Below are 72089 nucleotides of genomic sequence, written 5' to 3' on the forward strand. Positions count from 1 at the left end.
TATAAAAAGAGCTAAGCTCTAAGTAGTTAGAGACAATAGAGAGAATGGAAGATCATGTAATAGAGTGATAGCTCTGAAGAAGAAGTCTAAGTCTTGGGTCGTAGCATAGGTAGAGGCTCTGTAGCTGAGTGCATAGAGGCCTAGGGTAGAAGTCTATAGCGGAGTGCGTGGACCCTTGCAACTATGCGTGCAAGGTGGAAAAAAGTTGTAACACTTGGAAGATATTAATAAAAGGATATATTCTGCAATTTCTGTGTCTTTTTTCTGTTGATGTGTTTGGATATTTTATGTATGAATCTCCTTTCTTATGCTTATATGATGCACGAATAAATACAATTACATTGAATAATTGAACGCAATTATGAATATCTTCTTACGCGGTGTTAACTTTAAGTATTTCATGATATAAGTGAATCACTTAGACTAATTGGGGAATATACACAGCATGCTGCCATAGCAGCATGAAAGTACCTGAGCAGCTAGTTAGGGCTGCACGAAGGTTGATCGTACTCTTTTGCAGTGGTAAAATAGGATGGAATATAGGGCTAGTCTTACAAGCCCTAGAGCGAGGTGACCTGTGTGAAGGAAGGGATACAAGGAATCAAACAACATCACAACCATATAAGGGTGTGGAAACTTGGTTCCAACACCCCCCCATACTTCTTCAAGTGAGACTTCAGTCCACGCTCCATGGGCCAATGCCGAAAGGGCCAGTAGTGTAGGGATTTGTTTGGCTAATTAATGTTGAGCCTAGGTCAGGCCCTGTCAAGCCAACATGAGGATAGTAATGCTAGATAACTTGAGGTCCCTGTAAGATATCTTCTTATCTGTACTCCAGACATTTTTTGTCCTAAAATTTGAGATTTTGGATGATTCTTCTTAACATACCTAGATGGAGTCCTTTCCCTGTTTATTGTATCTTCTTCTGCTGCTTCATTGGTTTCTTCTTCTATATCATTTTGATTTGATGTGGGAAATAATTCCCCATATTCCTCATTGTCATATTCCTCTGTTGATTTCATTTGTTCCAGATTTTTGCATGCTTCAAAAATTACAACATCAATGCTTTCAAAAATTTTCTGAAGTCTTTTATTATAATATTTGTATCCTTTACTTCGAGATGAATAACCAAGAATAATTCCTTCGTCTACTCTGGGTTCAAACTTACCAAGTTTTTCATCAGTCCTTTTGATGAAATATTTTCTTCCAAAAACTCTAAAGTGTTTATAGTAGGAGGCTTACCATACCAAAGTTAATATGGAGTTTGATTGCTATTTACACGAACATTTGCTTTGTTAAGAATAGTCATGGTAGAAAATGTAGCTTCACCTAGAAGGTTGCAGGAGTTCCAGATTCATCAAACATAGCTCAAGCCATTTGTTGAATAGTTTTGTTCATTATTTCCACCACACCATTTTTCCGAGGAGTTCTTGTGATAGAGAATTGCCTTTTTATTCCATGTTTTTCACAAAAGTCAAAGAATTCATCTAATATGAATTCTCCCCCTCGATCATATTTGAGAGGTTTGATTTTTCGATATGATTCATTTTCAACTAAATCTTTGAAGGATTTAAACATTTCAAATGCTTCATCTTTATGCTTTAGCAGACCTATCCAACACATCCTAGAAAAATCATCAATAAATAAAATAAAGTATTCTTCTCCACAAGGCGACTTTTTCCTTATTGGACCACATAAATCAGTATGGATGAGTTCAAGAGGCTTACTTGTTGATCCTTCTTTTTCACTAAATTGAACTCTGGTTTGCTTACCGACTTGACATGGTTTGCATATAGTGTTTTCTGGGATGCTGATATCTTGAATATCACGAACTGCCTTGAGCCTGCATGCTTTTCTTATTTGACAAAAGCTTAGATGTCCTAATCTTTTGTGCGATAGCCAGTTTTTCTTAGATACCATTGTTGTTTTCCTCCTTTGAGTATTTATAAATTATTTGTTGTTATTGTACCTTTGATCACAGTCTTTCTTCTATCAAGCTCATGAACCACACATCTGTTTGATCGAAACAAAACTTCATTTCCTTGATCAAACATTTGACTGACACTCAACAGGTTATGCTTTAGGCCATCTACATACATGACATTTCTAGATTTAACATTTTCTTTCAAGAAAACAAAAAATTTACCTTTAATGACAGGTAGAGTGTCATTTCCAAATGAGACATTCCTTTCCTTTTCTAAAGCATTATATGAATGAAGTTTCTCTTTATCACATGTCATGTGTTTGGAGCATCCATTGTTGATGTACTACTGATTTTCTTCTCCTTCTACGTATAGAGCTATGCCACATCTTTCTAATTGAGATTCCTTGTTTCTCCATATCTTGGGATTCAATGATGTTTGCTCCTTTTGAAGTGTTGGTCGAAATTTTCTTAGATTCTTCATGACCAAAGTTGTTACAAATGAAACATTCTATTTCATTTTCAAGAGGAGAAAGGTTATTATAGGAAATTTTCTTGATTCCTATTACACTCCTTTGATTTCATGCTTCCATAGTCATGATGGTTTTGTAAGAAACACTTTAAGCAACCTCATGCCCAAATTTATGACATGAAAAACATTTCCCATTGAAGAAATTTCTATGATCATAGAATCTTTTGGCATTGTTTACTTGTTGGTTGAAGCTTCTACTGATATTCATCCTTGTAGTAAATTGAGAATGGTTTGCCTAATGGGTAATTTTAGGCCTTTACTGACGATTAACATATTGTTCATTGGTCTTTGCTACATCAAGATAGCTTCTGGTGGAGGTTGACGACTTTTTTGATTAAGATGATTCTTGAGTATATCCAAGACCTTTATTTATAAGAGGAGAATGCTGAACTTTGATGATTTCATTTAAAGTTTCAGATCCTTTAGCAAATCTAAGGTTAAGAGATTTTGTCTTCTCAAGTTCTTTTCTTAGACCCATGATTTGGCATTCTAGATTTTCATTATGTTTTTCTCTTTCAGTGAATTCGTGTGTCAATGTATCTATGATCATATTATTTTCTTCTAAGTGGATTTTGAGTTTTGTGATTTCTTCAAGAAAGTCTTCCTCTTCTAAGGAATCCAAAAAATCATCATTGCCATAAGCCATGAGTAGTCTATAGTCTTGTTCAGTCTCATCTTCATCACTATTAGATAAACCATCACTATCTTCATGCGTATAGTAACTCCTTTTATTGACAACCCGTTTTCTATTGCCTTTCTCATATTCCTTTCCCTTTTCATATTTATCTTTATGAGGACATTTGGCAGCATAATGGTTAACTCTACTGCAAGAAAATAATTTGAATGGTAACTTACCTCTGAATCTTCGGGAACCCCATTGAATCCTTTTTGACAAAATTTACCTCATATTCTTCTTCTGAAATGTATCCTGGTTCATTGTGCTCATCCTTTTATTTTCCCTTTGCTAAATATTTAAAGGCGGATTCTCTCATATCTGATGGACCTCCTTTCCTCATTTCAAAGGCAGTTAGGATTCCATGGAGTTGAGTCATAGTAATAGTTTTAAGATCCTAATTTTCTTCTATAGAAGACACTTTTTACTCAAATTTAGAAGACAAAGATCTCAAAATTTTCTCAACTAAAGTAGCTTCATTTATCTCTTCACCCATATTCTTCATACAATTAACAATCTCATTTATACGTAAAAAGTAACTAGAAAAACTCTCACCACTATGCATCTTAAGAGTTTCATACTGAATTCTGAGAGTTTGAATCTTAGCATGTTTTACTTGAGAGTCTCCTTCGCAGCTCTGAATGATTTTGTCCCATATCTCTTTGGCTGTCTTGAGCTGCATGAATTTGAAAAATTCTAATTCTGACAGACTTCCAAATAATGTATTTACAACTTTGGCATTGGTTTTATATAACTTCTTACCTGTAGATTCTGTAGGTATTGCTGCTGGAAATTGATATCCTCCTTCCACAATTTCCCAAACATTAGTTCGAAGCGATTAAATATAGGCTCTAGTTATTATTTTCTAATATACCAAGTTGCTTCCATTGAACATTGGTGGTTTGATAGATCCCATGCCTTCATGATTATTCATCTTGAAAGATCATTCAAGTGATCAAGCTTCTTCTGAAGGATCTTCTCTGATACAAATTGTTGGAAATAATATTGAGAGGGGAGGTGAATCAGTATTATCAGATCAATAATTTTTCATTTACCAAATAGATTTATATACACTACTTCTATGACCTGAACTAGCATGTACATGCTACTGTGATTAGTGAAACCAGTGTATACCCATAGAACTTGTGATTTAGATAATTTATCATGTGTTGATATATAACCAGTGGATCAGTAACTTATTAAACAGTGTAGTAAAAATATAATAAACCATCACACATAAGAAACACACGTGAACACCAAGATTTAAGGTGGAAACCCAATGTGGATGAAAACCACCTGTTGTTTTCGTCTTCGTCTTCTTTAATAATGAGAAGATATGTTTACAATCTTTTACTGATGCATACTCATACCAGTACACAGGCACCCACCTATGGGAGGCTACAACTTTCTCTCATTTTCCAGCTTCTACTGGAAGGGAGCTACAATCCCCTAGCTCTTGTACTAGACAATGTGTTTACCATTACGTAGGTGCCAGCCTACAGAAGGCTACAACCTTCTCTCTTCCTTCAGGGACCACATTTCATAAATTTTCAGACTGGATGCTCTTGGTACACAACAATGCACATGAAGGTCTAATTTCATCAAATTTTCATACTAGACCCATCAGAACTTTCAAACTTAATGAATAATCAGTTAATCTGAATAGTCAAATCATTGTCACCAAAACACTGTGTTGAACCTAGAAACCTGCATTATCATTCAGAACTAGCTGCAAACTCAAAAATCATGCATTAGAATGTATACGCTACTTTACTAAATTGAACCTGTGTGTATAGGCTACTTCCTTTAATGAAACCTGCGTGTACCTTCAAAACTATTGAAATATAAAACTTCTGAATCAAGTCTACACCAACCAACAATATACTGAACATCTAATGTCAATTTACAAATCTTTACACAAGCAGTAGTGGAGATTGCCCTTCTCACTTATACAATCAATCAATCATATATCAAACTCCTTATGCATTTAGTGTTACATTCAGATCTAAGAAGACTTCATTGATAGACAACAATAAAACAACATAATTGATCAGAGAGATCAGTCATATCTTGAAGAATTGGCTTTTCTTTTTTATATGCTATTTGGAAAAGTAGAACCTACGTGTACACGTGATTTTACCGAGACAAATGAGTGTATAGATATGCAAATATTAACTCATAACTTTGTTACTATTCAGGACTTCAGACAAACTTAGATCATGACATTCAAAGAATAAAACAGGTTAACACAATTAGATTTGGCCCAACCAATATCAAATGATTCCATGATAAGTCATTTCTGGTCTCATGATCCTGATCCAACATTGAATTCAAGGTGCATAAAATATTTCAGATCAAATCACAAACATAGCCCCTGCAACATAAAATATACTTCAGATAGAATTATTCCTTAGAAACACTTTTCACTTTCACACACTGGCCTTATAATCTTCTCCTCCTTATATAGCTTTAGGCGTTTCTCAATACCTCGAACCAAAACCACTTAGGACCCATGCTATTCTTTGATGGATCAAATAGTCATTACTCCACTCAATATTGTGGGTTAATACCATGGTATTGACCCCTGGTATTGCCTCCTCCTGAATTTTCTTGGTTTACCAACATATACACACTTTTCTTCTCATGAGAATGTGTGTATATGTATATGCTCTTTTTGTTCTGTGAATGAGCGTGTATATGATGATTTGAAAAAGAGGACCTACGTATACATATTAAACTACTTTTCACCATCATTTACCCTCAATTTATTCATTATGAATATTAGACTTTAGTTCCATCTTCCTATTCTTCTATACCAATGCCATGTTACATCTGAATGGACCTGTTACTCTATGGCTTGCCTTTCGTCAAAACTGAACTGACCTATGAGTGATTTTCCATCAAGGACAACACTTATATCATAATTCCAACACCAACAACTTCCTTAAATCTAGGGAGGCTTGGATCCCAATCTTAAGATTGACTAGTTGTTAACTATTACTGGCTTGGTTGCCAATGATCCTCATGACTCGGCTACCTGCAACTCCGAGCCGGTGTGATTTTCTTGAGGGATATTTGAGTGAGTGAGGATTTAATGAGGGACATCCATCTCCTATAATCTCTCCCTCTTGTCTCATTCGAGTTCTTGCACCTTAATTAGCCATAATTTTCTCCCAAAAACCTGCAATCAATGCACACTATACCACTAGACATAAGATCTTACTTTTATTCATCTCATTAGGAAAAATATAATTAAAACATGTAAATAATTATGAGAAGAGTTGATTTTAGTAAGCTTGGAGGTGTATTAATGTCCATATATTTTACCCAATGATGAGCCTCATCATAGGTGAGGAAAAAATGGTCGTGTAATCCCCCACAAACATATCCATCTCCTATTTTTGTGTGAAGGATCCTTGTTTGGAAGTCGTGGCCACAATATTCCTTTTTCCCTGAGAATGAATCACAAGGAAAACAAATTTCCTGGCCTATGAAATGATCTTATTGAACTTCTTTGCAGAGATTAAAGAGATGGTGGTAGGTGGGGTTACCTCTACTATCATGTACAAATTATTTCCCAAGTTAATAATCACAGAACGAGGTCTAGACTCGTATACAACATGCCAATTCCACACGTATGGTTTTCCTAATAATACATCACAAACTTCAAGAGGAGAAACATCACACAATGCCTCATCTATGAAGGGCTTGATGCTGTAAGGAAGAAGACACTACTGGCTGATGTGGAGATCTCGTACTAAGTGAAGCCAACTGATGTTGTATGGTTGTGGATGTGTTTTAGTTGGTATACCCATTCATTTCATGACCTCTACTAAAATGAGGTTCTTTTGACTCCTATTCTCAACAATGAACTACAGTGGAGAACCATTCACCCACATCTGTGAGTGGAAGAGGTGTCCCTCCTCCTCTCGATATTCAGTCTCATTCTTTTGGATCTTGGTTGTGGTCATGGTGGCACTGGGCTCTGTGTCAATGATCTGCTTCCATTTTTCATTCCCCTTATCGGGTTCTTACTTAAAGTAAGAACATGCATATGACTTGGAAGCCTTCAGCTCAGCCACTAGTGACTGCTTATACCGACACTCACTTGTGTTGTGAGTTGGGCTCTTATGGAACTCACACCATTTTCCCATGTCCTTCTCTATCTTTGGGGTGTTGTTCTTTTCATGTAGATTTGGTGGGTTACCCTTGGTCAGCCCGCCTTGGTTTTTTCATTTGCTCTGCGGTTTGGAGGCACCTTTCCCTTGATTTAGTTTCACAAATCCAATGTATCACTTCTTCTATTTAAACTTCTTCTCAATCTATAAAATGTACCAGTACACCATGTCGAGCGAGGAGATGTCTAGGAACTCCATCTTTTCCTTGATGTATGTGTGTAGAAGACCATGGTACTTGAGTAACAAATGTTGCTCAAAATCCTTGATACCCAACTTCGTGCGAAGCGTATAAAAAACATCAATAAAATTTTGTTGATCTAGAGATGATCTGAGGTTGTCATTGATGTCAATCCAAGTAGCCCCATGGGCTACCTTGATCTTGCAAGGGAATTTCGACTTGATAAATTACTCTATTTTGAGTCAAAGATCTTTTTTATAGATTCTACTTGTTGAGATGTTTCCGTTGGTATATGGAACGCCAAGTAATTCTTCATGGTTTGAGAGATATTCACGTTTGAAGTTAGTAACCCCAGATAGCGAGCTAAAACCCTATGGAGTTGTGGCACGGAACTCATAATTTGTTTTGTTCATTGAATATTCATTAATTAATAATTTTTTGTAAGCTCCTAAAATCCCTCCAACATTCTCTATAGAACACCCTCTCAACTCTATCAAAAGGAATCTAATATATCCTCGAAATGTAGTGATCGTGGCATTTTCGCTATAACTTCATTTTTGCGAAGTATTAGATTCTGAAATGAAAATCCATTTGATTTCAAATCTTGATGAACATCGTGACTAAATTTTAGAGCTTGGTTCATGATATTTTAGGAGATATGATCTGTGGAAGTTAGGGTTTTTGCAGGCTCCCAAATTTCATCTCAAAGAAGTGACCTTGGGAAAATCATCATCACTCTTTCTCTGAGAAGAGGATTTGAATTCTATAAAATGTGAAGGATAGTGCATGGACTGTAGTTTTTTATGTATCAATTTCAGAGTTGAAGGAGGAAACAGGGACACATGGCATGCCATACAAGTTCACTCTACTAAACTATTCCATAATTATGTCATTATGAGAGATTGGGCATAACTTTGCCTTGAAGAGTCCAAATCAGGCCAGACATGTGGCATTGGAAAGAAGACTCAAAGGGATACTAGAGGACTGAATATCACATATTGGGGATCTAAAATAATAGAGATACATTATTAAATATTGTGCTCTTAGAAGGTGACAAAGAATAGATAAAGTGTTGTTAAGGGGTGCAAAGGACTAGACTTTCTAAGGTAGTAGAGAGCAAGGCTCATAAAAATGATGCATTAAAGGTAAGCTACAGGTAAATATCTCCTGTATATGCATGTTCATTTCTTAATTGCATTAGGTTCTTTGTATTCTAATTTGTTTTGTTTTGTTTAGCACTAACATATGCTCTGCAGGATGAGGTAAGTTTTGTTACTATCATGTCATGGGTATTTCCTTGAAGAATTTTTGAACATATTATACATTCATCAATAGAAGAATCAATGCATAATATAATGTTCTAAAGTGTGAGAAAGGGTAGCATGACACGAGAAACAATGAAGGTGCAGAACAACAGCAAGAAGTTCACCATATGAAGTCTTCAAGTGGGATGCACTGCATACAATCATTGTAAAAGTATCATTGTACAAAGTCATTGTAAAAGCATATTTGTAAAAGTTGTACAAGTGTATATCTTCCAACAGTTGAAGAGGCAATTTTGGGAGGTCTAGGATCATAGTTGGGGTTATGGTCTAGTGTGTCATCTTCTTCTACATAATTCTATATCATTGTAAAGCAGACCATTTTCCCTGGTACAGGAATCCATTCTTCTTTTATTCTTCTATAGGGTGGTAGGCTAGTGCTAGGCTAGTGCATGAAGTCACCAATAGGTTCAAGCCTATGAAAACTTTAGGGTGGTAGGGTGATGCTAGGGTGGGTTGTAGCTCATTCGGTGTGGGGGAATTTGTTCAGTTGACTACTAAAGAATCTCAGGCATTGGAGCATCCATCCAGTGGGATCTGGAGAAGATTTTTTTCTAGAGTTATAAGAAGTTTTTACTTTCATTTCAGTTGGGGCTGAATATTAAAGAATTTATTAGAAAATAGTTTAGTGGTTTTGACCCAGAGGGGGTTTTCCACCTAAAATCTTTGTGCCTCCTGTGTTCTTTTATTTACTATTATTACTGCATAAACATTAATGATAATTGAAGATTAACTATTGCTCTGAAAATATTTAAAAGTGATAATTGATAGGGAATACTGATTCACCACCCCCCCCCCCTCAATATTTTCCAAGAACTTCGACATTTCTTGCTCAACCCTTCCTTGCCACAACATGGTAGTACTTATCCTCATAGCTCTCGACAGGGTAGTACTGCTCCTTGACGACATCCTAGAACGAATTCTAAGTGGGTGTAGTTCAAAATAGTGAGGGTATACTTTTGTCCTTCTTCTCAGAGTAGGTTTCCCACTAGTCCTTGATGCGGGGGTCAGCTTTGAGAAGTACAAAAATAATCTCTACTCGGATGGAAAAATCATGAACAAAAAATTATCCTTCTAGGAAATTTAACCATTTATCTATGACATCCACATCTCTCCAACCTTTAAATATGGGGATGTCGAATTTAACCTGTACTTGAAAGGGTGTGGCACTTCTAGAGTAGTTGATGGAAGAATATGTGTCACCTTTGGATAGGGGCTAAAGGATTTGGGAAAATTTATCCATCATCGTATTCCTCTATCACTTGAGGGCTTCTTCGAGCAAGATTTTGAAAGGATATTCTACCCCTTCGCCTTTATTCTCTTCTGCCTTGGGAGGCCATCGAGAATTGCGATGCTAGTCTTGCAAAGGTTTGAATAGTTCAAGCCCTAACTACTTATATCTCGACCTTGTTGGGGACATGCAAAGAAAAATAGAGAAAAGGAAAACGGCTCTGATACCACTGATCTGAACTTAAATAGGAATGCAAAAATGACAGATATAATCGTAAATATAGAGATGCAACAGAAATAACACTTCATTTCATTAATATCAAATACTTAGATATGCTTACAAATAGAATGGAAATAAAATAGCTTGGGCGACGATAGCTTACCTCTGAGAAGAGATGTAGTGGCTACATGCCTCTGAACTGTGTTACAATGAGGCTTGAAGGCCTATTTATTATTGAGAAACAATGGAAAACCATAAACATCCAAAAACCTAACCCTAGGAGATGAAGTGCCAAAACCACGGACCCCGTTTGGGTAAATTGGTACATGAACTTTCAAGGGTTGTAACTTTGGCATATGATGTTCATCTAATGCACATAATACCTCATTAGAAATATCTATCCAAGGAATACAACTTTTGAGTGGAAAACATGAGTCAAAGACTCATGTTTGCATCAATTTTCACAAAGAACATCGTTTAGGCCTCAAAACAGCTCTGGAAGTTCAAGACCTAAAAAACTATCAAAAATTGTAAATTGTGCTATAATTAAGGAAACTAAAGAACTAAAAGAGACAGTGGTGAGGGTCCAAGTGGTATAGGCAGGTGGCCACCAACGTCCACCTAGATCATCAAAATCCTTTATGTTATCTTTCTGTGATTTTGAAGATTGGAAAGACAAAAGTCACAAAAGATACATCAAACCACTTATGAGTCTAGGGCCTAGCCTTCCTGGAATCAGAGAGGGCTCTCTCTATGTAATTATGATTTAATTTTTTTTTAGTGCTATAATCCCTTAGGCTAGATATTAAGAATAAAAATATTGTTTTTCTGTTTGTTAATTTGGTTGGAGAAAGATCATTTTTTAATAGCTTCCATTGGGTTATGGAGTCACAGGCTGAGAGGTACCATCAATCTTACAGAGTTTTTGCAGGGAAAGCTAACTTTTCCTACTAGATATTTAAAGTAGAGTGATAAATGGAGTGACAAAAAAATGATATCAGTTAGGATTAAAAAGCATTCAAGTATTTTTTAATCACACTTCAGAAGAAAACATATAGATTGTAAACACAGATAGCAGTAAGGTGTTCCAATAACATATCTTAACTATAATTTCTGCTTCACAATAAGAATGAAAGATGCATGGATGGATAAATAGAAATACAATAAACATAGAAAGAAGAACATCACCAAGTCAAAACAATTATCCTCTAAATTGTCCTTTGTATTGATCGTCCAGCTCAAAATTACGATGCTTGAAATAGTAAAATCATTCCAATGACTAGTGTCCAACCCCTAATACTCCCAATGCATGGAGTATTTAAACAAAAAACTACAAAAAATTGCCTTGTACAGTTGGCAATCTATTATTTATTACAATGAAGGAAAAATTAACTAATGTAGCCAAGGAGTGGCCATGTTGAGAAAACTGGGACAGGTGTCCCTCTTTTCTGGGATGTTGTTGCCTAAAGTATTAATTTGACTGGAGTGGTTTTGTTGACGTGGCTAGTGCTGACTCATGCCTATATGGTCACTCTAGTCATCCTTGTCTCGTTCTTCCTGGTAGTCACATAAGTCACTCCACACTTCCCCCTCTGGGATCTTGATCTTGGTTAATCTTCGATAAACCTCATCAACATCAGTGTATTTGGAAAATGAAGGCTTGACAAAAAACACATGCTTCAGCTCATGTTCAATGTAAATTTAATTGTTGATTGCTTATAGTAAAGACTTTCTTGTTATGTTGCCTTTGATGTTGAATAGATTTGCAACATCTGTGGCTATGCCCTATAGTTTCTTGACATAGTCCCTTATGTCCATGATTTTTTCATTTATAACAAACAAAGAGGGAAGGCCTTTTTGATGTAGAGGCTGCAATTTGTTGAAAAACCTGTTGAATGTCAACTCTAGAACTTGGTATTTTTCTTGAAGCTGCACATTTAAACTTTTCTTTGTCAGCAAATTATTGACTTGTAGTATGGTCTTTGTCCTATATGCTACTCCCAATTCTTCTAGCTCATATCTGCTTCTTGCATTCAGAAACTTGATAATTCAGTTTGTTGTGGCTAGCATATCTCCCAACTCTATATTGCTGGCTGAAGTGGCTTCATTGGCTTTCTATACTAACTCTTTCTACTAAAAATTAATTTGGATGCTAGGAAAAATTTCATTCATACGATCTATTATTTTGTGCCAAATGATCTCCTTAACTCTCCCTAGAGTATTTCCATTGGAGGATTCTTTTTCTGACTTCTGAAGCTTCTCTATCAATACCTTTGCTCTCTGCATCTCTACCAAGTGATTTTTTTCAACTCTTTTAATCTGATCTTGTAGCACACCAACTTGGGATTCTAGCTGCTTGATTTCTTCATTCTACATATTCATTCCTTCATTAGATCTTGCCAACTGTTCTACACTATTTCCTACTCCTTTGGCTATACCTGTTGGAGTAGTTATGGGTAGGGTTGTTAGAGGAAGGGTTTCCACTATTGTGCTAACCATCTGCACTGCCTTTTCTTTCTCCCGCATCATATTTCCAGCTCTGCCTCCATTTGTTTGATTTGGATAGATCTCTCCACTATTAATTTCATCATGTTAGCCTTTATGCTTTCTGTTTCCTCTATTTCCTTGGTCAGTGGGTCATGTGTAGTAGGCAGCTTGAGTTGCTTCTTCAGAGATATAATGTCTAACTCTTTCTTCTTTATTACCTCTTCAACTGCTTTTGTATCTGAGGGATCATATCCCATTTTTAATACTAAGTCTTCCAAAGACTTAATCCTCATGTCCTTTGACAATGATGAAATTATCTTCATCTTCAATTGATATTGAGCGTTTTAGAGGGCCACCTATATTTTGAATAAATTCATGGAAGTGCTGGTTAAAGAAGATAAAATCATTTCCCCTGTTTTTTGGTGCATATCTAGCTTATCTATTTGATGGACATTCTTGACATCAAACTCAAAGGAAGTATGCGTGAAGTCTCCTGGAGTTTTCAACTCTGATGTTTGTGCCTCCAAAAATTACATATGCGTTTTTCCCTTCTCTGAGTCAAAGGTAGAGAGAAGTCTGAATTGTGCAGTTGCACTCTGCTTCCAAAACTGAGCATAGGTGCTCTTCTTTAGTATTTCATTTCTGATTTTGATTTATTTAAAGGTATAAAAGAATTTCTCTTCTTTCTCTTCAGTCATATTTGAATATGAGGGCACTTGAAGAGATTTTTTTTTTTTTTTTTTTCTGAAATTAGAGTAGAAGGAAATGATTGTCCTCTAGCTGGGGATGAGTTTGAAATATCAATTACGTTGATCACTATCTTTTGTGGTGATCCTTTATCTATGTCCATGTCTTTTCTAGCTTTCCTCCTATACTTCAACCTACATTTTTTCATGGAAATATCAGTTCCTGGTGACTGATCTTCTCTCGATCACTTCCCTGTTATTCCTTGCTCTTGTTCTTTCCCCTTTTCAGACCTTTCTTTAGTAATTTATTTCTCCTTTTTCCATGGAGTTTGTGAAATGGAAGAACAAATTACTTGCTCCTCGGCTTCCTATAATGTATCTGGCATCCAGTCTATTTGATTCATAAATTTCTTGATTTTGGGCCTTTGAGTGTGGATGTAGGCAATGGACTTGTTTTCCACCCTCTTCTTAGAAATAATGCCCCATGGTTCATACGACCATGTGAGGCTATGGGTAAAAATCATCTTCGTTAATCTTTTATCTACCTCCTCTCGTGTAGCTCTGCTATTGCAAATGAAGGGACCCATTTGGGACTTGATCTTGAAATGGGGTTTCTTCTTGGCTAATACAAAATGCATCTCATCTGCACTAATAATCTATCTAATGTACTCCAATGAAAAGATCCTCATGGGGAGGAACTTTGGTAGCTTATAGGGGGCTAACTCACATCCATACACTCTTATTTCAGTGTAGTTTAGGTACAAGTACTAATCACTAGTTCTGGCTTGATCAGACAGTCGCATAATTCTTTTTATATCTTCATTTATCCTTGGTTCTGTTGTCCCACTGAGGAGGCTCATTGCTGGGTGGACAAACATTTCCACATATGTCTTATTACTAATGTTGTCCAAAATATTACTGACTGAGGTTCACCTTCCTCATTCATTTTGGTTAATGAAAAATGGAACTCGTTTGCCTAATAATACAAAAACATGTAAACCAACACTGAGGAGTAATGAAAAACTTCATCTATGAAGAAATTGACTAGTTGTTCATGAATTGCATCTGCTAGAAATTGGTTGAAGTTGAAAATGATAGAAGGCTTGGATTCAGTTGAGAGGATAGATAGGAAAGCTATAATAGCTTCATCAATCCATTGGTTAGAATAATAGTCAAGTAAATAAGAAAGAACCGTGGCAATATGTCTGGTTCTATCAGGGAAAATAGAGGTGGAATAAGGAGGGATTTTGCTTGGCAGAGGTTTTTTCTTAGCCATGAAAAGTTATAATGTCTTAGCTCTCTTAGAGAAATCAAACTTTTGGTACATTTCAATTAGAACATCATGTGAAAAAGTAACAACTCCTTCAATAATCGGGGCTTGCATCATCTGCATGATGGATTAAGCATCAGTTGTGAATAAAATATGTCCCGCTGGTGCCATCACTACTCTTTGCTATGGATTGTAACATAAATGACACTTCCTGATCAATTCTGGGCAACTATGTGTTTTAGGGAAGATATAGAATGGCAAGTTAGTGTCCCAAATGCCTATGTCATCCATTTCCTCCATGAGGTTGTCCTCCCACGAGCAATATATATTAAAAGATCAAATTCTAAGAGGTTTTCATGGATCTCGTAATCCCTGTCGGCCAATGGTAAATGACCTAAATCCAGTGGTGGGTACACCATTGAGTTGAATACTTCTGGTTCTTTCTTCTTTGGTGACATTTTTATTTTCTCTGTAGCTTTCCCTTGGAAATTGTCCTATGCTAAATCTGTAACAAAAAGGGAAAAAGGAAGTGGGACTTCAGTGAGGGAGGAAGAATAGGGATTTAACCAGAAACGGGATTCAAGAGTTGGAAATGATGATTGCTGCAAGAAAATGAGTGATCCTGCATTGTATTACTATGCTTTGGCTTCACTGTGTAATCTTGGTAATGGCTGAATGGAGTGGAAAGACACCTCCAAGTGCACAGTAATAGTTAAAATTTGAAATTGGTGTATTGGTGGTTTTATGATTTGTAATCATGCCATTCGATTGGCCTAATTTGAAGTGGGTTTGTTGGCTAATAGCCCAACCCATTTATTTCCCAATGGCGGGAATGGAAGTGATTGCATTGTTGGGATAGCTTGGCGCAGTGAGGTCGCGGGTGTCCAATGGTCAAATGGGTGAGCAGTTTGTGGGATCGAATACATATTTTTGGGGGGCCTAGGGAGTGGTAGGTGGTATGAGAGGGGGGAGGTGTGAACTCAGAAGGGCGTGACACGTATGGGAGCAGAAACCACCAGCTTTAGATCCCCGCCTTGGGGATTAACTTTCGGAGGATGAGGGGGGGGGGGCAAAAGAGGACATGGGCCATTAGATCGGGTAGAGTGAGCATAGATGGATTGATAGATGGTGGGTGGATTAAAAATCATGCGATGGGCGAGTGTGTGGTTGGGTCGGGTGATAAATGAGGTGTATGTTTTAACCCTGTATAGAAATTACCTGCATACGAATTCTAAAACACAGAAAATAAACAATGCGAGAGCATAACACATAAAATACATATACACAGATATTTTTCCCTGGATCCCAAAACCAGGACTACCAGCTTGATTTTTCATTATGTTCCTTTCAATGTTATAAGACATATTTATACATGTCGAAGCATCCAATACCATGGACTGAAAACCATCACGTCTAAAACCATGGACCGAAAACCATTGTGTCAAAAACCATGTGAAAAATCATGCACAAAACCATAGGTAGGTCCGCCCAAACTAATATAGGGTCCAAAAAAAAAATTTCTCAGGGTGCTGCCCCAAACCTCTAGAGGGGGGCTACCAATCCACCTCAAACACCCATATGACCCCCCCGTTGCGCAATCAGCAGAATGAAGGGGGGGTTCCGCCCCCGCTATAATGCCCCGGTTCACTATGTGGGCTAGTCATAGAAGGACTAACACAACCCAACATTCTCCCACTTGCTGTTTTCTTTCCACAAGGTGCCACAAGAGAGCTTAGTCATTTATCCAACCCTACAACACCCACTATTTCTCTACACCAAGAGAACTTCTCAGAGCTCACAGATTTTGTCAATGCATCTGTAGTATTCTTCAAAGTGTCCACCTTTACCAACAACACTTTTTTGTCTTCTATCATATCCCTCACAAACTGAAACTGAACATCAGTGTGCTTTGTCTTTGAATGTTCAGTAAGGTTCTTTGCCAAGAAAATTGCACTTTGACTATCACAGTCTATCCATAAAGCTCCCTGTACTAGCCCCATACTTGAACACAATCTCTGCAACCAAATTGCTTCCTTTCTTGCATGAGTGGTTGCCATGTATTCTGCCTCTGTTGTTGGTAGTGCCACTACAGATTATTTCTTACTCATCCAACTGGCTGCACCTCCAAATAGGTTAAGCACATACCGACTTGTAGATCTTCTCTAATCCAGATCTCTAGCCCAGTCTACATCAACAAAGCCACAGATATCCAAAACTCTGTCCAATCCTGGTCTTCCTTGGTAGCACAAACCATAATCACTAGTGCCATGCAAATACCTGAAAACCCACTTCACTATTGTCTAATGCTCCTTCCCTAGTTTTGACATAAACATGCTCAATACTCACACTGCATGTCCAATGTCTAGTCTAGTACAGACCATCACATACATCAGGCTACCTACTGCACTTTCATATGGAACACGGGACATATCCTCTTCCACTTCTTGTGTTTTGGGACATTTTTTAGTAGATAACTTTACACCTATAGGAATAGGAAGCTTCACCAGTTTACTATCCAGCATATTAAACCTCTGCAATATTGTCTCGACATACTTCCTCTGGTTTAACCAGAGCTTCCTCTTTGCCCGATCTCTTTAAATTTCCATGCCCAAAATATAGTTTGCAGCACCAAGATCTTTCATGTCAAATTTGGAGGACAATTGGGTCTTCAAATCTTGGATAATTGCTTTGTCACTTCCAACCAACAACATATCATCCACATACAAGATCAGATAAATAACATGGTCACCAATTAATTTAAAATACACACAATGATCTTCTTTTCTTCTCGTGAAGCGAAGTCCCCGTATAAATGTATCAAATTTTTGATACCACATCCTTGGTAATTGTTTTAACCCATACATAGATCTCCTCTTCCAGATCCCCATGAAGAAAGGTTATCTTCACATCCATCTGTTCTACCTCAAAATGAAAAGCAGCAGCAACAGATAAAAGTAATCTAATAGAAGCTACCTTGGCAATAGGAGAAAAAATATCACCAAAATCAATTCCCGGCACTTGGGAATAACCTTTTGCTACCAACCGAGATTTGTATTTCTCCACCTTTCCTTCTGCATTTGTCTTCTTCTTGGACACCCATTTTCTGCCAATGGGTTTCCTTCCAGTCGGCAACTCCACCAAATCCCAAGCCTCACTTTTGTGCAAAGATGCCATCTCATTAACCGTGGCCTCTTTCCAAAGTTTTTCATCCTTTGAATCTACTGCTTCCTTCACATTTCTGGGATCGTCATCAGTAATAGATAAAGAAAAATTTGAATAGAAAGTAGATGGACTATAGCTTTCTGGATACCTTCTTTCTTAAACTGATCTTCTCACATGCAGAGTTTGTGGCTCTTCATATTCTGATTCGTCCTCTGTTGTAGAGTCTGATTCTTACTCCTTTGGCTCAAACTCTATCTTCTCAGGTTCCTTTGGTTGGACTTCATGTTTAATAGCATATTTCACCTGTCTGAACACCACATCTTAGTTTTACACAACCTTCCTTGTTACTGGGTTCCAAAGCTTATAACCCTTTAAACCATCCTTATACCCAATAAAGTTGCACTTTTTAGATTTACTATCCAACTTGGTTCATTTCTCCTTTGGAACATGTACATATGCATCACATCCAAATACCCTCAGATGTGAAAGAGAGGATTTCTTACCAGTACATACCTCTTGTGGAGTCTTATCCTCCAATGCCGATGAAGGTGATCTATTGACTAGGTAACATGTTGTCTCCATCACCTCTGCCCATAATTCCTATCCTAACCCAACACCACTGAGCATGCTTCTTGCCCTTTCCATCAACATCTTGTTCATTCTTTCTGCAACTCCATTTTGCTAAGGTGTATATGGATTAGTCTTCTACCGTGCTATACCACACTTCTTACAGAATTCTCCAAATTTCTTATTGCAAAACTCTTCACCATTATCTGTCCTCAGCACCTTTATCTTCTTCTCTGTCTGGTTTTCCACCAGAGCCTTAAATTCCTTAAACTTGTCAAAGACTTTAGATTTATTCTTAAAGAAATATATCCATGTACTTCTTGAGAAGTCATCTAAAATTATGCATAGTACACAGACTTACCCAGTGATGGAACCTTCACAAGTCCAAACACATCACTGTGCACAAGCTCTAATATCTATTCTGCCCTCTTACCACCAGAGGGGAAACTCACCCGATTCTGATTCCCATATACAAAATTTTCATAGAAATCAAAATCCAGAGAGATATTATTCATACCTTCTACCATGCCTTTACCATGAAGTATTCGAAGGCCCTTCTCTCCAATATGTCCAAGCCTTTGATGCCACAACATGGTCTTCTCTCCAAATACCACTAGCTTTTCTGCTCCACTATCAGGAACCACAGAACTGTTGCACCCATCAACAAGAGTGCTACCTTGTAGCTTGTAAAGAGTTGCAATCAGAACTCCCCACACCAATACCAGTGCTCCCTAAACCATCTTGAAGGTATCCTTCTTAAACACTTTTTTTTACACCTACATCATCCATCTTGCTTACAAAAATTAGATTTTTTGCTAGTGCAGCAACATGTAAAACACCCGGAAGTGTTCTAACCCTTCCACCTTACAATTTCAACTTTACCTTTCCATGACCAACGATCCTAGCCTTCCTATCATCCCCTAAGAAGACATCACCACCATTTTATTTCTCATACTCGCAAAACCACTCTCTATGGGGAGTGAAGTGAAAGGATGCACCTGAGTCAATCAACCATGCCTCACGATCTACATGAGTACTTGAAGAAGCCAAGTACAAATCCCCACCTTCATCTGAGGTGGTTTTTGCCTCTAGAGAAGGAGCATCATTAGATCCCTTTCCTTTTTCAGGAGCTTTAGATTTATACTCCCTTTTGTAGTTCCCTTCCTTTCCGCATTTCCATTGCACCACCTTTATAGACTTTCCTAGAGATTTAGATCTCCCTCTAGATTTAGATCTCCCACTCAATGAACTATTTTTGTTTATGTTCTGGGACTGTCCTTGTACAGACAAGGAATCACCATTTTGGCTCTCCATATTTTTCCATCTCATTTCCTTTGTCAACAAGGATGAGACTATTTCATCGAACTGCAAGGTAGTTTCATTGCTACCTATTGTAATAGCCAAACTATCCCACGAATTTGGTAGAGAACACAACAAACTAATGCACTTATCTTCATCTTAAATTTTGATATCAATAGATGAGAACTGACTTACTACAGTATTAAATGCATTCATATGCTCTGTCACCGAGTCTCCATCTTTCATCCTCAGGTTATACAACTTTTTCCGTAGGAACAATTTATTCACCAGAGACTTAGATTGGTACAATGTCCCTAACTTGTCTTGCAAAGCCTTCGCTCTAGCTTCCCTTGATACATTCAACAATACTGAATCTGAGACACACAATCATATTGTGCTCTTTGCCTTCTGATCCAACTTCTTCCATTCTTCATCAGACACTCCCGTTGGTTTAGTACTGGGATCTACCGCGACCCACTGATCTTTATCCACCAATAGATCCTACATCTTGAGTTTCCACAACTCAAAACTTTGACCATTAAATTTCTTTATCTTTTTCTTTCCACTTCTCAGCATCTTCTTTCACCACCAGAATCGATCCCGTAGATCTCCCACTGAATAGGTTCTACCACAGGAGCAAGCGAAACCCCTCAACAACAAAGGCGTCCCCTTGAAGCCAAAATAGCTCGGATACCAAATGTAGGTTTTAACCCCGTACAGAAATTACCTGCATACAAATCCTAAAACACAGAAAATAAACAATGTGAGAGAATAACATGTAAAACATAGATACACATAAATTTTCCCCTGGATCCCAAAACCAAGACTACCAGCTCGATTTTTCATTATGTTCCTTTCAATGTTACAATACATATTTATACATGCTAAAGCATCCAATACCATGGATAGAAAACCATCGTGTCCAAAACCATGGACCAAAAACCATCACATCCAAAACCATGTGCGCAAATCATGCACAAAACCATAGGTATGTTCACCCAACCTAATATAGGGTCCAAAAAGAAATTTCCCGAGGCATTGCCCTAAACCCCATAGAGGGGGCCTACCCACCTCCCTCAAACACCCTATGACCCCTTGCTATGCAATCGACACAATGAAGGGGGGCCTTCTCCCCCCTCTAACCCGATGGTTCATTACGTGGGCCAGTCATGGAAAGAATAACACAACCAAACATGAGGGACATACTATAGGTACAAGGGGGTAAATATTTAAAGTTTAGGGGAATAATGATACCAAAGTAACATAATGCCCCTTGTTTTTTTTTTCTCTCCAACCTTCGGAAAACATTAGCATATGTCATTTTATTCTCAGTCTACCTACCCTTGTTCTATAGCCTAACATTTCTTTTCTTTTCCATTTGCAAGGTGCACTTAGACTTGTAGACCCTTTCCTCTATTTTTTTTAATCTCTTTTTCTTTCAAAAATTAACCTACTCTATCAGTTATTTCTCCTCTTGGTCTAGATTAAATAGTTGAACCAATTTTATTTTCTACCTAGCTACTAATTTGCCAAGATTAAGCTATTTGGAAAATCATTACTTTCTAACCTATCAACATAAATTGAAATTTGTTCAATCATGCTTAGACTACATGATTTGAAAAAAAATTTGGGGTTTTTCTTTTCTTTCTCTTTCTATTCTTTTTTGTATACCCAATTTTCATTTCTTTTCTCTTATTTTCTTTCTTTCTTTTTGTTTTCAATGAAATCAATTGAAAATTGACATCTTATGAACAATTTTAAACCTACAAACTGTGAAATGTTTAATCACCTTGAAATTCTATAAATTATAGGACCCTTACAATGATTGTAGCTGGGGATGGAACTTCTCATCTTGAAGTGTCAAGAACACATGACCAGTAGCCTTGATTCCTTTAAATATGCTTTTTCTTCAATATGATCTCTTTTCTTTTTTCGATTTTTGTCTTTAGTCTATTTTTATTTTATTTTGTAAACTGTATTATTTACAATGGAGTGGGGAAATCTATTTTCTTATTAAAAATGATGTTTCAGCATCCTGCCATTGATAGGACCTTCTGATAATTCAGTTCCATCTAATTCTTTGAGAAAAAATGCATTATTCCCTTTGAACGTTGAAATGATATACATACCCTTCCAAAGATTCTTGAATTTGTCATGTTTTCATTTGCCTTCTATTCTTGAGTCCCACTTTAACACTTTGTCTCCTATTTTGAAATCATCAGCCTTGGTTCTTTTTTCAAAAAATTTCTTTATATTTTCTTGGAAAACTTGAGTTCTATTGTATACTTCTTCTCTAGATTGTGGTAATTGAATAGTCTGATATATCCTGCTTTGAATATCATTAGGCTCACTTTGTATTTCCTGGATGATCTTCATAACTTGTACTCCCATGGAAGAAGGAAATACTACATCTATACCATAAACCAACTGAAATGGGGACATGCTAGTTGATTTCTTTGTAGTCAATCTATCAACCCATAATGCATAGATCAATTTGTTGTGCCATGACTTCTTATTGTCCTCCAATATCTTCTTAATAATGTTTAGTGAACTTTTATTGGAATATTCAACCAAACCATTACCTTGAGGGTAATAAGTTGTTGAATGTCCCAAAGAGATATGATGTTTGTGACAAAATTCTACCATCTTTTTTGAATTGAAAGTTGCAGCATTATTAATGATTAGTTTCCTAGGACAACCAAATCTAGAATGGATATTGGTTTCAAGGAACTTTATTATGACAGAATTAGTAGCAACTCTTGAAGGAGTGGCTTCTATTCATTTGGTAAAGTAATCTGTGGCAGTTAGGATCCATTTATGCTGGGCAGAGGATGAAGGATGAATTTCTCCAATCAACAGAGATGGGTTTCAAAGGCAGAGGTAGTAATTTTCTCTTTCCTTCGAAGACTTAGAACTTGTTGCAAGCAATTACCATCTTATGGATGTCTGGGAATAATGTAGGCCAATAATAACCAGCTCTAAGGATTTTATTAGTAGCTATCTTCTAATAAATATGGCCTCCATAGTCACCTTCATGGAATTCCTGCATAACTTTGTCAGCATCATCCTTTAACAAACATCTGAGTAAAACACCTCCAACATCTTTCCAATACAATATACCATCAAAAATACAAAATTTGACAACTTTTAATTTGAGAAATCTAGCTTTGGTTTTGGATAATCTAGGAGGAGCATTTAAATTGAAAAGAACATATAAAAGGTCTTCATACTAGGGAGAATTCAAATATGCCTCATCTATTGGTTGAGTCACCAATTCGTCAAGATCATCCAAACAAAACACATGCTGATGTTTAAAGCATTGAAATTTGATTCAGCCATCATTTTGGCTAATCCATTTCCTTTGATCAACTTGGTGGGCTTGATTTTTATATCATATTCCAATATCACAGCTATCCATTTTCCTTTCTTCCCATCTGGTCCATTTTGAGTAAGAATATCTTTGACCACTACAATGGGCACATAAGCAATGATATGAGAATGTAAAACATAAACCCTAAAGTCTTTGATTTCTTTAACTAAAGAAAATGCTTGTTTTTTAATGATATTGTACTTCAAATAAGCATCTCTCAGAGCTTTCCTATATAATTCTATTGGATGTTCATGTCCATCATTGTTTTTCTGCAATAACCCAACAACAATAGTATGTTCAGATGCAAAATTAAATATTATGAAATCCTTAGTTAAAAATGGGTTGATTAAGACTGGAGCTTGTGTTAATGCATGCTTGACTAGGTCAAAGGATTGCTTGGCTTCCATATTCCATTTGATTTTTGTGTCCTTTTTGAGCATGTTTATTATATTCCTAAGTAATTCAGCCAGATTTGGTATGAATGTTCTTAAAAATTTGATTTTTCCAATAAAATATTGAAGTTCTTTCATGTTTCTTGGATGACTAGTTTTAAGGATGCCTTCAATCCTACTAGGGTCAATCCTGATTCCATATTTAGAGATCATATGGCATAAAAGCTTTCCTTCTTTAAGACCAAACAATGATTTCTTTGGATTGAGTGAAATACCAAACTTTTTGCACTTTTAAAATACTTTTATTAGATGTGCTAAGTGTTCTTCATCAATTTTTTAAAACGTTGTGATGTCATCGAGATAAATCATGATGAAATACGCAATCTCTTATGAAAAAGAAATGTCCATTGCTCTCTGAAAAGTAGCACCTACATTCATTAATCCAAAAAAAGACAAACATTAATGTTCTGCAACGGGTAGTGAAAGAAGTTTTATATTGATCATCAGGATATAGTAGAACTTGATTGTATCCTGAGAAACCAACAAACAAGCGAATCATACTAGAACCTACTACCCTTTGCAATATGTGATCCATTTTCGGTAAGGGAAAGTTGTCTTCAAGAGAGAGCTTGTTTAAATTTATAAACTCAATACATAGCCTTATTTCACCACTTTTCTTTATGGTAGACACAATGTTGGATACCCATTTAGAATATCTAATTGGGACTATGATCTTAGCTTCATACATATTTTTTATTTCTTTTCCTACTAGAGGCATTAGATCAAAGTTTATCCTACGTAATTTCTGTTTGAAGGGATTTTGATCTTCTTTGATTGGAATCTTGTGTTGTATAATGATGGTATCATAAGCTTTTAAATCTTCATAACTCCATGAAAATACATCTATGAATTCATTGAAAAGAGCTATATATTTTCTTTTAACCATGAGAGGTAGTGATTTTGATAGTTTTATGATTTTGGGGTTATGTTCACTACTTATGTTGCACTCCTCTATGTTTGTACCTGTTGGTTGCATTTTTGGTTTTCTAGCAATATAATTAAAACCAAATAGTTCCTCTAAAGGAGAGAGTCCTCTAGGTAGAACATTATATTTGAGCTGCAATACTTTGAATTCTTCTTTTTCTAGATCTTTATGTATTTCATTTTTTTGTATAGTTTTATTTATAAGAAATTTCTCCTCATAAACAACAGTTTGATTTGAATCAGTAGCAATTTGATCGAAATCACTATGTACAACAGTGTGACTGCATATTTCATTTTCCAAATCTATGATGTAGTCTTCAAATTCATCTTTTGATTGCAAAAATCTTTCAATCTGTTTGTCATTCCCAAAAACTTTCGAGTATGTCATGTTATCAAGCACTGCAAGAGGATGTTTTACTTCAACTGTGTATTGTTTCTTTGGATGAGGTAATTTTCAGGTGCTAGCTGAAAAAACCTAGTACATTGGCTAGAGCATTCTAGAGCTTAGGGATAACAGCAAGGTAATAATCTTCAAATGTTTTGAGGAAATCAATTACAACATTTCAATATTCTCTCAATCTAGAGTGTTTAGCCGAGTATTGTCCTCTAATTTTTCTAATGATAAGCTCAGAGTCTCCATGGACATAAATCCTTTTAGTGCCTATCTTTTTAAGCAACTTCAAGCCCGATAATAATGCCTTATATTATGCTATAGTGTTTGTACACAGACAATTTAGTTTATAAGAGTAACCTTGAGGCTAATTATTTGTTGGATTATATAATCAGATTCCATCCCCTGATCCTATTTTACCACATGAGCCATCAAAAATCATATTCCAAAGAGGTTTTGTTTCAGGTTTTTTATGCATAATAGGCCCTTGAGTATCATGTTTTTCATTAAATTCATTTTCTGCCTGTTTTACCTGCGTATCTATGTCTCTATCATTGTCATTATACAGAATAAAATAATCAAGATCAGTGTGAATTGAGTAGAGGGGAGAATTGTCTAGTCTTTCTTGACTACTCACCATGTACTTCAATAATGTTTCTCTATATAGTCTCCTTGATTGACCAAATACTGGTATTGTGGCATATTTCATATCCACTTGAAGTGTTCCCTGCAACTTAGCCCCCCAATACCTTGATAATTACATACCATACTTAGGAGGAATATATATTACTACAATATCCATCACTAAACTTTTGGCTGGTATCTGGGCTAGTGTGACACAAAGGTCCATAATTAGACCTAGACATCTAACCTTGTTGGAGTCAAAAGAATAGAGATATTTGTATGGCCTACTAACTTCCACTCCAATTTTTTCCATAATAGTCTTTGGGATAAGATTATGTGATGCACCTGAATCTAACATGGCATTATGAAGGATATTATCATGAATATTAAGACTGACATAAAATGGAGGAACACCCCCTTCTTGAGGCTTTCCATCCACTTCTGGTGCAAACAAGAGTTCAGGTTGGTAATCATTTCAATTCACTGAATTTGTGTTCTCTCCCACATTAAGTTCCTTTAGGACTTGAGACCTATAGATATTCTTTTTCACCAATTTAGTAAGGGGGGTAGAGATCTTGAGTTTACAATTTCATTCTCAATACTGAAGGGTGCTTGAATTTTTAGCAAGTTTGAGAAATCTATTTTGTCAAATATGGTCTTTGTTACAAGTTTAGCTTGTTTACTTGTAGTAGGTATTTCAGTTTGGACAGATTTTGTTGAGACATCAATTTTTTTCTTGATAATATTTTCTATATTTCTCTTTTTTTTGAGTTGTTGTCATTTCTCTTTGAGATTTCAACTATTTTCTTAGGATGAGATTTTGAAGTTTCCTTAGTAGAATTATTCAGATCTTTTCTGTTTGATTTATCATTGTTTTTCTTACTCCAGAGATTATGTTCTCTGTGGACTTCTAGTATAGCATTTTCAAAACTCTGTTTATAGTCATCAGATTCTTCAGATTCCAGTTCTATTTGAGTCAATAAAAACAATTTGTGCTCTTCTTGTGTAAGAAAAACAAAATCATCTTCGTTAGTTCCCATTACATTTATCTGATTCTGATCCACTTCTTTAACTACACTTGTATCACCAGCATAATTTTCTTGAAATGGTGGCCTAATTTGTTGATCTGGGCCTCTTTGATCTCTTTGTCTGATTTGTGGATTGTTTCTCCTAGGGTTTGGAGTTCAATTATGTTTGGTAGGTGTATTTTTCCTATGAACATTCCTATCATTTATATTGATTCTCTCCATCATCCTTTCCATATTCCTTACTAAGGAATCAATTTTGGCTTCTACAGTAGAAGTTGAAGCTTCTTCCTAAAAAGTCACTTGTCTTTTAGTTCTCATCCTAGCTCTTTTAGCTTGTAAATTGGCCTCTACACTCACAGTGTCTCTTTGCATTGCTTCTAATGTTGGAGAATTTATTTCCCTAAACTTGTTAATGGGAAAAGTGTCTACTCAGAACGCCCCTATCCCACTAAGGTGTGACAGTACCTTAGAAACAAACAGAGAAAACTACTTTCGTATTCTTCTTTATGAACTATAAAAAAAGAGGCATAGGATGAACCAACCTGTGTCTTGCGCTAGTCCTTTGATCCAATCTCTCTCCTCTTTGACAGCTTCCAGCTACCTGCTCCCTTACTTGCCCAGCTTCACCAAGTTCCTGCAAGATCACAGAAGAAGAAAACTACACAAAGACATGGATTTATATTCATAAATAGCTTAGGATCAGATTTAAGCTAAACATGCAAATATAACAAAACATCATTGATACACAAGCATGTAGGAGAAACTCAAATAGTTTTATTGATATAAAAAGAAGGTCCAGGAGGAGTTACAACCGATGATTCCTGATCCAGAATCAACCCCCCAGCAAAGGAATCCCCTCTTCACCTCCAACAAAGCATAAATCACCCAATACACTGATCTCTTTCTCAAAACCAACAACAATTCTCTGCAATGTACAAAATTCCAGCCTCTGGATCTCTGGGATGAGGGATCCATATATAGATGTATGCAAAGAGGATGAGTCAGCTTATGATTTGACTAGTGTCTTCTCTTTGTCAGTTCTTGCTTCCACTTGGAGACTGAGAGCCTCTTACTCATCCTTGGTCGAACTCAGTGAGGCAAGTGTCATTGGGGAAGATTCTGGAAGCTTCCATTGTCTGTCCACCTCGCGGAATGACACTGCCATTTGTCATTTCCCGCTCAGCGCACCCTGGTAGTGCATTTAGGTGTGTTGCAACACACCTAGCTAGTGTACTTGGGTGCTATGCAACGCAGCTAGCTAGTGGAGCAGTTGAAATGATCCTGATTTGACTGATTCTGAGAAGTTTCTGGTGGAGAACTTCTGGGAGAAGCTGTAATTGGTTGACCTTGTTCCTCTAGGGGTAAGAACAACACTTTTAGGGACTTAGGATCCCTTGGTTTATGGACATTTCATGCTTAGAGCTGTAAGGCACAAAAATGTCTATAACAGTTGCCCCCTAAAGTATGAGGCCGTTTATCGGGTGAAATTCTTTATTAGGAGGATCTGAAGTTCTTTCAATGCTGGGAGGAGACCTGTAATAAGATACAATACAATACATTATCTTCATACTGTTTTCATGATCTAGATGAGGCGGGCATTCCCATGCTCAGTTTTATAAATTCATTTTTATGTACACAGGACAGACAATCGTCTGATGGTAGACTGATGATTCTGATGAAGTCATCATCCTTTTGGTAGGATGATTATCTGTGCTGCAATGCTGTGCATGTCAATGTCTTTATTTTTCTTGAATATATATCGCAGCCCGGATGGATGAAACTAGATCCGGGGTCTTCAATCTCGTCCGATCTTCACTCGAAGTACAAGTCGATCCATGTGAAAAATGTTTTGAAGTCGAACATGGAAAGACATCGCTTGATTACCAGTTGATGATGTAAACTGTTAACAAGCGCGAGAGGAATCACCGATAATGATGATGAACCTCAAGGTATTGCAGTAAAATTCACGTGGTGTGAATAAAGGACTTGGCGTCGAACACCACGCAAAATCTTTTGGTCGAAGGTCATTGATGTATACCTGTCGCCGGAAGTGAGAAACTTGCCATTGAGGCATGCAAGCTTCAAAGTACTGAATGGGGTGTTCTTAGATAAACTTCTTGGATAATGAGCTGATGTTGACAAGAAGCGATCCGTCAAAGGAGGGCCTTGATGAATCCCACATCAATGACACGGAACGCAGCAAATGATTTTGATAGAGGTGAAAACGATCTGATGATATATGGTTCAAGATGGCGGTCATGAAAGAATGAAGTATAATGTATGGTAGTGGATGGGACACGGATGACTTCTTTGGATGACTTCTCTTGAACATGTCGGCGACACTTATGTGATGGATTGGTAGCATTTACCCCAAATGTGGATGGTATGGCGTGACCATGGCGATGTGACCGGTGAATGAAACAACCCAACCCGACTTAGGCACGGAGTGGAAGTGTCATGTTCAAGAGCGACTTGCTACCAATAAAGATTCTTTGAGTTTTTTCCCAATTTTTCCCCAGTCATTGCTGACCAGTACCTCTTTATTTTTTTCAAGCTTGAGGAGGATAACATATGCTTATTCTATAATTTTCCCTTCGGGCAAACCCATCGCTATGTTTTAACGAGCCTAGCGATAGTGAAACTCGCTCTCGTATAAAGACAAGTTTGTCGCTATTAATCTTTTTAACGAGTTTAACTACAAAGATAACTCGGTCCTTTTCATTTTTAGAGAGTCTGAAAAGGTACGTAAAGGTAACTCCGAAATTCCTTTTTCGTCATCTAATCCCTTAAGTCCGAAAAAGTATAAAACAATACAGAAGGGATGAATTTTCGATAGTTTTAACGAGCCGAACAAAACAAGCGCTCGATCTTTTTTTAGCAATAATCCCTCAGGTCCAAAAAGATTAAAATCTAGAGGAGGGATAGCACTTCCGGTCGCTTTAACGAGCTGGAAGGCCAAAACTCGGCAATATTTTCATATTTTACGAGTAAGTTGAAGAGAGCTTAAAGAAGACTCATCTTTTGAGGAACGAGTGATAAAATGGGTAGCAACTGACTCCAGGTAAGGGTTGGAATTTTCCAATCACGGCAGTGTCACAAGGATGGCTAGTGAAATCACTCTTCGCAACTGTTACTCAAAATGGGTAAACAATCAAATGGAGGTGAATGATCGGCCAATGGAAAAGTGGAGGTGACGGTGCAAACACGACCAAGGCTTCAATGGCTGAAATGCTTCATTCACGGTGGTTATTTACCGGGGAATAGTTCATTTTTTAACGAGCTTGAACTATGTGCTAAAACTGCTCGATTAATCCAGTCATATGATAAGAATGTCTTATATAAAACAACAACTTTTAGATTTTTGCCCCACATCCTTTCTTTATGCAAGTTAGGTGACGACTAATCCTACGAGTTTAAAGGGTTAGAGGTCCTAAAAATTTAAAAAATAAATAGTCGCCCCTCGCTTGCACTCCAAAAGGTTTGCATGCCCCCAGGTATAAAGTATGGTTTCAAGGTTACCCCTTCTTCAGTCCAATAAAACATTTGTTTTACCGGGAGAGGCCTACCTCTTACAGGTTACCCAAAGATTGCTCGATTTGCGATGCAAACAAAACACTTCTTCGGCGATGTCTACCGAGATAAACAAAGGCAAGTGACTATGTTCTGTCAGCTCACATAACTTTGACAAGAGAATCTTGTTCTAGAATAACCCCTCTTCCAATCACAGACGGGGTATAGACTAGTCATATTCTCCCACGGAAATCTACCCTATACCCGAAGTTTTCTTGCCGAAGCAGACCAGGACGCATGCCCCCTGGGTTTCAGTCATATCCCTCCGAATTACTCACACTCATCGGGAGGACGGACTGGGGATTGAGACATTTCTTGTGTGAAGAGACCATTTAGGGATGGTATATGACTATTTGTTATGCGTGATCCGGGAAATGAAAGCTGGTCCACGAGCTTGACCACTCTTCCTTCATGCGGAAAACACATTACTCTAAAGAGTGAGGAGACGATGGCTCCCATGCAATAAATATAGTCTCTTCCAAGGAGTAGGTTATAATCCAATGGTCCTTGAACTACCATTACATTCATTTGATCTGTCTTCCCTCTCAATGTTATGGGCACATTGGGAAGGATCCCTAAAGGTCGACTGGTTCCTTTATCAAAACCTTTCAGATTTCTCATCTCAGGCAACAATGATGGTGAACCAAGCGCTTTCCAAGCAGTAGAGGAAAGGATACTCACAGAAGCCCCCTCATCTATGATGGTACCAGCCATGACCATTCTATATATTTGAACGATAATTCGGAATGGTATGCTTGCTGGTAAATGGGGTCTGCCTAGTTGATTCCAGTCGAAGGAGACAACTAGGTTGCTTGGAGGTGGGACCGAGCAGATAGCTGGGTATGGCTCTGACGAACTTCCCTCCTGTGGTAAGGGAATGGGTAGATTGCCCCCATGTTCGTCGGAGTCTGTGTTGATGAAGAGAATTTGGACGGTGCCATCCTTGTTCTCTTCAGTGACTGTATCATCCGAAGATAAAACCTTTGAAGGCAAGACCGGGTCAACTGCCGCCTCGACCTTTTGACTTTCGTCTGGTATGGATTCAGATGGTTTATCTTCGATGATAGGCGCTTCAGCCGACCACTTGAGCGGGCCAGCTGGATTCTCAACTAGCGACGGACTCGGCAAGAGTTTTTTATATCCAAGAGGAAGTCGTAACGGTGAAACCGGACGATCGTCCAAAACTCTTTTCGCTTTGTCTAAGAAGGGACAACGGTGGACGACATGATTGCCTTCGCACAGTTTACAGGGAAATATAGCTTTCCGTCTTTGTCCTGGGGCTTCACTTTCGCTACTTGACAGTGAATTTCAACATGATCATCAGAGGTTGATGACACCGGATTGTGCAAACGAGGAGACCAGTCTCTTAGTATCCGAGGGATGCAAGGACAATCTCTGTGAAAGTGGTCTCTTTTGCAAATGACACATGGCGATTTAGGCCTGGTCGGTGCAGTGTGTGGATTTTCATTAGAAAACACTTGTTTTCCCCCATTCGCCTTTGGCTCCTTCTTCTTCTTCTCTTTCTTCTTCTTCTCCTTCTACTTGTTAGGAACTTGACTTTTGGCTTTGCCAGCCCCATCAAGCGAAGAGGAAGGAGGAGAGGAAGAATTAGATGGAAGTAGAAGGTTGGTGGGAAACTCTGGACTCGTCTAATTGCTGATTCGATTGTTCAGGAATAGTGGTGTTCTGAACGACATTGGTTGAGAAGAGCCATACTGGCAAGCCAATTGTTAGTCCTGGTAGCGACAATGTAGCCATATGGGGTGCACCAACATCTCCCCAAGAGGAGAAGGGACTAGGATTTCCACCAAGGGGAATTCCTTGGTTGGTAGACTCCATTTTCTCAACCTAAGATCAACGTAGGAAAAGGGTATGAATATTCCGTTTAAAATAAATTTTAAGATGCTTTGACACAACTTGTTTTTTCAGTTTTTAAGAGTCGAGAAAAAACAAAAGATGACTCTAGTCTCCTTCGATTTTTAATGAGCCTGAAGTGACAAGTGCTCAGATGGACCTTTTCCGTTAAGGAGTCTGAAAAGGAACGAAAGGGACTGCTCTGGAGATCTAGGTAGAGGGATTACCAAACCAATCGCAAAACTGCAGAATACTTTTTACGGTACGGCAGTCAATCTTCCCAAATGTTGTGTTCGGTGCATTGCGATCAGTAGGGCGGCCGACACGGCTTCCTATGGATAAAAGGTTTTAAGCCTATAGGGGTCTCCCAATATATACTCGACGGTACGTGGGAGCACAAGTCCGTACTGGCACTTATCGTCTCAAAGTAGAGGAATCACCCAACCATTAGTGAGGACAACAGTTACCAGGCTTTACGACGCCGGAATACGTCTCTAGCCTAGACCTCTAAATGTTGTGCATTAAGTTCCAAAGCGTTGTTAGATTCATTCAATTTAATTTAAGTTGATCTTTCTTAGAAGTTTGCCTTTTGGGATCACCACGAGATGTAGATGTAATTCCTAAAATGCAATCTAAAGATGATAAGAAAGCTTTTATCTCTTTTCAGCAATGAAAATCCTAGATACAAGGGGAAAAGAAAGACACAATCTTTTCTCAAAGAGCAAAGAGCACATTGTAGATGCACTTTTCCTAAATTAAGCCAAACAGACTATCAATATGCAAATGCACATATGCATGTATTTTTTTTCACTTTCTTAATATTGATGCCTAAAAAGAAAGTTGATGTACAAATCTGAATTTGCTTTCAAGTGACAAACACAAACAAGCTTCTTTTCGAAATCAAAAGGTAGAGAAGATTACGACACTTTATGATTTTGAAATAAACACTCGTTTCGACACTAGAAAGTGACAAATTCAAACCAAAGACAGAAGTAAAAGCATAATCAACTGTCAACAGCAAACAAACTTTCTCCTAAGATCAAAATCGACACTTGCGATAGATCTAAATCCGAGGACGACAGTATGACTATTCTACACTTTCAATGGAAAACTGTAAATGATGTAACAAACACACAAAGAACATCTACAGTCTTTTTGTACAAAGGAGGCGGAATTAAGGCAATGAAAAGGGGTTTCTAAACAGACACACACTGATCACAGGCTGCAAAAATCAGAGACAAAACGAAAAAAATGAAGCAAAGAACCTCAGCTGCACAGGGCTAGGCTGATCAGCGCACCTGTTACACAGAGAAACTGGATTGCAACGCAGGTAGCCCTCTCGGGAACTGTGTTGAAATGCAGAATCTCTTCACAGAGCCTGCGCTGGGGCAGAAACGAGAATTCCTTCCAGGTTCTGGGTCACGGTTTGCAGTTTAATCTATGGTTTTTGGCCGAGTAAAAGCAATCAGTAATGCACAATCAGAGGGTGGATTTAAAGGAGGTCTAAGAGCTATCACAAAGGGTAATCGGATCATTTGTGAATCAGCTGTTCAAATCATAAACAAATCCAGTGAATGGATTGAAGTACCAGGTGTCTACTTTGCATTTGATAATGGAAAATGCAGTTCGATTGCTACTTCTATGTTTATGAAACAAACAACAAGAGAAACACAAACAAACTAACTAGACACGTTCCCCAGTGGAGTCGCCATTTTGTTAATGGGAAAAGTGTCTACTCAGAACGCCCCTATCCCACTAAGGTGTGACAGTACCTTAGAAACAAACAGAGAAAACTACTTTCGTATTCTTCTTTATGAACTATAAACGAAGAGGCATAGGATGAACTAACCTATGTCTTGCGCTAGTCCTTTGATCCAATCTCTCTCCTCTTTGACAGCTTCCAGCTACCTGCTCCCTTACTTGCCCAGCTTCACCAAGTTCCTGCAAGATCATAGAAGAAGAAAACTACACAAAGACATGGATTTATATTCATAAATAGCTTAGGATCAGATTTAAGCTAAACATGCAAATATAACAAAACATCATTGATACACAAGCATGTAGGAGAAACTCAAATATTTTTATTGATATAAAAAGAAGGTCCAGGAGGAGTTACAACCGATGATTCCTGATCCAGCATCAACCCCCCAGCAAAGGAATCCCCTCTTCACCTCCAACAAAGCATAAATCACCCAATACACTGATCTCTATCTCAAAACCAACAGCAATTCTCTGCAATGTACAAAATTCCAGCCTCTGGATCTCTGGGATGAGGGATCCATATATAGATGTATGCAAAGAGGATGAGTCAACTTATGATTTGACTAGTGGCTTCTCTCTGTCAGTTCTTGCTTCCACTTGGAGACTGAGAGCCTCTTACTCATCCTTGGTCGAACTCAGTGAGGCAAGTGTCATTGGGGAAGATTCTGGAAGCTTCCATTGTCTGTCCACATTGCGGAATGACACTTCCATTTGTCATTTCCCACTCAGTGCACCCTGGTAGTGCATTTAGGTGCGTTGCAACGCACCTAGCTAGTGTACTTGGGTGCTATGCAATGCAGCTAGCTAGTGGAGCAGTTGAAATGATCCTGATTTGACTGATTCTGAGCAGTTTCTGGTGGAGAACTTCTGGGAGAAGCTGTAATTGGTTGACCTTGTTCCTCTTGGGGTAGGAACAACACTTTTAGGGACTTAGGATCCCTTGGTTTATGGACATTTCATGCTTAGAGCTGTAAGGCACAAAAATGTCTATAACAAAACTGGTATGACATATTTGCATCAAAACCATCTGGGAACTTTATAAAGGCTAAATCATGGGGTGGTTTGAGATTTACAGGTATTTCATTATAGATATTGTTGAATCTAGCATAATAATCATGTACACTTTCACCTTCCTCCATTTTAATATTTTCATATTCTGATAGAATTTGTAAAGGGTTCTTATCGACTTCTTGTCTATTGAGAAACATTTGGTGAAATGTAGGGAGATCAGTTATACTATTTGCAAGCAAATATTTGAACCACTTTTTGAATTATCCTCCTAAACTTTGAGAAAACATTCTGAGCTTAATACTTTCATCATCTACGCCTTGTAGGTCAAATAGTCAGTCATTTCATCCACATGTTGTTGGGTTGTTAAAGGATATGTCCCATCAAACAATACAATTTTGGATTGATTTTCTTGTGGCATATGGGCCAATGGTGTAGGTAGCACTAAAGGAGCATATCTGGCAACCATGATTGGTGGTATTGGTGGAGGACCACTTGAAGGAAGTTGAAAAATGGGTGAAGAAGGTTGAATAGTGGATGAAGCTAGATTGGTGCTAGGCAGGAATGAGAGTATGGGAATCTGAGCAACCTTATGTTGAAGGATGAAAGAAGGGGTGGGAATTATGGAGGTAGTCAGACTTAGTGACTGAATATATGCAGGTGGAGATGTTAAGGAGGAAGCTACCAAGTTTAAAGCACTTAATTCTACTGACTATTGAAGGTAAGAATCTGTTATCTCTCAGATTTTTTCCTTAAAGTTATCAAATAAGGAATACTCCGAGGTAACCACAAACCTAATATTTTAGATTTGGATTCTAGCTAACATAACTCCAGAGAGGGCTCTCTCTTTATAATTTAACTTTGTTTTGAATAATATTTCAGGCTAGTTCTTAGTGTTCATGATTGTTTTGTTTTGGTTGGATGGTGGAATTAAGAAAACAGATGGGTAGAGAAAATATTCAGGCCATTGGGCTATGGAGTCAATCAAGAAAGGCCTGACTGGATCTAGTCTATCACTAAGGTAAGAGTTCACAGGGTAGGCTAGCATAGCAAAAGCAAATCTGCAGGTTTAAATGGATTAAATTGTCCTAACCAGGACAAAGGGCAATGAAGAATCCTTAACTGGGATTAAGATGAAGAAAGGAAGGATGGTTAGTAGCAAAGGAAAATGAAAAACGCTTTACTATGGACCAAAGGGGGGGTAAACTACAGAAGTAAGGGAGAAATTTAGAATTCCTAGACGAAGGAAGTTTAGTAGAAAACATAAAGAAAGAAAATCGTTAAAACAGAGAACAATTAAGCTAATTCTGATGATATCATTCCTTGTTTTCTTTTAAGATTTCGCAAGAGACACATATGAATATTTATAACATGAAGAGAAAACAATATTTAAACATGGAGAGATAATACTTATTTGTTCCAACTGTGCACAAAAATCCAGTGAAATGTCCTTAGCTTTATTTCATTACCAGCAAAACCAGTCCAATCTTGAGTACAATAGCTCCTTAGCTCAAAAATAAGATCTCTACAGAAATGCATTTTAATCCACACTAATTACTTCAATTTGTGAAGTATTTATACAAAAATTGATACAAAATATATCATAACCATATGAGAATTATTCTAGGAAGAAAAAAATATCTTCAACACGAATATAGAGACAGATGGAGAACTGTCTTCTAGCTGTCCCTTTTATTGTGACTGTGCTGGCTGTTGTAACTTGGATTTGGCTCTTTTAGTTTGCTTTGTAGTTATGAGCTAGAATAAATTTTATCTTCTACCTACTGATACTCTTTACTTGTGCTGCCTTGATCCTGTCTTATCCGTTTTACCTGGCAGTTATGTTTTACCATAGATTTACTACAGTAACTTATAGTAAATCAGTCAAGTTTGTCCACCATTCACTATCACGTAATTTCATCCTTATCATTTTTCTGTAAATTTCATTGGCTTCTGTGTACTTGGAAAAATTTGGTTTGCTTGTGAAAAAGTGCTTGACTTCATCTTCTATGTAGAACAGATTCCCAAGGCCATCAAGAATCACCTTTCCAGTGGGCAAATATTTCACCCCTAAATTACTAGCTTGGCTTATAGCTAGTTTGTTTAACTTTTCAATGTAATCTTCCTCGGCCATCAGCTTGTCACTTATTACCATAGGAATAGGAAGTCCCTTTTCTCCTAAGATGCCATATTTTAGCATAAAGTTGTCAATATCTGTCTGGATGCTCTGACATCTTTTCTCCAGATTGAGCATTAGGTTTCTTTTGCTGAGAACCTTTCTGATCTCTATAATTGTTGCTATTCTGTCTTCTATCTCTAGTTCATCAAGATGATATCTATTTTTGCTATTCAAAAAGGTGATCAACTGATTGGCTTCTTCAGGTTTATTTCCCAATTCCTCCACTGTCTTGTGGATTGCTTTTGTAGCAATTTTGACTAATTTTGTTTGTTCAAAAATAATTTGAATAGAAGGCCAAACATCATTGATGGAATGAATGATGTTGGCCCAAATATTCTCTTTCATATCTCCTAATGGCTCTTGTAATATTAAGTCCTTTTCGAGGACTTTTATTCTCTCTACCATCCTTTGGTTTTTTTGAGCTTCTTCCTTCTGCTGTATTTGTGCATGTTTACAATTGGTTTCTAAACTTGTCACTTGTTCTTTGAGTTTCTTGAGCTCAGTGGCCTAGATACTCATCTCCTCCATGGCTTTGATCAACTCAGTAGTCTGTTCTTTTGGTGTCCCTGTGCTTGTCGATGTACTTGTGTCTGTTGAAGTACCTATAACTAGTAATGTTGTAGCTAGTGGAATTGTAGGTGCCAAGGCAATTGCCAACGTGGAGGGCACTGCTGTGGAAAATGTAGGTATTACAGTTTGGGGAGTGGTAATTGGCATGATATTTAGTGCAATTGGGTCATCCATCCTTGGTTCTTGTGGATTCAAGGATGGGGGCAAAGGGTTACAGTGAAATTGGGGAGAATTGGTCTATTGCAGAGTATTTTAGGATCACCGAGTAGCTTAATTTACTAAATTACTTAGTATTTAAAGCAATTTAGTTTAGTTTTGACAAGAAAACAGGGTTTTTCAGTTGAAATGGGGTAAATACCTAGTTTTGGCTGTTGAATAGAGTAATGGTGACTGTGCACTGTTTATAGGAAGCGCACGGGTCTGTGAGGTTGTCTGGATTTCAGCAGCTGTGGTAAGTTGATGGTTGGTGGAAAGTTGATATTTGAATGTACTTTGTGCTCTTCATGGAAGTCAGAATGTTCTTTTCACGATAAAAAACAAAAAAACTATAAGTTTTTTGGTTTTATGCATAAAGTCAATGATATTGACGAGTACATTGGGAAAAGAATAGTTGGTGCCAACGGGGGATGTGACATTTTGGTGTGTAGGGGAGGTGGTAAGCGGAATCCATCACACCACTTTTTGGGATAAGTGGTTTTTGGGGGAGGCCGCCTGATGCCATTCATCAGGTGCCACGTAGCAGCAGGGTGAACAGTGAAACCGCTCACATTAGGCAGGTAAAGGTCGGCTTTCGGAGGCCGCCTAATATGAGTGTCGACCGTTGGATCTAAAGGGGTCAGATCGCACGGTCATCAGGGTGATGATTTGATCAAAGAGTTAATGAAGGGGCCCGACGAGGTTTTAATAAGTAGAAGGATTAATTAATGGCAGATTAGGGATGGCTAATGACATCAGGGGTGATTTGATTTGCGGGGGAAAATTATTAATTAATCACCAGTTGATTAATTAATATCTTTACTCAGCGGGGATTCAAGGTTATTAATTAGTCACTAATTGACTTGATTAATACCTTTAAACTATTCACTTAATAAGGTTTATGTTTGAAACCTTGGGGGCAGGATATTTATCATATAGGATTTAATAAAATATATGGGGAAGGGTTTATTTTTTGGAGTTAATAAATATAATCAAAATTAAAGGTTAATATGAAATGAAAGTAGAAAAGTGGATTTTAAGCTAAGTATAATGTGTTTGAAATTTATTTATATATTCACATTTACACATTATAACGTAGGCTAAATGCATTTTGTGGGGTTTTTTTGCGAGAAAATGGGGTTTTGTGTAGGGTTAATTACTTTCCTTAGGCAAATGGTGATTTTTCTTTAGGAAAAGGGATTTTTTAGGTGAAATGAATGAATTATGGAGGGAGTGAATGTTGGTAAGGGGGTTCTGGTACTTAGACCCTATAAGTTATTGGGCCAAGGGTCCAGTCCCTCTGAGAGTCAGAGAAATCCTCTGAGCCCCTTTAACTTAAGGTTTTAGGTACTTTTGACATTGCTTATGGGAAATTAGTGAAATTAAAGGTGAAATGAATGGGAAATTAATAATTTGACTTTATGTAGCTGCTCAATTATCATCCATACTTTAGCGATTTGATGATGAAAGTTAATGATATGATTTTATCTAATCAATCATCACAATTCTGCAACCATGCAACTACTTACCCATCTAGTCATCCTACCATTTTTTCTACTCTTTATTAGGTGCACTTAAGATGGCAAACCCTTATCAAACTTTTTCTTTCTTTTTAAAAAAGTAATCTATCTAAGTCTAACCTTATTACATCCAAGGGCTTAGATTAAACTATTGAGATCCTTTTACTTCCTCTACCTATCTACTTATTTGCCAAGATTAAACAGCTTGGTCATATTTTATTCTCTATTTCTAAGCATGAAATTCAAAACATGGAATAACCAATATTAAATTGTTTGGTTACCATGAATTGTGGCATAAATAATAAGTTTCACACAATCATTATTATATAAAAAGTAAAATAGCAGTGGCATTTGGACTTGCACACTTTCATGGTATTTTTCTTTTTTCATTGCGGTTCATTTTCCATCTTTTTTGACATTTTTCATTCTTTTTGTCCTTTGATTTTTCTTTTAGGACATACCCTCTTTACATTTTTTTATTTTTTTGAATTTTTTGAACATGGAAAACATTTTCAGAAAGCAAAGGTGTGTACATAATACAGGCTTAATCTCAGCCATTCAAAAATAATGACTCCTATTGGTATAGGAACCTAACAGAATCATCAATTTTTGAGGTGAGATTTGTCATTAGATCTTGTAGTGTATCAAAATGTTGTAAGAGTTGAAGATTTGATTCAGTCTGTGAGGAATGTTCTCTTACTAGGCTCTTAGGGAAGATTGGTGGATCAAAGATTATATGTTATTTCCAATTCTCTGATTTAGTCCTGAATAAGCCTTGTTCAAAGTGTAAATAAAACTGGATATCTTCGAAGGTGATAAATTTTTTAGGGAGTGAGTTGGCTCTGTGAAGAAATCAACTGCTTTTCTGACTCTTAGTTCTAGGTGTTTTCCTTAGGATCTTTTTAGGATTATATACTATGGTAAGAGGGTTGGGATCTAGATGGGATCTAGTAGAGATTCTTTAGGATACAATGTTCATATCTAACACACAAAAAAATTGAATATTCAAAAACAAAAGGTAAACCAATCTTAGGAGTTATAATATCATACAAAGATAATTAACTGGGTACTCTGAATTCGAATGAAAGGATAATTTTTAAATGTATCCCCAGTATGGTCGCAACTACGTTATCATTTTGCGATTTTGAAGATTGGAAAGACAAAAGTCACAAAAGATACATCAAACCACTTATGATTCTAGGACCTAGACTTCCTGGACTTAGATAGGGCTCTCTCTGTGTAATTATTATTTAAATTTGTTTTTAGTGTTGTTAGATACCTATACCAATAGGTTTCATATTTCATGATTGGCAAGGGAAGGTCCAAATATGCTCTGCTTTGATCATGCAAAGATCACATATTTCCAAGGAAGTACAAGGTGTGTAAATAGACTAATGCATCCCAATTATGATGGATGGTCCAACAGCCTAATCTGGATCATGCCATGTTTTGAATTTCCAGTTGTAGATTAGAGAAAGAAGTCTGTCCAAACTGTTTAATCTTAGCAGACAAGTAGCTTAGGTAGAGAAAATAGGCTCCCAATAGCTTAATTTGGGACCTTGGAAGAAATAAGGGTAGAAATGGATACAAAAACAAAAGAAAAGCCAAAGAAAAGAAAAGGCAAGTAAGGGTCTGCAAGTCCAAGTGCACCCTCCAAGAAGAAATAAAAAATGCTAGGCAAGTAGCTGGGTAAGTAGTTGGGGTTGCAGAAAGGTTATCTTTACCATTGCAAATGTGTTAACTATGTTTACCAGAGCAAAGTCAATCAGTTGACAAGGTGTTCTTCTTCATCAAGTTGCAGCAGAAAGCATGACTAACTTCCCTTTTCCCCTCTTTCATGTCATTTACTAACATTCCCTCATCACTTGTGATTCATGAAAGAATTATGGTTTCATGGTGGTTCTTAATCTTTTTAGAAGCCACATTTCTTGTCTAAAACTCTTTTCATTTTGATCTACTCCCTAAACTAAGTAAGTTTCAAACAAACTTAGTGGTATTCCCCTCACTTACCCTCCTCATCCATATTAACCTCTAATTCTATTATGTAACTCCCCTATTTTCACCTTTCCCCTACTAATGATAACACCATGGTGTATAAACCCCAAATCTTATATAAATACCCACCCCCTTGGCATTATAGCCAATAAGTCCCATGTTAGGGATCAAATGACATCTGGTCATTTTGATAAGCCTGAGCCAAACCCTCTTTCCCCTTTTTTAAATCCATTTTCTCACTTTTGGCCCCCATTTACACATAAAACCTATAAAACCTTGTTTCTACCTTCTCCCGCTCAAAATTGCTAAAAATACATCAAAACCCACTTGTTCCCCCTTACCAAAAGTTCAAAGATCGGGCGCATAGTCACAAAAATTTCACGAAAACCCATAATTCCAATGATCTCCGCTCATGCACATATGCCGAAAATAATCATTAAATAATCCCCGCCCCCCCCACCATATCCGTTGACTATTTCGTTCTCCCGACAGCCGTCCGATTAAAAGATTGAAGATCCAACGACTCTATTCGCAGCGGAGTTGTTCCGACGTCCGCTGTTTACCCGCCTTATTCCCCGGTCACATCAGTTCCCTGATAGCCGCCCGATCAGACCCCCCAGATCTGACGACCATCGTTGCATCGGAGCGGATCTCCCATCCGAAAGTTATCTTCCGATGGCCGTATTTTGGGTACGTCATACGGTAGCCACGCGTCTCCACCACCGTTCATCGGAGGTACGCCTGACACATACCTCCCCCGTACCGTAAGCGGTGCGATATGAAACTGCTAACGGTTTCCGGTTTCCCTCATCCCACCTATATTACGTCAGCTCCCCGTCACCTCACATCATTGCCACCGATGCCGTCACGTCAACCTTTGCGCTCAACCATTGGCCGATCTGTCATGCCACTTCATCATCCCCCTGGACCAATCAGAGCCCGCCACCTGGCCTGATGACGTCATGCTGACGTCATCCGACCCTGACCCCACCTATGACGTCAGCAAAAAAGCGCGCCAGTATTACCAAAATTCCATATTTAGGCCAAAATTTCACGTTTTTTCTACTTTTGGTAAAAAGCTCTACTGTTATTTCTGCATGTGGCTCACGTCCAGACCAGCACCAGCTTGCTAAAGGGATTCCGAGACCACCAGAGCCTCCAGCACTCGCGTTTTTGCCATTCTTGCCGACGAATTCACCAGGTATTCTCGATAATTATCCCAGAAGTCTGTTTTATCCGTAATTCCAAGAGTAATCTGTGAACACACCTGAAAGCTCGGCTTTCACCATTAAAGTACACTGTAACCAGCACTTATACCCAGCCAGTGCATCCATTGCACTCCTATAAGGCCACATTGGACAAAGTGAACTGAAATTTGTAGATAGTTCGCGCAGTCGTGAACCAGCTACCTTCAGTAACCAAATTCACCACAGAAGACACTCTGCTCAGTCCTGCTACTGGTTTATTGGCTCAGAGCAGTATTTCAATTGCTGCAACCTTCCCATTCACTCTCTGTCCTCTACAATTCACATCTTTCATTGAAGAAAACCTAATTGTGTTGCTCTGCATAGCAACTCTACCCACAATCCTAGAAAAACCATGGACCCATCAGTCCCTCCTGTAGTACTAAATGTTCAGCCTCTGAATGCCCCTCAAAGGAACTTGAAATGGCAAGCCTTGGCAGATATGGATTACCAAATTACAGAAGAAATGATTATGGGCAGCAAATTCCACATTCATCTGTTAAATGAGTTGAAAACCAAGCATGAAAATGGGACAGATATATTGGGTATATGGGACTCTTTCCTCCCTATTTTCAAGCTCCCTCAGGTCAACCAGTTCCTTGAACTAATCCACTTGTGTGCTGAACATTATGATGCTTCTCAGAGGGCTGTTGTTGACCCATCTGGTTCAGTACTTTTCTATGTTACCCCTCAAGCTATCAGAGACATGCTTTGCTTCAACCCTCAGAAAAAGCTGGTCCCTTTGTCACTAGTGAACCTGATAAATCAAGGGGCCAAACTGACAGATGTTCAAATTATCAAACTCAATCAATTATACATTAACTCTGACATGGTGATGTACCCTCCAATTGGTCATGTATATCTCAATGGGCTGGGTAGAGACCTTGCAGACATGATTAGTCCCATCTTGGGATATAATTCAATTGAGCATATTGACATAACTGTGCTGGCAATGATGTTTATGTTTGCTCCTGGCAAGTCACCAATCTGCTATGACTATGCCACCTACATATCAGACAAGATTCATGAGCAATTGATGAATTTGGCGAGAGATAGAGTATTCAGATATACCTCCTACATCTATCATTTGATTTTGTACCATCAACATGACAGATTTCATTTTTCAATTAAAAGAATGGATGCCCAGGGCAATCCTAGATCAGTGGTCTATTGGTCCTCTGTCTTCCACTCTACACCTGATTCTCCATACACTTACTGTGAATTTCTTGATCAGTTCATCCATCCAGCTATGACAATGCTAATGAGCTCGCCTCCTCCAAGACTCACTGATGACATGCAGAGAATTCTTCAGCTGTCTAAATCTTACAACATTGGGGATTGGTACTTCTACCAACACCACACTGTCATCAGGATATATGGGTGTGATTTGCCTCCATTCAGATTACCTAAGTATGTGCCTATGAGGCTATTTGCCCTAGAGTATTTTAGGCAATTTGGCAGAGTTGATGTGCTTCACTTTTCAGGAAAAGGCAAAAAGGCACAGTTAAAAGTGAAAAGCCAACTTGGCCATCTCATCTATAATGAGAGGGAGCAAGGATGGAGGGAAGCAGATAGAATGCTTGAGTTCCTTGGCCTCCAAACAAGTTTCCCATGGACACCCTATGACCCTAATCATTTTATAACAATGAGGAGGCTCAAATATAAGTTGTCTGCCTATGATCATGATAGTATCCCTCACATTGAAAAATATGCTAATCAAGACAAATGGAGGAGAGGGACCCTAGAAGAGCCTGTATCACAAGAAGAGCTAAATCTGAGGGCAGTAAGGAATCTAAGGAAGATGGATGACCTTGAACTTTGTTCACAGGTGAGATCACTTCCAAGCACACAAATTGGAGCAGTTGCATCCTCCTCAACTGCCCAACAGCAAACTACAAAAGCTATTGAAAACATATCAGAAAAGGGAAAAGAGAAGGAAATGGAGATAGAGCCACAACAGCTAGATAAAGAACAGCGGCAAGCAGAGCAGCAACAGCATCAACAACAGCAGCAAAGGCAGCATGAAGAAGGGCATCAACAACAGCAGCAAAGGCAGCATGATCGTATCAAAATACAGATGTACAATCACCTGCTAAACATGGCTCCTACCAATCAACAAAGACTTATGTCTGCCTTTGATGTAGGTGAGGGCAAAATGATCATGAGTCATTTTATGCCCACAACACTGCATCCCCAATCTGCCTCAGATTACCTCAGGACCAACCTGGAAGTCATGGCCAAAGACATACACCCAATGGACAAAATTGAACTGCATAAACAGACTGGTGAGATGGTGAACAGCGTAGGGAGATTGTTCCCACATGACCAGTATGCTAAAAGGGTCAATACATTTGCCACTAGCCAGATCAGTGATAAGCCCAGCACCTCAGAGGAAACAGGGCCAGCCACAGGACAGTCCCTTTACGACAGAGTTGAGAATCTGTTTTTTATAATGAATGAGATCAATCACCTGTTTGGGGTGGCTCCCAATTTCTTCAAGTACACAGAGGCAGAGGAGACAATGGATGCTATTCTCAGGCATCAACTCCCTACGCAAGAATGGTGGACAAACGCAATACTGAAGATTTTGTAAACAAGGAGTCACTTAACAATTTTGTTTCTTAAAAATATCAGTTGTCATGCAAAGCAAAGTTTAACAAAATCAGCATGTACGGCGGATTAAAGCTGATCCAATTCAGCAGATGGATCGGCCAACAAAGCAGAAATAGAAAACTACAGCTGGCAGGGCCGAGAAAATATAGCGCAGCAAGAAATAAAGGCGCATTTATCAGCATTAAAGCTAAGCGTTGCAACCGACTCAATGACCTCCAAAGGTCAAAATTATCCTCTGACAGACATAAAGGGCATTTGTGCTACATTCAAAGTTGCAATAACTTCTTCTCTACTTTCTGAACAAATTTATGAAGATATTTTCTCTCTCAGATGACTCAATGCCTGAGATATTTTGTATACGCATTCCTATAAAGCCCCCTTCGCATGAGCTTGCAAGGGTTGTTGTTGATTTCTCCAAAAGAAATTCTTATGCTGTAATCCTTTCAGAAGTTTAATAAAGAAAGCGATGGAATTTCTCGGATTTCTGAAGTGTTGAAAGCGTTCTGGTGTCTGTTGATAACTGCTGGATTCCTGTGTATTTCACCATACAATAAGTCTCTATAACTCTCTCTGTCAATTAGTTGTTTTGTTAAAATCCATATATTTTATCTGATTTTCAATACTAAGCAACAACGAAAAAGAATAACTTTTAGGATTTATTCACTGAGTACCCTGAGTTCAATCTGTGTTGTTTATGAATGTTTTCTTCAGCTGTAATCTAGATAAGTGTAATTCTTAATTGCTGCACTTTCAGAATACACCTTTCACAGTGGACTTTGTCACAGGAATTCAAGTTTTGCTCCTGTGCAGTGTGTTCACCTTCACCTCACCAACTTAATAGAAAATTCTTAATTTATTTCTGTTGGTTGACATACATCACCATTTAAGCTAATTTTGTTTGTCTAAAATACACAATAGGCCCTGCAGTTTGAACACCACCAATCCAACGTATCAAATCATTTCACAACTCCAGACTCCATTGCCCAATGGTATTTCACTATCTAAACACTATATCATAAGACCTGAAAGAAATCCTTCAACCAAAACATAAACCAAAACCTGAGCATAATAGCTAGCCTAAAAACACCATCATAACAGAGACAAATCATAAAGAGAGAGCCCTCTCTGAAACACAGTTTGGCTAGAAGCTGTGATCCAAAGATTGTTTAGTGGTTACCCCAGCCGTATTCCCTTGGGAGTCATAGGGAACAACCTGGGTGTTAACATAATTGGCGACTCCGCTGGGGAATTTTTAGTATTTGTTAAATTGCTATATATCTTCCATAGCTACCATCAAGCCTGAAATCAGCCAAGAGGCCTTAAAACTGTTTCTGCATTACAATGACAGCTTTAGGGAAGAGCTTATTTAGGGAATCTTCATCTTAGCTTTGAAATATACATAGCCATTCCAAAATCTTCATCCAGTCCTTCGAGATAATAAAATTTCCTACAAAATACTAAAAAACAATTAGAAGCTGGCTCCTAAGAAAAATCCACGGCATACTAGGGCAAATCCTGACCCTAATCCACCCATCATTGTTGATAATCCAAATACCATCCCAAGAAACATTAGGAGGTAGCAAAGGCAGGAGCAGCCTGTTGACTTAACCCCTCATACAGTTCATCCCAACCCCATTTCTACTCCAATAAAAGTTCTTTTCCGGTCTACCCCTACTTCCCCTAGTTCACCATCCACTTCTCACAGTCCTCCTCCCACATCGTCATCCACTGCACATATCCCCTTGAACCACACTTTAGGTTCAGCTTCACCTGTTACCCCTATGGTACCCACTGTTCCTATTATCCCAGCAGCACCTATTAATACACCCAACCCTCCAAATATGGCTAACAGATATGCACCCTTGCGAATACCAGCTAATGCTGCAACTCTACCTCAAGACTACCAAACCAAAATCTCATATTTTGACTCCAGTGGCCCTCTGACAGCTATCTAGCATGCGAAGAAGATGCAAGACCATTTTGAGACCTATGAAATAGATGATGACAATGTAAGAATGAGGATGTTTGTTCAAAGCCTAACTGGGGATGTAAGAACTTGGTTTAGATCCCTGAATGCAAACTCCATTGCAACTCCTGATGAACTGTATCAAGCCTTTACTACCAGATGGGAGAAGAAGAAAGATCCCCTGCACATACTTGATGAGTATGAAACAATCAAGAGAGGTCCGCAAGAGACCGTTCTGGAGTATTGTGCTAGATTCAACAATGTGTACAATGCAATACCACAAAACCTCAGACCTCCTCCTGATTTGGCCTTGTACAAATTCCCTGATGGATTTGATCCTGACATGGCATATCAGTTGAAGGAAAGAGAACCTGAAACCCTTGAAGACACCCAGAAGACTGCTGTCACAGTAGAAGCAAACCTGATTGCCAAAAGAAATAGGGCAAGGTTAGAAAAGAGAAGCATATACAAAGAAGAAACTACAGCCTTTGATCAAAAACTTGATGCAATAATTAATGGTATGAAAAGGTTCGGTGATAGGGTAGAATCAGTGGAGAGAAAAGCATCATGGGAAGCACCACAAAATAATCCTCCTAGGAATCCAAATTTTAGGAGAAATCCAAACCCAAACGTTGGCAAGACCAGTGCTGACCAGGACATAAGACCCCCTTTCCAAGAAAATTATGCAGAAACTTCCACATTAGCTGAGCCCAATGAAGATCCTGAGATTAATTTAATGGGTCTAGATGGTGAAAGTCAAGTTTTCTTAACACAAGAAGATCATGAGGATGAGGAAATCAAACTGTTCCACACTAAATCAGGGGAATCCTTTGACTTTAAACGAGGCTATGACACTGCTGTTTATGAAGTCCATAAACAGTACAAGCTAAGGAGTAGAACTGTGAATGTCAACCAGCCTAAAAAGAAAAAGGATAATCAGCAGCCTGAAAGAGTTATAGTCACACAACCTAGTGACAAACTAAATTCACCTACAGAAGAAGTGATTGTTGAAGAAATCACTGAGCCACTGTCCTTAAGACAGCAGTCTCTGGACACTTCATCTTCTCATCCTAATTTAAATGTTACTCCTCAAGAGATGAGTAAAAAGGATAAATCTCAAAGTCAAGATAAAAATCTAGAAGGAGACTTAATGAACAAGGAAAGAACTGTCACCTATAACCCCAAGACCCAATCTGAGAAACTTTTTGATCTTGAAACAGAAATTGGCAAAATAAAAATAGCTATTCCTCTCTTGGAATTAGCCAAGCATGACAGAGATAAATTGCAAATCAAAAGGTCCCTTCAACTCACTAGCAACAAAGATGATGTCAATGTCCTGGATGACACCCCAGAACTCCTGTTTGGCCCAGAAGTGGATGGAAAAACAGTAGTCACAGGGGTACTGCCTTTTTATGTCAGTTTACATATTCATGACAAAATACTACATAATGCAATGTTTGACTCAGGTGCTTCTCACAATCTTATGCCAAAAGCAGTCATGGAGAGATTGAATTTAGACATAACAAGACCATACAAGAATCTGTTTTCCTTTGACTCCAGCCAAGTCAAGTGTCTAGGTCTCATAAAAGACTTATGTGTCTCTCTAGTTCAATACCCAAACAAGACAATCCTAATGGATGTGGTAGTTGCTGATATCCCACCTAAGTATGGAATGTTGTTATCAAGATCATGGGGATCCAAACTCCAAGGTTCCCTACAATTAGACATGTCATATGCTACCATCTCTGTGTTTGGGCAACCAAAAAGACTGTACAGAGAAACACTAATGAAGTACATGGTCAGCAGTGAAGAAAAACCTCAAAATTTTCCTATATATGCTGTCCATTCAGACATAGACTCATACATTCTCTTCAATAATACAACTACTCCCTCAAAAGGTGAAGTTGAAACCAAGATGTTCATACAAGAGGAAGATGCAAATGAGAGTTGTATCACTCATAAAACAACAGTCAATCAAACATTAGATAGTGCTGCTGCCTTAGTTGTCAAAAACATTCAATTAAATGATGAGACTGCCCTAGGAGACAAGCTAGAGAAAAAACCACAACTGCTACTTACATTACCAGCCCATGAACAGATCATAAAATCTCCTTCCCAACAAGATATTCTATGGTTCCTTGAATTTGATGGCTCAGTCAGCAAATTAGGGGCAGGGGCCGGAGTTTGGGTACACAATAAAGGAAAGAGTCACGCAGAAGGCAGAGCCTATAGATTGAATTTCAGATGTACTAATAACATGGCAGAATACGAAGCCCTTTTACTAGGACTCAAGTTGGCAAAGTTCTTACAAGCTGCCAGGGTTTCAATCATGGGAGATTCAGATTTAGTAATCCAACAAGTGAAAGGGAACTTTGTCACCAATGACAAAAGACTAAGGACTTATAGGTCTCCTGTTGCTGAGATACTAAATTTTTTCTCTGAATTCCGAATTACTAAAATTCCCAGAACTCAAAATCTACATGCTCATAGTTTAGCCACCTTTGCAAGTACCTGCAAGTTGCCCTTTGAGCCCCACCATTGTTTCACAGCTGAGGTAAAAAACAGACCCTCCATTCCAAACAACATCAATGATTGGCAAGTATTTGAGGATGACAGGCAAATAAACCATTTTTTAACTCTGCAGCAAGAATTTGCAGGATTAAATATTGACAATGAGACAGCAAATCAATCACAAATACTTAAGACAGCAAGTCAATCACAAATATTCAATGGAGCAAGTCCATCACAAATATAGTTTCAACAGACTGCTCAGCCAATATCACCTAGAACTGCAAAACAAATGCTGAATCCAACTATTTTCAATATAGAAAACATCCAGCAAATTCAACAAATTGACTGGGAAGAGGGAGTATCCAATGCTGAAACTGAAATCATTAAGCTAAAAGACAATTTTCTACCAACAGGCCTAACCCCACTAGAGGACATCTTTGACTCAAATGATATTCCCAGAAAACCAAAAATGCAGCCCCTGAAGGCATCCATTGAAGAGTGCAACATAGGTACAACTGACAAACCCAAGATAATTAAATTATCTGCTTCCTTACCTCCTGACCAAAAGCCAAAATACATTGACCTCTTCAAAGAATTCCAGGATGTTTTTGCATGGAGCTATGAGGACCTAAAGTCCTATGACACCTCTGTAATCCAACACACCATCCCTCTCAAACCTGATCAAAAGCCCTTTAAACAAAAACTGAGGAGAATCAATCCTATGCTTCTCCCAGCAATGGAACAAGAGGTACATAAAATGTTCAAAGCAGGCATCATAGCACCAATCAGATTCTCTGAATGGATTTCCAACTTAGTCCCTACAAGAAAGAAGGCTGGTGAGATCAGGCTGTGTGTGGAATTAAGGAATCTAAACCAAGTATCCTTAAAGGACAACTACCCCTTACCCAAGATGGATCACATTCTTCAAAGGGTGGTGGGGGCCTCAAGGATCTCATTACTGGATGGATTTTCAGGTTTTAACCAGATCTTAGTTCACCCTGATGATCAGGACAAAAGAGCATTTACAACCCCATGGGGAACTTTCAAATATGTAAAGATGCCTTTTGGATTGAAGAATGCAGGGGCAACCTTTCAAAGAGCAATGGACATTGCTTTTGCAAAGGAGATTCATGACTTCTTAGTCATTTATCTAGATGACCTAACACCTTTCTCAAAATCAGACCAAGAACATATAAAACATCTGAGACAGATCTTCTTAAAATGCAGAAAATATGGAATTTCCTTAAATCCTAAGAAATCATTATTTGGTTTGGAAGAAGGTAAGCTCTTAGGGCACATCATCTCAAAAGATGGCATTAGAATTGACCCAGATAGGATACAAGCTATCCTACAAATGCCTCACCCAAGAAATGTCAAAGAATTACAAGGATTCTTGGGAAAAATCAATTTCTTAAGAAGGTTTATCCCAAACTTGGCAGAACTAATCAGATTATTAAATAACATGCTGAAAAAGGACTCAAAAGTGAAGTGGACAGTTGAAGCCAATCAAGCATTTGAAAGTATAAAATTGGCCCTTACCCAAACCCCAGTCTTGACCAATCCTCAGTTTGACAGAGAGTTTATTATTTTCTCTTTCGCCTCCCAGCATACTATTGCTGCTGTTTTATTACAAAAAGATGACCAAGGTAAGGAGAAGCCAATTGCTTTCTTTAGCAGAGCTCTTAGAGATGCACCCTTAAAATATCAGATCATGGAAAAGCAAGCTTATGCTTTGGTCAAAGCAATCAAGGACTTTAGGATTTATATCCTTTATTCCCATGTCATAGCATATGTGCCAAGTCCTATTGTTAAAGACATTCTCACCCAAGAAAATTTAGAGGGCCGAAGAGGAAAATGGATTGCTAACATACTAGAATTTGACATTGAAATAAAACCTACAAAGCTAATAAAAGGGCTAGGTCTGGCCAAATTAATGACAGAAGCAAATTTCCAAGCCCTAGACATCAATCAGCTGGACAGTGAAACAGAGCTGGCGACTCCAAAGATCAATGTAGCCTTTGAAAAATCCCCTTGGTATTCAGACATCTGTTATGTGTCACAAAACCTGTGTGCTCCCCCAGGACTGTCCAAAACTAAGTGTAGGTTCTTAAAAATGAAAACATCAAGATTTTGTGTAATGGATGGCAATTTGCTTTAGAAAAACCATGAAGGTATATTGCTGCACTGTTTAATGGAAAATGAAACTAACAATATCATGCGAGAGTTTCATGCAGGAGGCTATGGTGGACATTTGTACTGGAAGTCCACTGTGGACAAAATACTGAGGGCTGGTTATTACTGGCCCACCATGTTCTCTGATGTCAAGAAATTCACAACTTCATGTCACAAATGCCAAGTGTTTGAGGGCAAAAGACAGTTGCTGCCACTCCCCTTAAGACCCATTGCAACAGAGAGACCTTTTCAACAATGGGGCTTGGATTTCATTGGGGAAATTCATCCCTCATCTTCAGGACAACACAAATGGATTTTGACAGCCACAGACTACTTCACCAAGTGGATTGAAGCTGCCCCATGCAGACAAGCAAATGATTCAATAATCATTCAGTTTTTGGAGAACAACATACTGGCTAGATTTCGCTGTCCTGACAAAATAATAACAGACAATGCTGCTGCTTTCAGATCGAAGAAAATGGTGAACTTTTGCCATAAATTTCATATTACTTTGGGCCATTCTACTGCATACTATCCCCAAGGAAATGGCCTTGCTGAATCATCAAACAAAAGCCTGGTGAACATCATAAAGAAGGTGTTGGAAGAAAATAAAAAGAATTGGCATACGAAACTAGTCAATGCCTTATGGGCAGATAGACTAACAACCAAAAGATCAATTGGGACCAGCCCATATGAGTTGGTTTATGGACTAGAAGCCAAATTCCCCTCATCCTTAGGAGTGCCTGTTATGAAGCTTCTTCTAGAAAGCCAAGCTGAATCAAATGATATGCAAAGAAGGATAAATCAAATCATATGTCTACAGCAAACCAGAGATCAAGTTTTCGGCAGAGCTCAGGTATTACAAGAAAAACTAAAGAAGGCCTTTGACAGAAGAACCAAAGCGGAAAATTTTAATGTTGGTGACAAAGTCCTCAAGTGGGATGCAAGGAGAGAAGACAAAGGAAAACATGGAAAATTTGACTCCCTTTGGAGAGGACCATTTGCTGTCCAACTAGTACAAGGTAATAATACCTATTTCCTTAAAAGTCTAACTGAAGCTGACTTGGATGAAGGTCCTGTCAATGGCAGGATGCTGAAGCACTATTTTGACTATTTCCTATGAGTGCTACCTGAGGTTCCCTTGTATATATGCAGATGTACATATTATTTTCTGTTTAGATTGTAAAAATGCAGTTTTCCAAGTTTATTGACTGACCAGCAAAAGGTAAATAGAATCAGAAGTCTACCAAGAAGAGAAGCACACAATTTGGGCACTTCAAAGCAACAAACTACAAGATGGACAAGAGTAAACAAGGAGCAAGGCAATATGACCTGCTGTTCTTGGTCTTTCAAATGAAACACCATCCCCATGTGGAGCCACTGTTAGATACCTATACCAATAGGTTTCATATTTCATGATTGGCAAGGGAAGGTCCAAATATGCTCTGCTTTGATCATGCAAAGATCACATATTTCCAAGGAAGTACAAGGTGTGTAAATAGACTAATGCATCCCAATTCTGATGGATGGTCCAACAGCCTAATCTGGATCATGCCATGTTTTGAATTTCCAGTTGTAGATTAGAGAAAGAAGTCTGTCCAAACTGTTTAATCTTGGCAGACAAGTAGCTTAGGTAGAGAAAATAGGCTCCCAACAGCTTAATCTGGGACCTTGGAAGAAATAAGGGTAGAAATGGATACAAAAACAAAAGAAAAGCCAAAGAAAAGAAAAGGCAAGTAAGGGTCTGCAAGTCCAAGTGCACCCTCCAAGAAGAAATAAAAAATGCTAGGCAAGTAGCTGGGTAAGTAGTTGGGGTTGCAGAAAGGTTATCTTTACCATTGCAAATGTGTTAACTATGTTTACCAGAGCAAAGTCAATCAGTTGACAAGGTGTTCTTCTTCATCAAGTTGCAGCAGAAAGCATGACTAACTTCCCTTTTCCCTTTTTCATGTCATTTACTAACATTCCCTCATCACTTGTGATTCATGGAAGAATTATGGTTTCATGGTGGTTCTTGTTCATTCAAAAGCCACATTTCTTGTCTAAAACTCTTTTCATTTTGATCTACTCTCTAAACTAAGTAAGTTTCAAACAAACTTAGTGGTATTCCCCTCACTTACCCTCCTCATCCATATTAACCTCTAATTCTATTATGTAACTCCCCTATTTTCACCTTTCCCCTACTAATGATAACACCATGGTGTATAAACCCCAAATCTTATATAAATACCCACCCCCTTGGCATTATAGCCAATAAGTCCTATGTTAGGGATCAAATGACATCTGGTCATTTTGATAAGCCTAAGCCAAACCCTCTTTCCCCTTTTTTAAATCCATTTTCTCACTTTTGGCCCCCATTTACACATAAAACCTATAAAACCTTGTTTCTACCTTCTCCCGCTCAAAATTGCTAAAAATACATCAAAACCCACTTGTTCCCCCTTACCAAAAGTTCAAAGATCGGGTGCATAGTCACAAAAATTTCACGAAAACCCATAAGTCCAATGTTCTCCGCTCATGCACATATGCCGAAAATAATCATTAAATAATCCCCCCCCCCCCACCATATCCGTTGACTATTTCGTTCTCCCGACAGCCGTCCGATTAAAAGATTGAAGATCCAACGGCTCTATTCGCAGCGAAGTTGTTCCGACGTCTGCTGTTTACCCGCCTTATTCCCCGGTCACATCAGTTCCTCGATAGCCGCCCGATCAGACCCCCCAGATCTGACAACCATCGTTGCATCGGAGCGGATCTCCCATCCGAAAGTTATCTTCCGATGGCCGTATTTTGGGTACGTCATACGGTAGCCACGCGTCTCCACCACTGTTCATCGGAGGTACGCTTGACACATACCTCCCCCGTACCGTAAGCGGTGTGATGTGAAACCGCTGACGGTTTCCGGTTTCCCTCATCCCACCTATATTACGTCAGCTCCCCGTCACCTCACATCATTGCCACCGATGCCGTCACGTCAACCTTTGCGCTCAAACATTGGCCGATCTGTCATGCCACTTCATCATCCCCCTGGACCAATCAGAGCCCGCCACCTGGCCTGATGACGTCATGCTGACGTCATCCGACCCTGACCCCACCTATGACGTCATGCTGACGTCAGCAAAAAAGCACGCTAGTATTACCAAAATTCCATATTTAGGCCAAACTTTCACGTTTTTTTTACTTTTGGTAAAAAACTCTACTGTTATGTCTGCATGTGGCTCACGTCCAGACCAACACCAACTTGCTAAAGGGATTTCGAGACCGCCAGAGCCTCCAGCACTCGCACATTTGCCATTCTTGCCAACGAATTCACCAGGTATTCTCGATAATTATCCCAGAAATCTTTTTTATCCGTAATTCCGAGAGTAATCTGTGAACACACCTGAAAGCTCGGCTTTCACCATTAAAGTACACTGTAACCAGCACTTATACCCAGCCAGTGCATCCATTGCACTCCTATAAGGCCACATTGGACAAAGTGAACTGAAATCTGTAGATAGTTCGCGCAGTCATGAACCAGCTACCTTCAGTAACCAAATTCACCACAGAAGACACTCTGCTCGGTCCTACTACTGGTTTATTGGCTCAGGGCAGTATTTCAATTGCTGCAACCTTCCCATTCACTCTCTGTCCTCTACAATTCACATCTTTCATTGAAGAAAACCTGATTGTGTTGCTCTGCATAGCAACTCTACCCACAATCCTAGAAAAAACATGGACCCATCAGTCCCTCCTGTAGTACTAAATGTTCAGCCTCTGAATGCCCCTCAAAGGAACTTGAAATGGCAAGCCTTGGCAGATATGGATTACCAAATTACAGAAGAAATGATTATGGGCAACAAATTCCACATTCATCTGTTAAATGAGTTGAAAACCAAGCATGAAAATGGGACAGATATATTGGGTATATGGGACTCTTTCCTCCCTATTTTCAAGCTCCCTCAGGTCAACCAGTTCCCTGAACTAATCCACCTGTGTGCTGAACATTATGATGCTTCTCAGAGGGCTGTTGTTGACCCATCTGGTTCAGTACTTTTCTATGTTACCCCTCAAGCTATCAGAGACATGCTTTGCTTCAACCCTCAGAAAAAGTTGGTCCCTTTGTCACTAGTGAACCTGATAAATCAAGGGGCCAAACTGACAGATGTTCAAATTATCAAACTCAATCAATTATACATTAACTCTGACATGGTGATGTACCCTCCAATTGGTCATGTATATCTCAATGGGCTGGGCAGAGACCTTGCAGACATGATTAGTCCCATCTTGGGATATAAGTCAATTGAGCATATTGACATAACTGTGCTGGCAATGATGTTTATGTTTGCTCCTGGAAAGTCACCAATCTGGTATGACTATGCCACCTACATATCAGACAAGATTCATGAGCAATTGATGAATTTGGCGAGAGATAGAGTATTTAGATATACCTCCTACATCTATCATTTGATTTTGTACCATCAACATGACAGATTTCATTTTTCAATTAAAAGAATGGATGCCCAGGGCAATCCTAGATCAGTGGTCTATTGGTCCTCTGTCTTCCACTCTACACCTGATTCTCCATACACTTACTGTGAATTTATTGATCAGTTCATCCATCCAGCTATGACAATGCTAATGAGCTCGCCTCCTCCAAGACTCACTGATGACATGCAGAGAATTCTTCAGCTGTCTAAATCTTACAGCATTGGGGATTGGTACTTCTACCAACACCACACTGTCATCAGGATATATGGGTGTGATTTGCCTCCATTCAGATTACCTAAGTATGTGCCTATGAGGCTATTTGCCCTAGAGTATTTTAGGCAATTTGGCAGAGTTGATGTGCTTCACTTTTCAGGAAAAGGCAAAAAGGCACAGTTAAAAGTGAAAAGCCAACTTGGCCATCTCATCTATAACGAGAGGGAGCAAGGATGGAGGGAAGCAGATAGAATGCTTGAGTTCCTTGGCCTCCAAACAAGTTTCCCATGGACACCCTATGACCCTAATCATTTTATAACAATGAGGAGGCTCAAATATAAGTTGTTTGCCTATGATCATCATAGTATCCCTCACATTGAAAAATATGCTAATCAAGACAAATGGAGGAGAGGGACCCTAGAAGAGCCTGTATCACAAGAAGAGCTAAATCTGAGGGCAGTAAGGAATCTAAGGAAGATGGCTGACCTTGAACTTTGTTCACAGGTGAGCTCACTTCCAAGCACACAAATTGGAGCAGCTGCATCCTCCTCAACTGCCCAACAGCAAACTACAAAAGCTGTTGAAAACATATCAGAAAAGGGAAAAGAGAAGGAAATGGAGATAGAGCCACAACAACTAGATAAAGAACAGCGGCAAGCAGAGCAGCAACAGCATCAACAACAGCAGGAAAGGCAGCATGAAGAAGGGCAACCTGACAGACAGCAGCCCTTGAAGCAGGAAAGAGTGGTGGATACCCCAACTTCCACTGAGCAACAGGCTCAAAACATAGTGCCTCCTAGGCCAGAAGTCACCACTGATGCCTCGGTCCTCCAAACTCCACAGAAGGAGGACTTAAGCAGAAAGAGGGATAGAGAAACTCCTCTCACTTCATCTATCAACCAGGGAGAGAAGAGACAAAGATTAAATGACTTTTCTGAGGATGATGCAGCAATAAGACAAGCATTGGGCATGGGCCCACCCAGCAAAGAAGCTTCAGCAAGTTCCTTCCAGCAGGAACAGGACAGGACCATGGGAGGGGAGGTCAGCTCCTCCAGCCAACAAAAAGAAGGACAAATAAGCATCAAACAACAATTTATAGACATCAAAAGGAGGAATGATCCTATCAAAATACAGCTGTACAATCACCTGCTAAACATGGCTCCTACCAATCAGCAAAGACTTATGTCTGCCTTTGATGTAGGTGAGGGCAAAATGATCATGAGTCATTTTATGCCCACAGCACTGCATCCCCAATCTGCCTCAGATTACCTCAGGACCAACCTGGAAGTCATGGCCAAAGACATACACCCAATGGACAAAATTGAACTGCATAAACAGACTGGTGAGATGGTGTATGCCTCCTTGGCAGATGAAACATTAGAAAATTACAAACTAAAGAGCAGCCTTAATGCCACAGCCTCTCAACTGGAATTGGAGAAAGCATCATCCCAGGCGAAGGACAACAGAATAAGGTCCCTGGAAGACATAATCATTGAAATTGGGCATGATCCCAAAGATATTTCTGGGATACAGGAAATCTTGAAGTTGAGGGATGCTGACATGGCTGCCATGAGGAAGAAAATCAAACTCCCAGCCACCATGCACCCTCAGACAGATGAGGTAGCCCAACAAAGGCAGGAGAAAGATACCACAGATTTGTTGATCTCCATTTATAAAGAGCTTGTTCAAGCACAAGAGAAATTAGGAGAATCAGAGGCTGCAAAGGCAGCATTGCAAGCAGCATTAAAACAAAGAGAAGAGGGTCAGACCTCTCAGCCTCCTCCTCAAATCATAAATCTTGAGGAAACTGCTCCTATCACTGCTCCTCCTCCTCAACAGACTGAACAGACAGCAACATCTACTTCAGCAGTGCCAACAACTACAGAGCAGGCCCAAAGCCTGGATATGCAAAAGCTGAAGAATGAAATCCAAATCCTGGAAGCTCAAATGACAGAGTTAAATGAGACCAGGGATAAGTTGGCCAAGGTAAATGACAGACATGATAAATCAAAGAGAGAAGTGGCAGAAAAGGGCAGGGAAATCAAAGCCCTCAAAGACAAGATCAAAGAGCTAGAGAATGAGCTCAAGTTAGATAAGGTGGTGGCTGAGCTTAAAATAGTGTTGTGGGCTAACATTGGTCAATCTATCAATGAGCAGTGGCCATACATTGAAACTATCCATGAGCAACTAGAGCTCATCCCAAAGGCACAGAGGGAGATTCACAGATCAAGAGCTCAATTGAGCAATATGCCTGAAGTGGCCACCAGAATGATCAATGTACTTAACCATAGAACAAGTTCTCAGTTGGCTACCATGGGAATTACAAACAGAACTGAGACTATCCAAATGGTCAAAAGGGTTCTCACACTGAGAAACTTAGTGCAGACATTGGAGAGAAGAACCCAGGATATGCAGACTGAGGTGAACAAGTTTTTGGAAAAGTTTCAAGTGTTAGAAAGCAGAGGACTCCCTGGCTTACTGAACAGCGCAGGGAGATTGTTCACACATGACCAGTATGCTAAAAGGGTCAATACATTTGCCACTAGCCAGATCAGTGATAAGCCCAGCACCTCAGAGGAAACAGGGCCAGCCACAGGACAGTCCCTTTACAACAGAGTCGAGAATCTGTTTTTTATAATGAATGAGATCAATCACCTGTTTGGGGTGGCTCCCAATTTCTTCAAGTACACAGAGGCAGAGGAGACAATGGATGCTATTCTCAGGCATCAACTCCCTACGCAAGAATGGTGGACAAATGCAATACAAAAGATTTTGTAAACAGGGAGTCACTTAACAATTTTGTTTCTTAAAAATATCAGTTGTCATGCAAAGCAAAGTTTAACAAAATCAGCATGCACGGTGGATTAAAGCTGAGCCAACTCAGCAGATGGATCGGCCAACAAAGCAGAAATAGAAAACTACAGCTGGCAGGGCCGAGAAAATACAGCGCAGCAAGAAATAAAGGCGCATTTATCAGCATTAAAGCTAAGCGTTGCAACCGACTCAATGACCTCCAAAGGTCAAAATTATCCTCTCAGAGACATAAAGGGCATTTATGCTGCATTCAAAGTTGCAATAACTTCTTCTCTACTTTCTGAACAAATTTATGAAGATATTTTCTCTCTCAGATGACTCAATGCCTGAGATATTTTGTATACGCATTCCTATAAAGCCCCCTTCGCATGAGCTTGCAAGGGTTGTTGTTGATTTCTCCAAAAGAAATTCTTATGCTGTAATCCTTTCAGAAGTTTAATAAAGAAAGCGATGGAATTTCTCGGATTTCTGAAGTGTTGAAAGCGTTCTGGTGTCTGTTGATAACTGCTGGATTCCTGTGTATTTCACCATACAATAAGTCTCTGTAACTCTCTCTGTCAATTAGTTGTTTTGTTAAAATCCATATATGTTATTTGATTTTCAATACTAAGCAACAACGAAAAAGAATAACTTTCAGGATTTATTCACTGAGTACCCTGAGTTCAATCTGTGTTGTTTATGAATGTTTTCTTCAGTTGTAATCTAGATAAGTGTAATTCTTAATTGCTGCACTTTCAGAATACACCTTTCACAGTGGACTTTGTCACAGGAATTCAAGTTTTGCTCCTGTGCAGTGTGTTCACCTTCAACTCACCAACTTAATAGAAAATTCTTAATTGCTTTCTGTTGGTTGACATACATCACCATTTAAGCTAATTTTGTTTGTCTAAAATACACAATAGGCCCTGCAGTTTGAACACCACCAATCCAGCGTATCAAATCATTTCACAACTCCAGACTCCATTGCCCAATGGTATTTCACTATCTAAACACTATATCATAAGACCTGAAAGAAATCCTTCAACCAAAACATAAACCAAAACCTGAGCATAATAGCTAGCCTAAAAACACCATCATAACAGAGACAAATCATAAAGAGAGAGCCCTCTCTGATCACAGTTTGGCTAGAAGCTGTGATCCAAAGATTGGTTAGTGGTTACCCCAGCCGTATTCCCTTGGGAGTCATAGGGAACAACCTGGGTGTTAACATAATTGGCGACTCCGCTGGGGAATTTTTAGGATTTGCTAAATTGCTATTTATCTTCCATAGCTACCATCAAGCCTGAAATCAGCCAAGAGGCCTTAAAACTGTTTCTGCATCACAGTGACAGCTTTAGGGAAGAGCTTATTTAGGAAATCTTCATCTTAGCTTTGAAATATACATAGCCATTCCAAAATCTTCATGCAGTCCTTCCAGATAATAAAATTTCCTACAAAATCCTAAAAAACAATTAGAAGCTGGCTCCTAAGAAAAATCCACGTCATACTAGGGCAAATCCTGACCCTAATCCACCCATCATTGTTGATAATCCAAATACCATCCCAAGAAACATTAGGAGGCAACAAAGGCAGGAGCAGCCTGCTGACTTAACCCCTCATACAGTTCATCCCAACCCCATTTCTACTCCAATAAAAGTTCTTTTCCTGTCTACCCCTACTTCCCCTAGTTCACCATCCACTTCTCACAGTCCTCCTCCCACATCGTCATCCACTGCACATATCCCCTTGAACCACACTTTAGGTTCAGCTTCACCTGTTACCCCTGTGGTACCCACTGTTCCTATTATCCCAGCAGCACCTATTAATACACCCAACCCTCCAAATATGGCTAACAGATATGCACCCTTGCGAATACCAGCTAATGCTGCAGCTCTACCTCAAGACTACCAAACCAAAATCTCATATTTTGACTCCAGTGGCCCTCTGACAGCTGTCCAGCATGCGAAGAAGATGCAAGACCATTTTGAGACCTATGAAATAGATGATGACAGTGTAAGAATGAGGGTGTTTGTTCAAAGCCTAACTGGGGATGTAAGAACTTGGTTTAGATCCCTGAATGCAAACTCCATTGCAACTCCTGATGAACTGTATCAAGCCTTTACTACCAGATGGGAGAAGAAGAAAGATCCCCTGCACATACTTTCTGAGCATGAAACAATCAAGAGAGGTCCGCAAGAGACCGTTCTAGAGTATTGTGCTAGATTCAACAATGTGTACAATGCAATACCACAAAACCTCAGACCTCCTCCTGATTTGGCCTTATACAAATTCCCTGATGGATTTGATCCTGACATGGCATATCAGTTGAAGGAAAGAGAACCTGAAACCCTTGAAGACGCCCAGAAGGCTGCTGTCACAGTAGAAGCAAACCTGATTGCCAAAAGAAACAGGGCAAGGTTAGAAAAGAGAAGCATATACAAAGAAGAAACTACAGCCTTTGATCAAAAACTTGATGCAATACTTAATGGTATGAAAAGGTTGGGTGATAGGGTAGAATCAGTGGAGAGAAAAGCATCATGGGAAGCACCACAAAATAATCCTCCTAGGAATCCAAATTTTAGGAGAAATCCAAACCCAAACGTTGGCAAGACCAGTGCTGACCAGGACATAAGACCCCCTTTCCAAGAAAATTATGCAGAAACTTCCACATCAGCTGAGCCCAATGAAGATCCTGAGATTAATTTAATGGGTCTAGATGGTGAAAGTCAAGTTTTCTTAACACAAGAAGATCATGAGGATGAGGAAATCAAACTGTTCCACACTAAATCAGGGGAATCCTTTGACTTTAAACAAGGCTATGACACTGTTGTTTATGAAGTCCATAAACAGTACAAGCTAAGGAGCAGAACTGTGAATGTCAACCAGCCTGAAAAGAAAAAGGATAATCAGCAGCCTGAAAGAGTTATAGTCACACAACCTAGTGACAAACTAAATTCACCTACAGAAGAAGTGATTGTTGAAGAAATCACTGAGCCACTGTCCTTAAGACAGCAGTCTCTGGACACTTCATCTTCTCATCCTAATTTAAATGTTACTCCTCAAGAGATGAGTAAAAAGGATAAATCTCAAAGTCAAGATAAAAATCTAGAAGGAGACTTAATGAACAAGGAAAGAACTGTCACCTATAACCCCAAGACCCAATCTGAGAAACCTTTTGATCTTGAAACAGAAATTGGCAAAATAAAAATAGCTATTCCTCTCTTGGAATTAGCCAAGCATGACAGCTATAAATTGCAAATCAAAAGGTCCCTTCAACTCACTAGCAACAAAGATGATGTCAATGTACTAGATGACACCCCAGAACTCCTGTTTGGCCCAGAAGTGGATGGAAAAACAGTAGTCACAGGGGTACTGCCTTTTTATGTCAGTTTACATATTCATGACAAAATACTACATAATGCAATGTTTGACTCAGGTGCCTCTCACAATCTTATGCCAAAAGCAGTCATGGAGAGATTGAATTTAGACATAACAAGACCATACAAGAATCTGTTTTCCTTTGACTCCAGCCAAGTCAAGTGTCTAGGTCTCATAAAAGACTTATGTGTCTCTCTAGTTCAATACCCAAACAAGACAATCCTAATGGATGTGGTAGTTGCTGATATCCCACCTAAGTATGGAATGCTGTTATCAAGATCATGGGGAGCCAAACTCCAAGGTTCCCTACAATTAGACATGTCATATGCTACTATCTCTGTGTTTGGGCAACCAAAAAGACTGTACAGAGAAACACTAATGAATTACATGGTCAGCAGTGAAGAAAAACCTCAAAATTTTCCTATATATGCTGTCCATTCAGACATAGACTCATACATTCTCTTCAATAATACAACTACTCCCTCAAAAGGTGAAGTTGAAACCAAGATGTTCATACAAGAGGAAGATGAAAATGAGAGTTGTATCACTCATAAAACAACAGTCAATCAAACATTAGATAGTGCTGTTGCCTTAGTTGTCAAAAACATTCAATTAAATGATGAGACTGCCCTAGGAGACAAGCTAGAGAAAAAACCACAACTGCTACTTACATTACCAGCCCATGAACAGATCATAAAATCTCCTTCCCAACAAGATATTCTATGGTTCCTTGAATTTGATGGCTCAGTCAACAAATTAGGGGCAGGGGCCGGAGTTTGGGTACACAATAAAGAAAAGAGTCACGCAGAAGGCAGAGCCTATAGATTGAATTTCAGATGTACTAATAACATGGCAGAATACGAAGCCCTTTTACTAGGACTCAAGTTGGCAAAGTTCTTACAAGCTGCCAGGGTTTCAATCATGGGAGATTCAGATTTAGTCATCCAACAAGTGAAAGGGAACTTTGTCACCAATGACAAAAGACTAAGGACTTATAGGTCTGCTGTTGCTGAGATACTAAATTTTTTCTCTGAATTCCGAATTACTAAAATTCCCAGAACTCAAAATCTACATGCTCATAGTTTAGCCACCTTTGCAAGTACCTGCAAGTTGCCCTTTGAGCCCCACCATTGTTTCACAGCTGAGGTAAAACACAGACCCTCCATTCCAAACAACATCAATGATTGGCAAGTATTTGAGGATGACAGGCAAATAAACCATTTTTTAACTCTGCAGCAAGAATTTGCAAGATTAAATATTGACAATGAGACAGCAAATCAATCACAAATACTTAAGACAGCAAGTCAATCACAAATATTCAATGGAGCAAGTCCATCACAAATACAGTTTCAACAGACTGCTCAACCAATATCACCTAGAACTGCAAAACAAATGCTGAATCCAACTAATTTCAATATAGAAAACATCCAGCAAATTCAACAAATTGACTGGGAAGAGGGAGTATCCAATGCTGAAACTGAAATCATCAAGCTAAAAGACAATTTTCTACCAACAGGCCTAACCCCACTAGAGGACATCTTTGACTCAAATGATATTCCCAGAAAACCAAAAATGCAGCCCCTGAATGCAGCGATTGAAGAGTGCAACATAGGTACAACTGACAAACCCAAGATAATTAAATTATCTGCTTCCTTACCTCCTGACCAAAAGCCAAAATACATTGACCTCTTCAAAGAATTCCAGGATGTTTTTGCATGGAGCTATGAGGACCTAAAGTCCTATGACACTTCTGTAATCCAACACACCATCCCTCTCAAACCTGATCAAAAGCCCTTTAAACAAAAACTGAGGAGAATCAATCCTATGCTTCTCCCAGCAATGGAACAAGAGGTACATAAAATGTTCAAAGCAGGCATCATAGCACCAATCAGATTCTCTGAATGGATTTCCAACTTAGTCCCTACAAGAAAGAAGGCTGGTGAGATCAGGCTGTGTGTGGACTTAAGGAATCTAAACCAAGTATCCTTAAAGGACAACTACCCCTTACCCAAGATGGATCACATTCTTCAAAGGGTGGTGGGGGCCTCAAGGATCTCATTACTGGATGGATTTTCAAGTTTTAACCAGATCTTAGTTCACCCTGATGATCAGGACAAAACAACATTTACAACCCCATGGGGAAATTTCAAATATGTAAAGATGCGTTTTGGATTGAAGAATGCAGGGGCAACCTTTCAAAGAGCAATGGACATTGCTTTTGCAAAGGAGATTCATGACTTCTTAGTCATTTATCTAGATGACCTAACACCTTTCTCAAAATCAGACCAAGAACATATAAAACATCTGAGACAGATCTTCTTAAAATGCAGAAAATATGGAATTTCCTTAAATCCTAAGAAATCATTATTTGGTTTGGAAGAAGGTAAGCTCTTAGGGCACATCATCTCAAAAGATGGCATTAGAATTGACCCAGATAGGATACAAGCTATCCTACAAATGCCTCACCCAAGAAATGTCAAAGAATTACAAGGATTCTTGGGAAAAATCAATTTCTTAAGAAGGTTTATCCCAAACTTGGCAGAACTAATCAGATTATTAAATAACATGCTGAAAAGGACTCAAAAGTGAAGTGGACTGTTGAAGCCAATCAAGCATTTGAAAGTATAAAATTGGCCCTTACCCAAACCCCAGTGTTGACCAATCCTCAATTTGACAGAGAGTTTATTATTTTCTCTTTCGCCTCCCAGCATACTATTGCTGTTGTTTTATTACAAAAAGATGACCAAGGTAAGGAGAAGCCAATTGCTTTCTTTAGCAGAGCTCTTAGAGATGCACCCTTAAAATATCAGATCATGGAAAAGCAAGCTTATGCTTTGGTCAAAGCAATCAAGGACTTTAGGATCTATATCCTTTATTCCCATGTCATAGCATATGTGCCAAGTCCTATTGTTAAAGACATTCTCACCCAAGAAAATTTAGAGGGCAGAAGAGGAAAATGGATTGCTAACATACTAGAATTTGACATTGAAATAAAACCTACAAAGCTAATAAAAGGGCTAGGTCTGGCCAAATTAATGACAGAAGCAAATTTCCAAGCCCTAGACATCAATCAGCTGGACAGTGAAACAGAGCTGGCGACTCCAAAGATCAATGTAGCCTTTGAAAAATCCCCTTGGTATTCAGACATCTGTTATGTGTTACAAAACCTGTGTGCTCCCCCAGGACTGTCCAAAACTAAGTGTAGGTTCTTAAAAATGAAAACATCAAGATTTTGTGTAATGGATGGCAATTTGCTTTGGAAAAACCATGAAGGTATATTGCTGCACTGTTTAATGGAAAATGAAACTAACAATATCATGCGAGAGTTTCATGCAGGAGACTGTGGTGGACATTTGTACTGGAAGTCCACTGTGGACAAAATACTGAGGGCTGGTTATTACTGGCCCACCATGTTCTCTGATGTCAAGAAATTCACAACTTCATGTCACAAATGCCAAGTGTTTGAGGGCAAAAGACAGTTGCTGCCACTCCCCTTAAGACCCATTGCAACAGAGAGACCTTTTCAACAATGGGGCTTGGATTTCATTGGGGAAATTCATCCCTCATCTTCAGGACAACACAGATGGATTTTGACAGCCACAGACTACTTCACCAAGTGGATTGAAGCTGCCCCATGCAGACAAGCAAATGATTCAATAATCATTCAGTTTTTGGAGAACAACATACTGGCTAGATTTGGCTGTCCTGACAAAATAATAACAGACAATGCTGCTGCTTTCAGATCCAAGAAAATGGTGAACTTTTGCCATAAATTTCATATTACTTTGGGCCACTCTACTGCATACTATCCCCAAGGAAATGGCCTTGCTGAATCATCACACAAAAGCCTGGTGAACATCATAAAGAAGGTGTTGGAAGAAAATAAAAAGAATTGGCATAAGAAACTAGTCAATGCCTTATGGGCAAATAGACTAACAACCAAAAGATCAATTGGGACCAGCCCATATGAGTTGGTTTATGGACTAGAAGCCAAATTCCCCTCATCCTTAGGAGTGCCTGTTATGAAGCTTCTTCAAGAAAGCCAAGCTGAACCAAATGATATGCAAAGAAGGATAAATCAAATCATATGTCTGGAGCAAACCAGAGATCAAGTTTTCGGCAGAGCTCAGGTATTACAAGAAAAACTAAAGAAGGCCTTTGACAGAAGAACCAAAGCGGAAAATTTTAATGTTGGTGACAAAGTCCTCAAGTGGGATGCAAGGAGAGAAGACAAAGGAAAACATGGAAAATTTGACTCCCTTTGGAGAGGACCATTTGCTGTCCAAGCAGTACAAGGTAATAATACCTATTTCCTTAAAAGTCTAACTGAAGCTGACTTGGATGAAGGTCCTATCAATGGCAGGATGCTGAAGCACTATTTTTACTATTTCCTATGAGTGCAACCTGAGGTTCCCTTGTATATATGCAGATGTACATATTATTTTCTGTTTAGATTGTAAAAATGCAGTTTTCCAAGTTTATTGACTGACCAGCAAAAGGTAAATAGAATCAGAAGTATACCAAGAAGAGAAGCACACAATTTAGGCACTTCAAAGCAGCAAACTACAAGATGGACAAGAGTAAACAAGGAGCAAGGCAATCTGACCTGCTATTCTTGGTCTTTCAAATGAAACACCATCCCCATGTGGAGCCACTGTTAGATACCTATACCAATAGGTTTCATATTTCATGATTGGCAAGGGAAGGTCCAAATATGCTCTGCTTTGATCATGCAAAGATCACATATTTCCAAGGAAGTACAAGGTGTGTAAATAGACTAATGCATCCCAATTCTGATGGATGGTCCAACAGCCTAATCTGGATCATGCCATGTTTTGAATTTCCAGTTGTAGATTAGAGAAAGAAGTCTGTCCAAACTGTTTAATCTTGGCAGACAAGTAGCTTAGGTAGAGAAAATAGGCTCCCAACAGCTTAATCTGGGACCTTGGAAGAAATAAGGGTAGAAATGGATACAAAAACAAAAGAAAAGCCAAAGAAAAGAAAAGGCAAGTAAGGGTCTGCAAGTCCAAGTGCACCCTCCAAGAAGAAATAAAAAATGCTAGGCAAGTAGCTGGGTAAGTAGTTGGGGTTGCAGAAAGGTTATCTTTACCATTGCAAATGTGTTAACTATGTTTACCAGAGCAAAGTCAATCAGTTGACAAGGTGTTCTTCTTCATCAAGTTGCAGCAGAAAGCATGACTAACTTCCCTTTTCCCCTCTTTCATGTCATTTACTAACATTCCCTCATCACTTGTGATTCATGAAAGAATTATGGTTTCATGGTGGTTCTTAATCTTTTTAGAAGCCACATTTCTTGTCTAAAACTCTTTTCATTTTGATCTACTCCCTAAACTAAGTAAGTTTCAAACAAACTTAGTGGTATTCCCCTCACTTACCCTCCTCATCCATATTAACCTCTAATTCTATTATGTAACTCCCCTATTTTCACCTTTCCCCTACTAATGATAACACCATGGTGTATAAACCCCAAATCTTATATAAATACCCACCCCCTTGGCATTATAGCCAATAAGTCCCATGTTAGGGATCAAATGACATCTGGTCATTTTGATAAGCCTGAGCCAAACCCTCTTTCCCCTTTTTTAAATCCATTTTCTCACTTTTGGCCCCCATTTACACATAAAACCTATAAAACCTTGTTTCTACCTTCTCCCGCTCAAAATTGCTAAAAATACATCAAAACCCACTTGTTCCCCCTTACCAAAAGTTCAAAGATCGGGCGCATAGTGTTACACTAAAAAATGTCACCATGACTATTTACAGTTAGTATGGCTCAATCAACAGTCATGCTACCCTCTTAGGCAAGTCTTATGCCTCTGCTCTCCATGTCAAACTTCAAAAAAGAGAGAAAGTCTTGTATAAATGTATTTATCTCTGGGGACGCAGGTTCTCTCAACCTTACCTGCGGGGACGCTCCCAATGTTCACAAAAGCTGCGTCCAAAGACGCTCTGTATGTAAAGGGACAGGTGCGTCCCCCTGTAAAGGTTAGAATGCGCAAGTTTCATCTTTAAAAAGTTACTTGTGGTCATTTCTAGAGCATTCTAGAAGGTTGTTCGACGTGTATTGGGCGCCTCCAGATGGTTCATGCACTCCTATCAAAGAGGAACTTATCCCATCAATAAGGGAGCTATCCCACCCAAATAGGGGATTATCCCATTGATGGTGGACCTGAATAACCTCCTCTTGAGCACTATAAATACATGCATTGGGCCAGAAGGAGGGGAGGTTGAAAGTTATACATTTCTAAGGGTAAATGCTGCAGGAAGTAGGACTCCCATTTAAAAGCTTGTGAGGAGAGATTGCCATCTTTGCTTGTTCTATTTGAAAGTGGGTGAGCTTTGTCAAAGTAGAGGAAGACTCTTGTGGACCCTGGAAGGAGCTTGCACAACACCAAGGCTCAGGTTGTAATGGTTCCTTTTGATTACCTTTAATGCAAATTGGTCCATTCTTCTCAATAACTTGTTGTTTATGGGTTATTTCATGTACTCCTTGGTCTATATGTTGAATATGCTTTGTTTTATGTTATAATCAGGTGCTATTTAATTGTTTGACTGTTGGTGATTGCAGGTTTTGGAGAAAAGGAGGAGCTCATCCAGATCAACAAAGCTTGGACTTCTACAACAGCGTTTGGACAAAGGTAAGAACGAAACACTTGATTTCTCATATCATAATGCATGTTTAGAGAAGGATAGCTCCAGCTTGTTTTGTTTGTCATTAGAATGTCTTAGACTTCTAGGAAGGTCGGTTGTGTCCGCACTCTTGACTGATTCCGTGTGACAAATTCGCGACTCCACTGGGGATAGATTCCATTGATGAGAAGAGTTTTTCTTTTGTGTGAACTTTGCTTTGAGAAAATTGGTTTATTTTTCTGGTTTTGGCTCTGTGACCTTGTCTCTGGGTGGGTTAGCTTAGGATTAGTTTTATTTTGGGTTTTCTTGAGTTTTTCAGTAGGACGCACCCTCTGAGTGCTGCACAGTGCGTCCCTGGACGCACTGTCGCTGTGTGCACAGTGCGGGCCCGCACCTGTCTTAACGGGTTGCCTGCGTCCCCTGTTAAAATTTGAGAAAATTCCATTTTTTGCATTTTTTGCTCTTAGATTTTGTTTTTTCTTAGTTTTTTCTGCCCAGATCCATTAGTCTCTTGTCAAAGATCTTCACCTAATCTTGTTTCATCAGCATTCCTACTCTAAGCTTTCATCAATTGGGTGTTTTGAGTCTCTTTTTTGAGAAATTCTTGATTTGATTTCCTTTGGTCATTACTTGGAGGTTTGTCTCAGTCTTTTCACAATTTTGCATCTTTTTGCTTCTGTTTTTGCAAAAAAAAATTCCCCCTCATTCACCGGGGGGGGGCTAAATTGTGTATGAGTGTTAATCGCCTTTGAGTGTTTTTATTTGATCTTTGGAACTCTCACCCAATTTTCTCGACTTGCACTTGATTGTTTCTTGGATTACATTAGAATCATCTTGTGTTTGAGGATTCTCTTGCATAGATCACATTTGCATAATTAGAATTCTCACTTTTAGAATATGAATGAAAAATGTGCATAGATTACATTTGCATACTTTTCAAGTGAATTGTGCTTCGATTACCATTGCATAGTTTACATTCTGAAAAATCAATCGTAGATTTAGATCAGTTTTCTTTGATTTGAATTTACACAAAAATAAAAATAAAAAAATTGGTTTGGAATTGATTTGCATTAGTTTTTCTTGATAAAATTAGTGCATTAGAGAATCTGTTATATTTTCTCTTAGTGATCAATTTTTGCATTGTTGGAAGTGAATGGAAACTCTCTCCTTACTTTAGTTAGGATTCATTGAATTGAAAATATTACATTATCATATTCAATTGCATTTAGTTGAGTCGGGTCATAACACCATTGGTTTCATATCCATTTACCCATTTGAGTAATAACAACCTTAATAACACAGCGCTTAATTAAAATTCATCTAGTAATTTTTACATTTCTAGGGCTCTGAAACACCAACATAGCTTAGGCTAGTGTCTTGGAGTAGGTGAGTACTTAACTCTCCAAGACAGTAAAACCAAACAAGTAGCTGATCTTGTGATAGAATCAAAATCCAATTGTTACATTTACACTCTGGGAAAGCTCCTCTTAAAGGAGAAGCACGAGCTCGTGTCCGAACCAGTGAGGGGATCCATCCTCCCTCGTTGGGAACGACGCTAGATAGTACGTATTACAAACGGTAAACCTCGGATTAACCATTGTCGAGGAGCCAGGGGTCACTTATCGGTAAACCTTGGATTACTGTCAAGGAGCCGGTAAGGGGATTGAGCTTGCTACTCTGCCCTTGCGTGCTGTCGTAGTTTAGACTGTTCCCCCAGGTGTACTTGTTGCCGTTGGTAACCTTAGTGACCATAATCTTTAGGATTCTACCCAAGGTGACGGTGGAGGGAAGATCCCACTGTACCTGGAGCAGACGTCGGCTATACTCACTTGGATTTTCTGGGGGGTTCACTTCACTCGAGACGGTTAAAGTGGAGGAACTTGGTCCAGTCTATTCATTAAGCAGGTTGTCTGGGTAACTGTTCCACCCACTATTTCTGTACTGGATTCTACGAGGTTGGGCTTCATCACCAACTAGTGTTTTCGGTCCGGAGAGCTTACTGTTTGTGTGTGGTTTGACTCCTAGATTTGATAGCGCGTGTTAATTTGTTTGTTTTTACTTTTAGAGACCATAGGTGTGAATTGTGAATTTTAATTGTTAGGTGTGAATTGTGAATTGTTAATTTTAGTTTTAAATTGTTAATAAAATTCACTGAAGTTGAATATAATGGCAAATGTTCTGGAATTTATCAACCTAGGAACCCCTCCTAATGAGAATCCTAGTACTTTTCCTTACTTTGGAAATGTTGGTCCTCCTTACATGGCTACTTTGTCATTACCTGGATTTACAATAGGATTACCAATATGGTTATTTTCAACTTCGTTGGCCCAAATTACTCCAATTGTTCCACCTCAACCGGATGCTTCACCTCAACAGAGTTCACCATCTCAACATCACCAACCTTCTGTTGACCCTTTACCTTCTTCGCCTAATTTTTCTTCCTCCATTTCTTCCTCTTCGCCTGGTAAAAGCCTTGATGCTAGTAACCAGGAGGCTAAGAAGAAGAAGAAAGGGAAGAAGAAGAAGAAGAAGAAGAAGTAGGATAAGAAAGAAGTCAACCAACCAACCATGGTTGTAAGTGTTAGTTGTGTTGAGGAAAACTCCGACATGCAGCGTAAACCCAAATACCCTTGCAAGCTTTGTAAGGGTGACCACTTCCTTGTCAATTGTCCTGGTATTCCAAAGGTCTTGGAAGTATGGTCAGAAAAATCTCATCAACTTTCCATTGATCCATCAACCAGTGATAGTCAGGTTCCTTGGAAAAAGGGTAAAGTTAGGTTTCCTTGTAAGTTATGCAAAGGGAGTCATCAAACTCACATTTGCCCTCACATGGATGAAGCCTCAACATTGTTGGAAAAACTTACTGTTCCACAGCAAGAATTTCCAACTGGTTACCGTAAACTTTCTCCCAA

The sequence above is a fragment of the Pinus tabuliformis genome, chromosome 8, assembly GCF_031772625.1.
Source record: "Pinus tabuliformis cultivar Carrire ecotype Pingquan chromosome 8, CPIR1, whole genome shotgun sequence".
NCBI classification, from domain to species: domain Eukaryota; kingdom Viridiplantae; phylum Streptophyta; class Pinopsida; order Pinales; family Pinaceae; genus Pinus; species Pinus tabuliformis.